Genomic DNA, 72,089 nt, shown 5'->3' with positions numbered 1-72,089 from the left:
TCCTCCCACCTTGCTTTAGTAGGCACCTACTTCACATTCATCAGTTTTAGGATAGCAACATTCGGCTTGGGTTCTTTGGAGACGTGCACCACCACCTCAGGCTATGTAAGGTACCTGCTACTTCATCAACAACCAACATCAAGGTTATGGGTCAACTACACAAAATACTTGTCATCGAAGTCCATTTGTTAGGCCACATATTGTTAGTATTGCAGTTGGTCACAAGCATTACAAGGTATCTCTATCCTCGGATCTTCGTTTGTCATGGTTATGGGTCATCCACAAACCCACACTTCATCAAAGTCCATTTTCTAGGTCGCACACTATTAGTTTCACGGTTGGTCACAAGCATTACAGGGTATCTCTATCCTCATATCTTCATTCATCGTGGTTTTGGGTCATCCAAAAACCCACAGTTCATCGAAGTCCATTTGCTAGGCCACACACTGTTAGTATCAGAGTTGGTCACAAGCATTACAGGGTATCTCTATCGTAGGATATGCGTTCATCATGGTAATGGGTCAACCACATAAAACCCTTCTCTTGAGTGGCTCTTCATATTCAAAAAAGGACTCACAGGAGGGAACTCCATGGAATGGGGATCATTGCTTCTTCAGGAGGGAGGAATGATCTGAATAGAAAATGACATCAACCCATGGTATTCATCCACCCATGGAATTTACCCATCGTATTGTAAGTGGCATCCACCCATCGTATTGTAAGAAACATCCACCCATGGCATTTTCCGACAGTATTATGTCACTGTTGGGCTGTGAATACGACCAATTTTTGAACACTTATTCATCCATTTTTAGTCTTCTTTATCATATCATTTATTATAATTTATTATATAAATCCATTTTATAATGATTTATGCTCTTATGGAAAAATATTATTTATTCTCCTTTATTTATAATAAATTTATGATTATGCATGATTTTATCAATGATAGTTTTAATAAATTGGTTGTAATATTATTCACCATTTTTAGCCTCCAAGATAATTTCTAGATTGAAGATTTGATCATTAAATATTCCAACTCAGAAATTTGTTGGAATAAGAAGTGACAGTTTTGCGATTGACATTATGAGAAAATGAAGAAGAATATGGAAAATCTGGAACATGGGTTTTGTCAAGAATGGACCAAATTAACTTTAGTAAAGAATGGTTTGCCCAAATTCAGCTCGTATTGAGAGAAACGTAGGGTTCTTTGAGCACAATTTTCTCATATTTGTCGTGTGGCTGTTTCCCAAATCTCAGTTGCAAAGCCAAATTCGCCTTGCTCTTGTTGAAAGATGGATGGAAATATATTTTCTTGTTGATCAATTGGTTAGAAACAATCCAATATTGTTATGAGAGATCATATTTACTAGTTGATTTCTCCTCTTTATGATTATAAAAGGAGAGTATGTATTATGTATTGGGAGAGGATGGTTGAGAGGATGGCTGAGAGGATGGATTCAGAATTATGATTTGGGAACTAGAGATTCAGAATTGAGGATGGCAGAGAGAATGGATAATGTTTGAGAGATGGAGAGATTTCTTGTTGTGATTATACAATTTCTCATCGACTCTCGTTGAAGAGTGATCCACTGTAACTTTGTTTTGATGTTTTAATATAAATCTAGTTGTCGTTCCATCTTTTATCCGGGAGTAATCTCAAGCGGTGTGTCCCTGGAGGCTAAGGGCCCGGCCCTAGTGGAACACTCGCTCCTGTACCATTATCTTTAGTTTGTGCGTAGTTTTCATTATCAGCTTTGTTCGGTAATCTGATGTGTTTTGTTATTTTACATCACGGTTCTGTTATATTTGATTTATGTTCAACTGAGTAATATTGTTCTCTATGAAAGGAATGTCGTATTGTTCATTCTGACTTTGTAACGCATTACTGTTCCTTTAATCATTGATATAACGTTATTGGTCCTTACAGAATGCTATTGCTGTTCAATTGCAGAGTAATCGTGTTGTGACATTCATAAGTTGGTATTACTATATTCATCTATGGTTTACACTTAATCGTGATTGTTGTTCAACTGACATTGTTGTTTCATTATGAATTACAATTGTTATTTTTTATAACTGAGATTGATATTTGTGGTATCGAAGTTAGATTACTATTTCTCTTAATATTAAGGTGTGTCATGTGTATTTTGGTTCACTGTACATTTATATTTGATCTTAAGTTCTATTCTATATTTCATTTCTAATTAGTTGCCATTCTATTTCCGTTTGTTGTCTAATTTATCCTTAGAGTAAAGGTTGTTATCTGATTCCTGTATGATACAATTGCTACATTTATTTCCTTATACTAAGGTTTTGCTGTTCAATCTTATTTATAAGAACTAGTTGTTGTTCCATTTTCTAGTTGTTGATCCATTTCCTGTTATTTGTATTATCGTTGCTTTGGTGTGCAGAATGATATGAGACTGTAGTGAGAATTGACATTTGTTATCTAGTTCCCAGGTTGTTGATCTTTTCCTTGTTTATCTTTAATTTATATCAGTTAAACAAGGAGTGAGTTATTGCTACTGCATCCTTGACTGATAAATTGTTGTAGTTTTCTGAGTGAATTTTGTTTCAAGAATTCATTTACTTTTGGATTTTAAACACTATACTGCAAAACATTACCCTTGAGTAAATAGCTGCCTCAGGCTGAGTACACTCTTGAAATAAAATTTCGTCCCTAGGTTGACAATTAATGTGAAGATAATTAGGAGTTAAAAAGACACCTTTTATCACTCAACATTTTGGCGGCATTTCCAGGGAGAGTGTAGCCATTTCTAAAGAGTAGTGTGCATCTAATGAGTGCCGGTTAGGAAAGAATTGGGTATTAAAACGGAAGGTAAGAACCTGCGTACAGGAACATGTAAAAGGCCTGATCCCCAACCCGTTCTCCAACAGATCTATTAAAGAACTTGGGGTAGAAATAAATGTTTGAATTTTTGTGTGAATGACTAAGAAAAAAAATAGAAATTTTGAAAAACAAGTCTCATGATTTCTTTCAAGTGGTGATGTAAGCACCACCCATTTCACTGATCAATTGACAGGAACATTTGAGGAAGGAGCCTCAAAGAAACACATGAAGAACATCTTCTATTATGGTAAGAAATGGCTCACATTTATACTTTTGAATTTCCTATCAAAGATCTAGGAGGAGTGACACAAATGCACATAATTCCCCCATCTTCTCTACCAAATTTTCATGGCTTGACAAATGAAGATCCAGATACATTCTTATTTGAGTTCGAAATACTTTGTAGAGGATATGATTATTACACTAATGATCAAAGGTTGAAAGTGTTTCCTCTTACTCTAAAAGGAACAGCTCTCCAATGGTTCATGAGCCTGGGTGGGAACTGCATCCAAACATGGGAGGACATGAAGAACATATTCTTGAAGAAGTACCAAGGTTATTGCAAGGCTAATGAGATATTTTCAATATGATACAAGAGGAAGATGAAATCTTGGAGGACTATGTAGATCGATTTCAATACAACCTTCAAAAATCAAAGCATAAGTATTTGGAAAAAGAGACCTTAAAAGCTCTCGTTCTTAAAGGAATCAAAGATGAAATTTTAGAACTCTTAAATCTAATAGGAAAAGGTGATGTGTTTCAATTGTCATATGATGATGTTTGTGAATTGTGCATAAGGTATTCAAGAGGAATCTCCAAGGCTGGTAAGAATTCTAGAGATGTTTGTTCTTTCTTTTCCAAATCTGCTACAAGAATAGGATACATAAGAGCTGAAATCAATGTTTTATTTGAAAAATTTAAAGTTGATTTTATTATCTCTCTAAATTCAAAATTGAATGTTTTTCAGGTTCATAAAAATGAAGAATTTTATGAAGTGTTTTGCCCTCATGACCGAAAGGAGCATCCCATAGATACTCACTCTTCCTTATCTAGGATGGAAGTAGCATAGCAAAGAGATGAGGAAGCTACAACAAGGTCAAAACCATGGAAATCATGGCCTATAGGTATGGTTCAAAACACTTCCTCTCCATTCTCTTATTTGCATAATCCATTATGGAATACTAATGTGTTAGGGTAGCCATGTCAATCTCAAGATAACCACCACCAATTTTTTCTACACATTTGGCATGGTTCATCTTATGATTGCATGAATACTCTCCCTCATCCTATAGCACAAACACATTCTCCATATTTTTCACTAACTCTACCAAAACATCTTGCTTACCCATCAAAACCATCCACTCAACCCAATCAACTACATCATCAAAATGCTCCATTCCATACTCAATTTCTTGCTCAACTCATTCGACACCCCCACCACAATAAACTAGTACAGCATGCTTACAGTGTTGAACTGCAAAATACACCCACCCTTCCCACCCATTCTATCTCACATGCGCCATTTCAAAAAACTTACAATGAGATTTAGAATGTTTCAAATTCAAAAATTGTAAAAGTTATGGAAGAAAATTGGTTTCTTTTAGTCTGCATCAATAAGTCATTTTAAAAGCTCAAGAACTTCATGATATGATGGCCATGGGAAATCAAGAGAGTAAAGGATATATTGAAGATTGGTTTCAGTCTATTACTTGTTTGCAGCATCACTCCATACTTCAACAATTTTTGACAACATCTTTTCAAGGGAAGTTGGCTTCTCATACCCTAATATTCATTAATATGCCTTTTTCAAATTTGGGTATTTGCATACTTGAAGCCTTATTTCAAAATTGGTTCCACTGGAAGTACTCATATACATAGTCATATTCATTTTTCAATCAAAATAGGTTAGTGTAGAAAATAAAATAAAAAAATGACATAAATAAATACATTTTGTTTTAATGTAAAACTAGTTGTTTTTTGTTGCAACATGTTATAGAAACCAACATCGGTGATAATTTTTTTAATTCATTTGTGTATGTAGATTATTTATAACATAAATAATAGTTCTAGAAACACATTTTTATTTCTATCACCAATTTGAAAAAAATGCTTGAATATCATATTTTTTTGGCCTGTGGGCTTGATGGGATTTTTGAAAACACAGTCGGGATAGTCATGTTTTAAGGGACCAAAAGGAAATATTTTTAACTCTGCTTCTATCCTAAGTAGCCATTGATTTCTAATTTCCAACCCAATTTGAATCACTCAATTTAGATTTGAAACGAAAAATTTAGAACCAAAACATTGACAGGGTGTCTAACGGGCAGCTTAGGAACAGAGTTGGGATAGTTGGTTTTTGGAGGCCAAAATGACCATACTTTTAAAACATGTTTCTATGGTATATTCCCTATGAATATAGTTTACAATTCAATTTGAATCACTCATTTTCGATATCGTATGGGGAAGTTATGATCAAAATACTGACTGTATATCGTAAATCAACACTCTTAAAACTCTATTTTTCCGGCTGTTCCTTAGAGTATTTGACCTATCAATTCTTTTTGTCTTCAAAACATGTTTCTATTGGAGATAAATAAATGAATCTAATTTCATTTCCAATTTGAATCATTCAAATCCGACATCAAACGAAAAATCTATGCTTAAAATATCCACTGTTGTTCTAAGTGGGGTAATCGAAAATGACTCTGTTATGCAGGTTGTTATAAGTAAAATTGACATATCATATCATTGAATTTTTAGAACCTATTTCTATTTGAGATATACCTTTGAATTATCTCTCATCCATCTTTGGAATCAATCAATTTGGATGAAAAACAAAGAAGTTGTGATTAAAACACTATTGGTTAGTATGGTCGACCACTGCTCTCCCGCAAGTGACAAATAAATATTACTTTGTTATTTTCTCAATACAGAGTAACTACTTGTTGTTTTTTTAAATAATTCTTGGATTAGGAGAGCCTGATTACCTCTCTTTCTCCATGATTTAATGTTTTATTGTAGGTAAAAACTCGTTTTTTTGCAGGTCTTGGGAAAATAAAGAAGGTCAATTTATGGGTGAGTGATCCTTGAAAGAAATTTTAATGAAACAATGGAATTTCATTCAACTCATTACCCAATGGATTCATAATAGAAGAAATAAAGAATTGATTTCCATTTGAAGATTCATGTCTTGTCACTACTGCCAAAACATTTTTCAAAGAGATCATTTTTTTACATAACATCATAGCTGTTGTAACTTAATTTATTTATTTACATATTGTTTTTAAATAAAATGTTGTTTCTTTTCTGATTTCTCTTATATTATTTTGTTTCAAGTGTTGCTTCCTTAAAATTGTAGCCCATCCTCAGCATCAATATAGTGAACAACTAATTCACTCTTTGCATGCTTGCATTTTATGATATGCATTTTGTTGTTCCTTTTCAAAAGTACAACACTTCTACACTTTCACGTTGTTGTTGTTACTTTTTAGAAGAACAACACTTCTGCACTTTCACGTTGATGTTCCTTTTTAAAGGAACAAAACTTCTGCACTTTCATGTTTTTTCTATTCCTTTTTAAAGGAACAACACTTCTGCACTTTCATGTTTTTGTTGATCCTTTTTAAAAGAACAACACTTTTGCACTTTCACATTGCTGTTCTTTTTAAAGGAAAAACACTTCTGCACTTTCATGTTTTTGTTGTTCATTTTTAAAGGAACAACACTTCTGCACTTTCACATTGCTATTCCCTTTTAAAGGAACAACACTTCTACACTTTCACATTTTTGTTGTTCATTTTTAAAGGAACAACACTTTTGCACTTTCACGTTGCTGTTCCTTTTTAAAGGAACAACACTTCTGCACTTTGACGTTTTTGCTGTTCCTTTATAATGGAACAACACTTCTGCACTTTCACGTTTTTGTTGTTCCTTTTTAAAGGAACAACACTTCTGCACTTTCACGTTTTTGCTGTTCCTTTTTAAAGGAATAGCACTTCTACACTTTCACGTTGCTGTTCCTTTTTAAAGGAACAACACTTCTGCACTTTCACATTTTTTGTTGTTCCTTTCTAAAGGAACAACACTACTGCACTTTCACATTTTTGCTGTTCCTTTTCAAAGGAACATCATTTTCGCATTCTTTTGTTTTTCTTCTTAAGGAACAACACTTTTTCACATGCATTTTTTTCGTTGTTCCCTACAGGGAACAACACCCTTTCGTGTGTATTGTTGCTTTTGGCATGCATTTTCTTTGTTGTTCCCTACAAGGAACAACATTTTTTTTGAGTGTTTTTGCTGTTCCTTCAAAGGAGCAACACTTTAGGAGTATTTTCGCGAGCGACCCTTCCTTCCTCTTGCGGGATTATTCCTAGTTCAACTCAACCACATTTTATTGATTCCCTTTCATGGCATGAGGTACACTACTTTTATGAGGACAAGAATTATGGATTCTATTGAAGCGAGTTAATATCTTTCACGTTATGATCTTTAACAGGATAGCTCCTTGATGATAGCTTATTTTCAAAAGGGAGATAATTATTTATATACTACTTTACTGCATCATTTTCTGCTGTACATGATATTGATTGATCATCTTAATACCATGCTGGTTCCACCCTTCTTGGTTATAATCTTCTCTGTCTGTAATAAATGAGATTATGGGTATATTTTTTCTGTTGACATGTTCAACTTCTTCCACCATCCCTGCTTTTAAGGAGTACTCAGCCTCCCTCTTTTTATCATAAAAATATGTAATAACAACAAAATTTTGTTCATAGATGGAGGATAGCGGGTCTCATTACGAGCCAACCTACCATGTTCATAAGGCTGTAACAAAGTGACATTCCCATTATGGCCACCACACCAGGGTTATGATCCATTGGATAGCTAAATTATCCTTGGAACAGGAGGTCTCATCACGAGCCGACCTAATCACTTTTGCTATATCCCAGTGAATGGCAGTGTGGTTATCTGGTTACCACACCGGCACACTGATCTCTTATGTAGAATAGCACTGTAACTCTCCATTTATAAATTGAGGATCCTCGCTCATATGGGTTAAAAAGCAACCCTGCTTAGGCTATGGACGTCTGCTGGCAGCAGAGGCTTTGCTTATGGTATTGAAGTTATATCTTATCGTCAATTATTACTATAATACCCTTTTTCTTATTCTTTCTCTTTATCAGAGAAATTATTTCCTTAATTTTTTTCCCTATTTTGAACCTTTACGCATGAGAAATTCTTTTCAGATCAATCACATCATGTTTAGCTAGAATACCATCAACAAAGCATCTTTTTAGCATATTGTTGTCCTTTTTCTTTTTCATAACTTATCATCAATCCAAAGTGTCTTGTATTTTATTCATAACTATCTTTACACACTCTTCTCTCATTATAACCATAACTCTTGCCATCCTATCATTGATATGTGTACTCTGCTTCATTCACTGTCGTATTGTTCATTCCCTTGCCTTGCCATCAGCACAACACCTCTCATATGCTTTATGGTTATCGAATTTCTTTTTCAATTAGGGAGGGGCATGTATGCATTATGGGATAGCATGCGATATGATTACTGCACTCTGCCATAACTTGTTGATTTGACAAAATATTAGTATTGCATGTATACAAAAAATTTTCTGATTGAAATTTTTGCATGCATCTTATCTGTTGCTATTCAAAACAAACACTGTGGATTCAAGAACATTGTATGCAAAATAGTGATCTGTTTACAGGAAAACAACAAGTATGGGGGGGGGGGGGGGGGGGGGGGCAACTCTATTCGCAGCATGACCACACTTTTGCAACTAACAGAAGAGGCTCGACCAAGTCGTGAATGTGAACAATTGTTCAGACATGATGTGCTTGCCTGGATTCCACCTTTTGCATCACTTTCAACACCAACTCTGCCTACATCAGCTTCAACAACTCCCAGTCCATATCTGTCATTCCACATTTTTCTTTTTGGAGGTAAAACTTGAGGTAAAATAACATAATTTTCTGGTTTATTACGAATTTAGGAGAATTTAATGGAAATCCATTTTGAACATTATTTATCATCCTTCATTTCACATCTTTACCACTTCCCATTTTCAGCGGCATATTATCTTTCAGTTTTGGGGGAATATTACTTTTATTCATTTCGTTCTTATGACTATGTCATTCACATTCTTTATCATCCATTGCTATTCTTATTCATTCTCAACACCTACCTTATTCCATGTTGTTTTACACCAAGCATAGAATTCCACAACTGGTAGCAACCACCTCTATCTGTTTTCTAGCATTGCATGAGGGCATGCTAATTCTTCAGAAAGGGGGAGGAATTGCTATACATGATAGATGTTTTCTACTTTCTTTCTTATTTAAGGCATACAATTTCATTTTTATACAATGAAGAAATTGATTTCCACATATTTTTAAAACTATCAACTCAATTCTTGTGATCTCTGGAAAACACAGACATATTATTAAAATACACATATCCAGATAATTTCAAGTTAGATTGGTTCATAAAATTTAAGAAATCATGCACTATCACCTATAGCCATTTTGTTTATATCTCATGATCTGTGCATCAAAATGATCTGATTTTTGGATCATAGAGGCATTCATATATTATAAATTTACTTGCAACATTTCAACAAAATCTGGTTTATAGCTTTTGAGAAAATGGTTAATGAAGTTGTTGTTACTTATATCATGTTTTGTTGCAACTTCATATACACATAAGTTGGACATCAATGTAAAAATTGTTATGCCTTCATCAAGATTGCTAAAATTAAATATTCATTAATTAAGGAAGAACTCATTTGTTCTATCCATTTCATGAGCTGGGATGAACAAATTTTTTATTGCTTGGTTAACACATGGGTTTTGTCTTTGGGTTGCATGAGGACATGCAAGATATTCAGTGTGGGGGTATGTTGGGCCGTGAATATGACCACTTTTTAAACACTTATTTCATCCATTTTTACTCTTCTTTATCATGTCATTTACTATAATTTATTATATAAATCCATTTTATAATGACTTATTCTCTTATTGGAAAATATTATTTATTCTCTTTTATTTCTAATAAATTGATGATTATGCATGATTTTATCAATGATAGTTTTAGTAAATTGGTTGTAACATTATTAAGCATTTTTAGCTTCCAAGATAATTTCCAGATTGAAGATTTGATTGTTAAATATTCCAAATAAGAAATTTGTTGGAATAAGAAGTGACAGTTTTACGGTTGAGATTCTGAGCAAATGAAGAAGAATCTAGAAAATCCAGAACATGGGTTTTGTCTAGATTGGACCAAATTAACTTTAACGAAGAAAGGTTTGCCCAAATTCGCCGTGTATTGAGAGAAATGTAGGGTTCTTTGAGCACGATTTTCTCAAATTTGCCATGTGGATGTTTCCCAAATCTCAGCTGCAAAGCCAAATTCACATTGCTTTTGTTGAAAGATGGATGGAAATATATTTTCTTGTTGATCAATTGGTTAGAAATAATCCAATATTGTTATGAGAGATCATCTTTACTATTTCATTTCTCCTCTTTATGATTATAAAAGGAGAGTATGTATTATGTATTGGGAGAGGATGGCTGAGAGGATGGATTCAAAATTATGATTTGAGAATTAGAGATTCAGAATTGAGGGTGGCGGAGAGAATGGGTAATGGTTGAGAGATGGAGATATTTCTTGTTGTAATTATACAATTTCTCATCAACTCTCGTTGAGGAGTGATCCACTGTAACTCTACTTTGATGTTTTAATATAAATCTGGTTGTCATTCCATCTTTGATCCTGGAGTAATCTCAAGCGGTGTGTCCCTGGAGGCTAACGGCTTGGCCTTGGTGGAACACTCTCTCCTGTACCATTATCTTTAGTTTATGCGTAGTTTTCATTATCAACTTTGTTCGGTAATCTGATGTGTTTTTTTATTTTACATCACGGTTTTGTTATATTCGATTTATGTTCAACTCAGTAATATTGTTCTCTATGACAGGAATGTCGTCTTGTTCATTTTGGCTTTGTAACACATTACTGTTCCTTTAATCATTGACATAACATTACTAGTCCTTACAGAATGTTATTGTTGTTCAATTGTAGAGTAACCATTTTGTGACATTCATAAGTTGGTATTACTATACCATCTATGGTTTACACTTAATCACGATTGTTGTTCAACTAACATTGTTGTTTCATTACAAATTACAATCGTTATTATTTATAACTGAGATTGATATTTGTGATATCGAAGTTAGATTACTGTTTCTCTTAATATCAAGGCGTGTCGTGTGTATTTTGGTTCACTGTACATTTATATTTGATCTTAAGTGTTGTTCTATATTTCATTTCTAATTAGTTTCCATTCTATTTCTGTTTGATGTCTGATTTATCCTTAGAGTAAAGGTTGTTATCTGATTCCTGTATGATACAATTGCTACATTTATTTCCTTAGACTAAGGTTTTGCTGTTCAATATTATTTATAAGAACTAGTTGTTGTTCCATCTTCGAGTTGTTGTCCCATTTCATGTTATTTGTATTATCGTTGCTTTGGTGTGCAGAATGATCCGAGACTATAGTGAGCATTGACATTTGTTCTCTAGTTCCCAGGTTGATGATCTTTTCCTTGTTTATCTTTAATTTATATCAATTAAACAAGGAATGAGTTATTGCTACTACATCCTTGACTGATAAATTATTGTAGTTTTATGAGTGAATTATTTAAGTTTCAGAGTGTTAAGTTTCTTTTAATTGTAAGTAGATTTTGTTTCAAGCATTCCTTTACTTTTGGATTTTAAACACTATACTGCAAAACATTATTCTTGAGTAAATAGCCGCCTCAGACTGGGTACACTCTTGAAATAAAAACTCGTCCCTGGGTTAACAATTAATCTGAAGATAATTAGGAGTTAAAAAGACACCTTTTATCGCTCAACAATCACCCACCCATGGAATTGACCCGTGGTATTGTAGCTGAAAAACACTATAAGTAACAAGTCACATTTTGTAAAAGGACAGATGGTCCACCACAATGTAGCTTTCACAGTTATTATTCGTTTTAATAAAAAAATCTTGGTGGTTTTTTTTATTAGGAATTCTCTTATTTTTCTTCTGGCATTTCAATTTTTCAAATCTTGGGGGCCTCCCCCAAAGATCCATTTCAAATTTTCAGACCTTGGGGGCATCCCCCAAGATCCAAACCATCAATACAATATGTGTGCACTAGTTACTGGATTTGGTGCATGACAGAGCCTTATGGCTTGGGGAGAGGATCCCAATTGATGATATGTTGATCAGGAAGATCACTGTGCTACCTTGTGCAGTAGCAGAACCTGCCAGTGCTTTTGTTGGAAAGTCTCAAGAAAAGAAGCTCATCGACCAAGTAAATCAATATTTGAAGCTCATCAAGAAGTCGCAAGGCTACAATATAAGCTCAATTTCTGATAAGGCTATCATCTTTTCCACATCCATTTTGGCCAGTAAAATTGTGAGGAAGTGCATGGAAGACAAGGTGCCAGCCCCAGTAATTCAGTTGGCTACGTAGTGCAGCTAAGAGGTGTAGTTTAATTGGGTAGGCTACCTCTGTTAGAAGTTTTTGGATGATTGTCGTGAGCTCGAGGAACATGGGAAACCCTTCCATTACGCATGGTTGTTACTTTTGATTTATTTGACAAGATAGAGAACCCCCGATGAGTCACACTTCCCTACTGTTGACCTAGACTTGTGCGAAGTTGTGAGTACGATTCGTTGTGGGCGTCGAAGGATCCAAGTCAGGTGGTAGAAAATAAATTATTTTGGGTGTTGTTTGAGATGGATCTACACACCGTGATCAGTGAGAAGCCATGACTATCCCCATTCTTACTTAACCAGTATTGTGGAGTTGTGAACTTTAAACAAGACTTCTAGAACATATATATACATGTGAAGAAAGATGCAAAAGGCATATGGTATGAGTTGCGCTATTTGGTCACAGAGCAGGATGTTTTTTGAGTAATATCTAACTAGTCAAGCATGTGGTTGGATCCCAACAGGGAAGCTGAAGGAGACGAGGTAGGTACCAGTAAAAGAACGCAGGCTAGAGAAGGTGTGCCAAAGGAAGACACACAGAAGGTGCCTCAGTAGCTCACTGTGGACCATGAGAAGAATATTGTGTAAGAGCCAAAGCGAGTAGAAGAAGACGAGCCAGAAACTGAGGAACTAGAGAAGGGTGGAGCAGACCCTTTTAATGAGATAGAAGTTATTGAGTCTTCTTCTATCCTAAAGAAGAGGAAGAAGCCCACCACTGGAGGTGCACGAAAGAAGCAGAAGTCTGATAAGAACTCCAACATTGAATTAGTGGTCCACACTTAGGGGGACATCAATGAGATCGATGACACTATACACTCAATTGTCAAGGACATGTGGGGACATATAGAGGATCTATGCAAGTCAATACTGACGTAGGTCCAACAGGGCCTGAAAGAGCTATAGGTACAAGCGAGTGTGATTCAAGCGAGTTTGATTCAGGTGAGGTACCATCAAGTGAGCATGGGAACGTCAAGTGTGAAACTAACATTACCTTCAATGTTGGTAGTAACCACAGAGGTTCACACAGTGCCCATTCAAAAATGGTTGTTATGCTTTACTACTAAGGTGGATTAGGTAGTAGCACCATATGGGAGGAATTCAACGCTAAACTTATCATCACTTCCCATTCAAGCATTGCATGAACTCCACCAGGGAGTTTCTGACGAATTGAAAATCGGGGAAAACTAAGCACTCTTTGTGATCAAAGACATCAAGAGCCATAATGAGTAGCTAACTAAGGAAGTTGTCAAGGCCATCCAGGATAGGGATACACCCGATGCACACAGGTAGCAGTTGGAGGATGCCATTACCCAGAATTACATTGAGCTACCTGAGCTCCACATACAGACTGAAGCAACTTCCTAATAGAAGCTCCACAAGCTAGAAACCATGGTGAAGGAGTCCAAAGCAGAGGTTGAAGGAGTAAAGTTTGAGATGAAGATGCAGTTCGCAGAGCTGGAGATGAATTTGAAGAAAAAAACACCTCCAGAAGTTTGAGAGCAATGAGAGGCTTCTATTAAGGCAAACATGGACATACTAGAAGCTGCAGTTAAGTATAGAAACCATGTTTTCTAGAACACCATGGAGATATGGTCCTCATTTTAAGAGGACCCACATGTATAGAAGATTGAAGCTGGCATACAAGAAAAAAAACTATAGTTCGATGAAATCAAGGAAAAAATGAAAACCGTAGCACATGTGCAATGGTTTGCTAGACTCCATGAAGGAATGGCTATTCAGACTCTGGTGGACAAGCTGCTCTGCAAAGCATCAATCATTTCAGTGACAACACAACCTTGGGCCGATGAAGCTAGTCAACTCTCTCAAGTTGTAGAGAGTAAATTGAAAGGTATGCAATAGATGCAGAGGACCATTGGTTTAGCAGTAGAGGAACCAACTACTATGAAATTGGTCGAGGAAGTTTGGCAGGCCACCATGCAATTCATAACAAAGCTTCAAGCATTAAGGAAAGAGTTCAACGACCTTAAACACGTGTCAAGGACATACCTACAGAGTGGCTTCGGACGAGTCATGTCTTTGTGTTGGGGGCCTCTTGCGATAGGGTCCCCTAGGTCTAGGTTTTGTCTCAATTTTGATGTAATATTGTAAAGTCTTTGCATTTTGAGGAGCGAAGCATGAATAAATCAGAACATTAAGAGTCAAAGGGGCTTTAAGCAGGACAAATCCCCTTATTTCTTAAACGGAAGGGTTTTTTTGATTGAGTAATGAGCTTTGCCCATTGTTCATGGACCATGGTAATGTAATGTAAAAAATATAAAAGGAAGTCATCTAGGAGTCATTAGGTGGCTTTTTGAGAATTCAATGAATGGGATTTTGAGTCTCTTGTGTATGTAATTCTATATCCTGGCGAAGGGGAAGGATCTTGGAGCTGAGTGCACGGAGACTTTGGCAAGTCCGACGCCGAGTGTGCGGGCCCTTGCAGCAATGTGCGTAGGGTCAGAAGAAGTGTATTCATTGAAGATCTAAAGTAATAAAGCCTATTTGAGGCAATTATGTGTGTTCTTTGTATATTTATATGTTGTTAGATCTAAGACTTTTGTGATCCATAATATAGATATGAGTCTTTCAAATTAATCACATCATTAGGATTAGATCGACGTTTCGAACCAACTAATTTGGTTCTTCCTCAGGACAAGGTGAGAAATCACTAGATCTGAAGGAATAAATTGCATGGATGCATCATTGACCAGAGTTAGCCATTGAAAATTAGTCATTGGTTAATTTGTTACTGAGTTAAAAACTAGTTGTTATGTGATAATTAAATATTTTATTTCGATAGTATAAATATATTGTTTAATAATATCAAGTTTTATAATAATAATTTTATCTAAAAATAATTAATTATTATAATGTAATTTGTTAGATAAATTTGATAATATTTCAAGTTAAAATATTATTAAGCTCTATAATAAGAATATTATTTGTTAAATTGTGCAATATTTAGTTAGGCACTACTTGTTATATAATAATGAATAATTATTTTATTTCAATATTATAAATTAATTAATTTAATAATATTAATTTTTATAATCATGTTATCTAAATAATTAATTTATATAATGTGATCTGTTAGGGTTTGACTCATCCAAGATAAATTAGGTCTAGGAATAATTCATATTAAAGTATTTAGATTCATTATAAGTTAATATTATTGATTTCGATTAATAAGACTATTATTAATATAACCATAATTTGTTAGAGGATAACTTATCTAGTCTATATAGGAGGATGGCTAACATAATTATAAAGTTTTACAAGACGAAAATTAAAAATTTTCACGATAGGTTAGGTCAACCAATTAGATTAGAAATTTATTTCTCAAGTTAAGCAAATGAACTTAAAGAAAATAATAGAAACAAGGGGGGTGGGGGATAAAGCCTAAAGACAAAAAGGGAGAAACAAAGAAATGAACAAGAGAAAGGAGAGGAAGGGAAGAGTTAAGAGGAGAGAGTTGGAATCCATCTTTTACTTAATTTCTAGCCATCATCCCTATTAAGGTTTCCGACATGCCTCTCAATTTCAATCGCTTCCTTGAGCTTCGTGTGGTGGAAATGATCAACACTAGAAATGACTTTGGATTCTTCAATGCAGACATGATGTTTTGATTTCTCTGCATGTTTGAAAAGGGATGATGTGTGGGATCGATTGTGTCTAATGTCAGCAGCATCTTCAATGATCTTTTTCTTAATAGACCTTCCCGTTTCCCCAATGTAGGGGATACCATGGGAGCAGGGAACAAGGTAGACTCCTTTCATGTATTTAGGTTCAATAGAGTCCTTTACAAATCTAAGGGATTTTTTAATGGTTTTGAGAGGTTTGAAAGAGGAAGAGGCATTCATCTTCTTAAGAATATGGGAATTCCTATTTGTAGTTCCTTGGATATATGGGAGATGAACCTTAAAGATAGGATCAAATTGAGTGGGTTTAACTCTAGGTGATTTGCTATACCCTTTATTTTTAAAAACTTCAAGAAGATGATATTTCTTCTTATCAAGGTAGCTATCATCAGAGATTCTTAGAGCACGAGTAGAAAGAGTGTTGAGAACCCCAAATTTTTGAGCTCGGAAGTGATGAGAACTAGCATGGAGATACTATTCTGTGTGAGTCTTCTTCCGAAAGATATGGGGATGGATGGAACCATCCTCCTTCCTAGAGAAGAGAATGTCGAGAAAGGGAAGGTGACCATTCTCCTCAATTTCCATCATGAACTTAATGGATTCTGATTGAGAATTAAGGTGGTTAAGAAACATATCTAGTTTCTCATGACCATGAGGCCTGATGACGCAGGTGTCATCAACAAACGTATTCTGTTTTTTGGGGCGAAATTGAATAGAGGCTAAGGCCTTGGTCTCAAAATCTTCCATACATAGGTTAGCTACGATACAGGAAAGAGGGGAACCCATCGCAACACCACAAGTTTTCTCATAGAACTCACCCTGAAAATTGAAGAAAGTTGAGGTGAGGTAGAGATCAACTACCTTGGCATTATCTTTATCAGTGATGTGATTTATAACATCAATGGCCTCTTGGATGGGGATTTTTGTGTATAAGGATACAATGTCAAAAGTAACCAATAAATATCCAGGTTCCAATTTGATATATTTCCATTCTTGAACAAAGGAGGCAGAGTCTTTAACAAAAGAATATGTGCGACCAACAAGAGGTTTGTGCTTTAGGAGAATTTGGGGTTCTCAACAGTCTTGCTACTCGTTCTCTAAGAATCTCTGATGATAGCCACCTTGATTAGGAGAAATAGTATCTTCTTGAAGCTTTTAAAAATAATGGGTATAGCAGACCCTAGAGCCTCAAGGCCTTTCACAAAGACAACAAAGCACCTAGAGTTAAACCTGCTTGAGTTGATCCTATCTCTAAGCTTCAACTCCCATATATCCAAGGAAATAAGGATAGGATTTCCCATATTCTTAAGAAGATGAATGTCTCTTCCTCTTTCAAACCTCTCAAAACCATTAAAAATTTCCTTAGATTCGTAAAGGATCCTATTGACCCTAAAGACACGAAAGGAGTCTACCTTGTTCCCTGCTCCTATGATATCCCCTACATTGGGGAAATGGGAAATTATTTTAAGAAAATAAGGAAATTATTTTGTATGTGGGTGTCATATAAATTTAGACTATAATAAGATAGGATAAGGAATTCTATAGTCACAGAAACATTTCAAAGATGTCAGACATGATGTATTTGATTTTATAGTGCACATATACATGCATCTAACAACAAAAAAGTTAAAGAAGATTACAATGCTTTATAAAATACATTCCAATCACTTTTAAACAATGAATTAAATAATATAATCCAAAAATTATGGATGAAGTCATGAAGAAGACGAGAATATGCTAACAATAGGCCAAGCAGAAAAAATGAAAAAATGAAATCTTGGTCTAGTAGGAAGAAGGAGAAAATGTCTGAAGGTGGAAAAGTTGGAAGATATGGGACATTTAAACAACTTGGTAAAGGTGGAAAAATAAAAAAATTAGCATAAACAACAATAAAACTTAAATAATATAAACATAGGCGCAAATTCGGTGTAGACAGACAAAAATTAGTAATAAGGGAGTTAGTTGAAGGGACAAGGAACCATTAAAATGTTGGGGTTGTGGAGAACCTCATGTTTTGTAGTATTTACCCTATAATACCAAATCCATGTGACACCTATAAAACATTTAAGAGGACTCAAGTGCCAAAAATGTGGCTAGATATATACCATGCATCAACACAAACTTGGAAGGATGTTAGTGAGAGCATCAATTCACCATGGTAGAGATAGGAGGTACATTTTGAAGCAATATTCTTTTGTATTAATAGACCATAGTCCTAACATGAGTTATGTTAGCCATTATGCTATAGAAAATTGTAAGCTACATTTTAAAAAATATAAAGTTTTATGGTTGGTCCAGTTAGCCACTAGAACAAAAAGAAAACTTACTACTTGGGAAAAAGGCCTTCCCAATTATATGAAATGGAACATATACCACTGTGAACTTGAATATATTAACACTACCCTCATATGACATTCTAGTGGTGATCTATTGGCTGGAGGGGCATCAGATAATTGTTAATATCCTTGACAAAACTATTGCTTGTACATGAGAAAATGGAGATATGTAGATTATAAGGGGCATATTAAGGTCCATTTTCATGCACCAAATATCTTCACTATAGTTAAAGAGAGATACAAGGAAGGGATGTTAAATATTTTCTATTTAGGATGTGAACCATTCATTGGATAAATTAACTAATCATGTGAGTAAATTAGAAGTTGTTTGAGGCTGTGATGATGTTTTTCTTGACAAAATGTTTTGTTTACCACCTAACATGGAAACATAGTTTTCCATATAGCTAATACTAGGGGAAAAAACAATATCAAAGGAACCTTACCAAATCAGTCTACCATAAATCATGTAGTTGAAGAAACCATCCCCCAACTTAAAAGTAGGCATTCCAACAAACATCTTGACCTAGTTAAGTGAACCCTCCACTCAAATCAGACAAATTACAATGGAGAATCCCAAAATTGTTAGAGAATTCATAACATGTAATCCATGAGCTCTAATACCATAGGGCACCAAAATCATGTGCTCTAAAACAACCATGGTTGGCCTAAAATATTTGACTAATACATGCATTTGACAAAAAAAACAAGTTAAATAGGTTGGAAAGACAAGCAAGTGACATTGAGAAAACTGAGTATATTCACCATATAACCAATCCAGCTCTATGCTAGTTAAGGGGATAACTATGAATTTGAACACTCACATTGATGAAAGGATTATGATATGTTGAAGATTATAGAATACTATAAACAAATTCATGTGGAAAACTTGAGTGGACCTAATAGTTAAAATTATTCATGTGAGAGGTCAATTTTTTTTTAATTTGAAGGAGCAAAAGCATGTAAAACCATGTAAACTAATTAATTCAATTGTTGTACACAAAGGTAGGTCACTTGTATCTCAAACAGGGAAATATTAGATATATTATTTTGATGTGTAATTAGGTAATCTAGATTGGATCATTATATATATATATATATATATATATATTATCTATTTTGATGCTTACAAAGTGGAAATATTGGAGGAATCCACTTGTAGGGGCATTTTTACTGATGGCTCTGGATTTGGAGAGCTGAGACCCAAAACATTTTGGAGATATTTTGAGGCCTAAAACAAATTAACTTGAATTCCATGGATTAAATGTGATGAATCCTTTAAAAGTCCCGGGGATTCCCCATTGTAATGTGTTTGATTTGAGTGGAGGGCTCACTTAACTAAGTCAACATGCTAGTTGGATTGGCTACTTTTAAGTTGAGGCATGGTTTCTTTTAAGCCATAGGGACTAATAGATATATTAGCTATTTTTTCCAAATTTGAGGTTTTCTAGGGAAAATAATGATGAACATGGTTTATGTGTATTGTGGCTATGTATGATTACTATCTTTATTTATGTTAGATTGTTTTTTTCTCTAACAAGGTTATGGATAGACAAAATGGAGTGTAAAGGATGATAGAAATATGATGAAGATATGAAAATTTTGAGGTCCTTTAATTTTTTTCTTATTCACAATTTCTAAACTCAAAGTGCACTTTGTGATTCTACCTACAAAACAAAGCGACGTACTAACATCCAAAAATGACATGTCCACATAATCTAACTCTCCAAAAACATAGATATAATTCATGTTAAAACATAAAATAACATGTAATAAAAAAAAGAAAACAACATGTACTAAAAAAACTAAGGTTCAAATCCTTCAGAAAATAGATTTCTTAATATATTATTAGTTTTGTAGTATACTTGCAAAGGTAAAAATAAGGGAAATGTGTTATATGTGGGTATCATAACAATTTGGACTATAATAAGATAGGATGAGGAATTTTATAGTCATAGAAACATTTCAAAGATGCCAGCCATTATGTATTTGATTTTATAGTGCACATATACATGCATCTAACAACAAACAAGTTAAACAGGTTGGAAAGACAAGCAAGAGACATTGAGAAACTGAGTATATTCACCCTATAACCGATCCACCTTTATGCTAGTTAAGGGGATAGCTACTAGTTTGAATACTCACATTGGCGAAAGGATTACGATATGTTAAAGCTTATATGCTACTATATACAAATTCATGTGGAGAACATGAGAGGACCTAATAGATAAAAATCGTGTTTTCTTGTTAGAGGTCAAATTTTTTAATTTGAAGGAGAAAGAGCATGTACAACCATGTAAACTAAGTAATGTAATTGTTGTACAAAAAGGTAGGTCACTTTTACCTCAAACAAAGAAATATTATATAGTGGAAAGATTGGATCATTATATTATTTTTTATTTATTTTAATTCTTGCATAGTGGAAATATTGAAAGAATCAACTTGTAGGGAAATTTTTACTGATGGCTCTTGATTTGGATAATTGAGGTCTGAAACCTTTTGGAGGCATTTTGAGGCCTAAAACAAATTAACTTGAATTCCATGGATTATGTGTGATGAATCCTTTAGAATTTTTGGGGATCCTTCATTGTAATGTATCTGATTTGAGTGGAGGGCTCACTTAACAAGGTCAAGATGTTGGTCGGATTGGCTTCTTTTAAGTCAATGCGTGATTTATTTTAAGCCATAGGGACTAATAGGTCTATTAGCTATTTTTTCCACAGTTGAGGGTTTCTATCGTAAACCATGATGAGCATGTTTTATGTGTATTGTTGTTATGCATGATTATTATCATTATTTATGTCATATTGTTTTTATCTCTAACATGGTTATGGGTAGACAAAATGGTGTGCAAAGGATGATAGAAATATGATGAAAATGTGACAATTTGGAGGTCCTTTCAATTTTTTTCTTATTCACATTTCCTATAGTCCAAGTGCACTTTGTGAATCTACCTGCAGTACTAAGGGAAGCACTTACATCCAAAAGTAGCATGTACACATAATCTAACTCTGCAAACACATAGATATAATTCGTGTTAAAGCATCAAATAACATGTACTAAAAAAATAAAAACAACATGTACTAAAAAAAACTAAGGTTGAAATCCTTGAGAAAATAGATTTGTAAATCTATTATCATTTTTGTAGTATACTTGCAAAGATAAAAATAAGGGAAATGTGTTGTATGTGGGTGTCATAACAATTTTGACTATAATAAGATAGGATGAGGAATTTTATAGTCCCTAGCATATTGCAGGGAGCGCATTTGAATGGGATGCGACGCCCAGACAAACGTGCCCTAGACCGAGGCCTCGGGCGCAAATTGCGTTCAAAAACTCAATGATTCATGGGATTTAAACATTTGAAAGATGTGAGTCATGATGTATTTGATTTTATGGTGCACATATACATGCTTCTAACAACAAACAAGTTGGAAATTAAAAAACTGAGTATATTCACCCTATAACCAATCCAACTTTATCCTAATTACATATTATGATATGTTGAATTTTCTATGCTACTATATACAAATTCATGTGGACAACTTGAGTGGACCTAATAGTTCAAAATTGTGTTTGCTTGTGAGAGGTCATTTTTTTTTATTCGAAGGAGGAAGAGCATGTACAACCATGTAAATTAGGTAATGCAATTTTTGTACACAAAGCGAGGTCACTTGTATAGGGAAATTATATATATATATATATATATATATATATATATATATATATATATATATATATATATATATATATATATATATATATATATATATATATATATCAATTTGATGCAGAATTAGGTAATCTAGATTGGATCATCATATTATTTTTTTATCTATTTTGATGCTTCTAGAGTGGAAAGATTAACTTGTAGGGCCATTTTTTTGATGGATCTCGATTTTGATAATTGAGGTTTGAAACCTTATGGAGGATTTTGATGCCTAAAACAATTTTCTTTTACTAAAAAAACTCTCACTTGTGCAACACTCCATGACATTATGAGTGGATGCCTTTTCAATCTATGTTACTCATGAGTAATGGGTTTGCCACATGCAGACATTTAACAAGACTCTATAAAGTTAGAAATTGTAACTCTAATTGAGACTTGAGGGAGTCAAACCTTATCCCTCATTGTCTATCAAACTATATTATACATCAGGAAAGTAGAAGGAGTAGGGATCTCATTTTATATCATGTTATTTTGTTTCGTAGAGTGCAAATAAATTGGGAGTGGGAAACTGGAAAAAGTATAATAGAGGATATTAACGTTCTATAATAGTGTTACAAGCCACATGTCCCAGTAGTTCCATATAGAGAACCTCTTAGTGTATACTTGTACATTTTCCATAGGAAAGTAAAGAGAGCAAAGCATCCTCTCCTTCTAGCTTGGTTTCTCCCCTGAGGGTTTCCTAAACAAATATTTGTTGCTATTATACATGGTGTATTCATTTTTTTTCTATTTTTTGTTTCTCGCATTTCTTTTAATTTAAATAAAATAGGAAATCAACAAATTAAAAGTTATATAATTTTAAGAAAAAATATTTGTACATATTTTACTAATATTATCACAACTATTATTGGAACATCAACAACCATTTACAAATCATTAAGTCTTGAACTTAAATTTTAGTTATTATTATATTATTTTATAAAATGAAAATGAAAAATGACATAATGAATTTTATGATCATCCAAGCATCTTAAAAACACTATTAATTGTTAAAAAAAACCATTTTTTTTAATAAACAGAAGAAAAGAGAGTTGGAGAAAAAGTAGGAAAGTAACGGTTTTCTTGGTACATGTTTTGAACCTAGACATGAATTTGACCCGTGAGGCCTTGGTAGGTTAGAAGTTAAAATTATCATCAAGGAATTTGATCTCGTTGAGATATGTGCCACCTTAACCATCATTGATATTGTCAAGAAAAATGGAAACATTAACTTGCAACAAGATTAGGATGATCAAAATACAACATTCTAGTGCCAAAGTTATTGTCTTCTAAGACATATAAAGGATTATTCTTCCCATTCATGAAATCATTCTTCATGGAAAAAGTCAATAAAAAAATAAAAATAAAAATTTGGACATTTCCATTAGCTAAAGAAGAGAAAAAAAAGTATAGAAAATCAACAAACATTGATTCCAAGAAGGCTAATCTTACTTTTCTAGAAGTGTTGCTTGGAGAACCATTTTTCTATCTTGAAGACTAGAGTAGAAGTGAAAAATATTCTCTATGATTTTCTCCCATAGTATGGATGATGTAACATTTATTCCCTTTGGGGGAATGAATTAGTCTCATGAAACTTACACCTTTTATTTTGACAAGTAATTAGCCTCATCTCTACTTCTTGATCTCATGATTTTTGAGCTACATTTACATATTTTGAATCCTTCTTCAGAGAAGTGGTATGAGATTAAAGGGGAAAGCAAGAAAGAAGAAAATATTGAAAATTATGTTTTAGATGGTAAGAAATGACATGCATATTAACTTTTAGGCCACTTACAATTTTAACAAACATGTATCAATTTTTTCTAAATATTGACCCTCTCCAACTCAATATGGAAGTTATGATGTAATGTAAATATAAACATAAACAGTTTGATTTGTTTAAAAAAATGCAAATCTCTTGATAATTAAAACTATAAAATTACCATGATTTGTAAACCCATGATATTAAAATGAATCCAAGATTAATCTTAATTAATTTCATGAAAAGAACTATTAGTTTAAATAATATATATAATTTACATTTACAACATTGCAAACTCATCTAAATTCCAATTAATTTTCTTTATGAAAATATTCGGTGTGAAAATAAAATTACTTATTATAAGACATTTATATCATCGCATATAATTAAAAACTATAATTATTATAAAAAATTCATAAAATATATATATATTAAATTTCAGTTTTTTCATCATCTAAATAAAAGAAAATAAAGTGTAAAAAGACCATTAATTCTCTTCTTAATTAATATTTTAAATAATTTTAAATATTAAAACCATCCATCAATGAATGAGGAGGGGTACTTATTTTGGAATAACAATTTTGCCATTTTTAAAAATAAGTTTCAAAATTTTCCTTGTTCAAATAAAAAATAGTGAAAAAGATAATTAATTATCTTTTTAACTAAACCGTCTATCAATGAATAAACGAGGGAAAGGATTAAGGAGCCTGCTATCGGGCATTAAATGCCGGATTAGCTGCAAGTTCGATAGCCATATAAAACAGATACTAGCGGTGCTTTCAGAACACTCCGTCCCCACCCAAAGCTATATGGCTATCGAGCTTGCAGCTAACCTGGCATTTAATACCAGATATTATCCCTTGCCAATGAATGAGATGCATTTATTCTGAAATAACAATTTTCCCTCTTAAAAAGAAATAAGAGAATAAAAATAATTATTTTAAAATCCTAGTTTAAACTTATCTTAATTTTATATCTACTCGATATATTTAGAGATTGAGATTTGATCCCCAAAGCATAATATAATTATAAATAATTATTTTTTTATTTTTATTTTTATATAATTAAAAAAAAATAAAATATTATAAATAATAAATACAATAATATAATATCTCTTTCATATCTAGAGGGCCTTTACATTAAAATAAATTATAAAAATTAATTAACTCCATAATATTAGGAAAGAAAAATTCAAGAACCTCTTTCATACTAGATTGGAGAATGCCTTTACAATCGGATAAACTATAAAAATTAATTAATTTCATTTATAATATTAAGAACCTCTTTCATACTGAATCGGAAGGCGCCTTTGCAATCAGATAAACTGTAAAAATTAATTAACTAGATTCAAGAACCTCTTCAAAGTAATTTAAATTATTAATTTTTTTTTTTGAAAAAATCTTCCCTCCTAATGGATTTTAGCCGGATGATATTGAATCCGTCAGAAAACCCTTCAGGGAAATACCTGCTCTATATAAATAAAGTTGAGGGTGCTCACGGTCCCAATTACAATTAGGAAGAAATACATTGGGCTTGTTTTTTAGAGTTGGAGGGGTTTGTGGTGTTGCTGTCACTTCTCCCTTCACTCTCTATGTGGGATCAATTTTGAAGGGAGTAAAGGTTTGTGGTGTTGCTGTCACTTCTCCCTGCACTCTCTGTGGGATCAAGTTTGAAGGACTCGTTACTTCCGCAGGCCAAAATGCCTCGCAGATCCAATTCCAAATCTGATATCGGGAAACGACCTTACAAGGAAGCAGTCAATGTAGCAGAGACCCGTCGCAAGCGAGGGGATTCCATTAGAAAGTTTAAACGGGAGGAAAATTTGCTGAAGAAACGGGGAGGTCGTGGTGTTTACAACAAAACGGTGAATTCTCTTATAGAACTTAGTTGGTCTACTATAACGATCTGTTTCTGCGCTGGATTCAAGTGGCTCTGTGCTTTAATCAGATTGGTAGAAGTTTATCGCGATTAGGTTTTGATATTTAGTATCTGTTATTATGGTAAATGCTAGGGTTTTTATCTTGACATGCAACACAGAATGCGACCTGCTTCACACTTATCTTGATAACTGCCATGTTAGTGTTTAGATATTGGATCGATAGTGTCAAACGTTTGTTGGTGCAGATGCAGAAATTGCCAATGACTGTTCATGCGCTTGCTTCTGATGATATTCAGGCAAAGAAGACTGCTGCTATGCGGCTGCGAAAGATGTTATATATGGGTTAGATTCTCTATTTTTAATCAGAACCCAACATTTGTGATCAGAAACAACAATCAAACATTCTTCCCTGCTCTTATTAATGTTTCTTCTGTGCAGAAAATAATGCTCCAATTGATGCAGTCGTCCAGTCCGGTGCAGTTCCTCTGCTGGTTGATATTCTCAGGAGGGGCGATACGTCTAAGCTTCAGGTAAGATGTAGTTGTTATAGCTTTGAGCTTATCTAGATTATGTATTCTTTGAATATTTGGCCGGAGGGACATGTCAAATTGCCGAATATTAATTTGACCGCGTTAATGTCTTTCGGATTGCCGAATATTTTCGATTGCTAAATATTTCGGGAATCCGCAATTTAGATAAAGATGATGGTTGGTTGTATACTATATTTAATAGTAAGATGATAGTTGTTATAATATATTTAAGGGTAAGATGATGGTTATTATAATATATTTAATAGTAACATATAGTTGTTGTAGTAAATTTAATGGTTAAAAATGAAATGTGTTTTTGTTCTGAAGCTGTAGTTGGTACAGTAAATTTAATGGTTAAGAATGTATTTTTGTTTATAACATGTTATAAATTCAGATCCATGAAGAAAATTTTCGCTGGTTACTTCTTCCAGGCTCATAGACTCCTGGCCCACCTTCACTTAGAGGAGCTTTTGTGAGGGTGATGCTTCCCACGTTCTCTTCCCTTTTCATTTAAAAAATAATATATATATATATATTAAACAATATTTATCTAAAATCAAATTTCTCAATAAAAAGTCTTTTATCTTAAAAACAAAACTTATCATATATCAATTGATTGATCTGGTGAGGGTGACTCGCTCTGGGCCACACTAGCCCTTAACATGACTGGATCTAATGGGTGACTTTCACATCACGGAATGACTTAATAGTACACCCCATCAGTGTCTATTCTACTCCTTTGGGTTAACAAAACCTATCGTTTATTTTTAAGTCAAATACTATCGATTTCTTTTTCTAATTTAAATCCAAACTTGGTAAGAAACAAATTAATTTTATATTTATTCAATAAATAAAAGATTGGCAACACCCCTTTTATTTAACAACATATCTTTTTCTTGGAAACACCCTTTTATCTAACAATTTTAATTATTATTATTATTATTATTATTATTTTATCTAAGGATATCTTTAGGTGGCCCACTCAAAAGAGCCACATATCTTGTCAACCATGGAAGAGGGCCTAACTGTAACTCTAATGGACCCAAGGAGAATTGAACCCACACCAATTCAATGAACTATCCAAGGAAAATTTTAAGGGATAATATTAGTAGGTGGGCTAATTTTCCATAGTTTTTAGAAAAAGAGATTAGCCAATTTACATTTTTTTTCTAAAAGTGATTCGCTTAAATTTTATACTATAATATTATGTTATCCTAAGAATGAGAAATTTTTTATAGAAACTATATAAAGTCATTAGAAATTTGGATAATTTTAAGAATATATCACCAAATTTTTTACAGCCTACATATTAGGAACTAGTAAAATTTACCAAAATTTCTATACTCACACAACTAGATTTTTTCCACAAAATTTAAACCAAAAACCTATATATGAAACAATGATTTAACAATATACCATCACCATTTATTATTATAGTAGATAAAAATAATCTAAAATAATTAATGATTTGTACCAAAATATAATTGATGATTTGTACTAACTCATACCACTATTTTAGAATGATATTTATTATTATTTATTATTATAGTAGATAAAAATAATCTAAAATAATTAATGATTTGTACCAAAATATAATTGATGATTTGTACTAACTCATACCACTATTTTAGAATGATTGTTTTGATGGTTGATATCGTGTTATCATACATGATAATACAGTTCGAAGCAGGTTGGGCCTTGATAAATATATTATCGGGAGCGTCTGAGCATACGAAGGTCGTTATTGACAACGGTGCGCTCCCTATATTTGTGGAGCTTCTCGACTCTTCGAATGATGACGTCCGAGAACAGGTACATTACTGCATGTTCATTGGCCATCTCATAACCTGTATCTACTTGAATTTTTCTAAACTTTCTTTACATCTTTACATTTTTGATATTTTTAAACTATCTCCTTGACATTGGATTCAACTGGTGTTTGTATAAGGCTGTTTGGGCCTTGGGAAATATTGTTGGAGACTGTCCAGCATATAGGGATCTTGCACTTGAACTTGGAGCATTAAGGGAATTGCTTGCCCAGTTTAATGAGACTTCCAAAATTTCAATGCTAAGAAACGCTGCATGGACTCTGTCAATTTTTTTCCGTCTTACACCCCAACCTCAATTCGATCAGGTAAATAGAATCTGTTACTTGGTTTTTGTTTTTTCGTTTCTGTTTATTTTTCTAGTTTTCTCTATTTTCTTTTTTTGGTTGAAATCAATTTAGAGTAGTTTTGGGAGCAGCTTTTAGGTGTATGTATTTTTGTTTCTATATAGTTTTGTTTGTTTGACAATTAGATCATATTTTTAAAATTTTAGTTTGTGTATACTTAGTAACAATCCAACTCTTGGTATAATTTTTTTTCGAAATCAGATAATCAGATATTTTTTTGTCTAACAAAATCTTGATTTAAAAATATTTTAATATATAATAAAGATATAGACTTAAAAACCTTAAAAACAGAAAAAACATATAATTTAACCGCCATAACTTGAATTTTAAAAAATTTCAACAATTTTTTTTCACAATAGTGGAGAAAAATCTATATTCTCGGGGAATTATGGCCTAAAAATAATCTTTTTCTGGTGCTTACTGCTTGGTACTATCAATTCATTCTCAGAGACTTTTGATTATGACATTCAGGTCAGATCTGCGCTGCCTGCCCTGCGTTGGCTTATCCATATGCGAGATCATGACGTGTTAAAATATGCTTGCTGGGCCCTATCATGTCTCTCTGATGGTCCCAATTCCAATATTCAGGCAATATTTGACGCTGGAATTTGTCCAAAGTTGGTGGAACTTTTATCGTGAGTATCAGAAGCACACAAGCATAAGAGTTCAATGTTTATATATATTTCTATCAATGAAGTATTGGAATATTATATTTATATCTTTGATTTTCAGTTGCTAGGAGATCCTGTGTAAATGTAAATCGGTTGGTTGTGTTTCAGGCATCCTTCTCCATCCGTTGTTTTTCCTGCTTTAGGAACAGTGGGTAATATTGTCGCTGGCGAGGAATTGCATGCTCAGGTCCACATATTCTTCATAATTTTCTTAAAGAATTTATATAGCACATTTATTAGAGTGATTAGGGTAAATTTGACTGAGCCAAGTTATTCATATTTATTAAGAGCTGTTTAGGTAAATTTGAACCAGTTAAGTTATGGATGTGAAATGATGGTCATTAGGATAAAGTTGAATTAGCTAAATTATCTCTATTTTTTAACTTTAGATGTGGTTATAAATTTATGAGAACCCATAATTTTACCCATATATTTAGGAGAAAATATGTAAGGAAATTGGACAATCTGTGGTATAATTAGATAAAAATTCCATAAAATCTGATCAAAATATAATTAGATAAAGATTCAATAAAATATGGTTAATAGTTTTTTTTTCCAAGAGTTCACTTTTTAAGGTCTTTTTTGCATCTCTTTTAATAATTTTTGTTTTTCACAACTTTACATTTTAAGGTCTGTGTTTTTGCATCTCTTTTAAAATCTGTGTTTGCATTTACTTTCAAACTTGCATATCTTTCAAGGTTCGTTTTTGTTTGTAATGATATTATTTAGTGTTAATTTTGCTTTTGATGATTGAATAAATAAATATATTATTATTACTATTATTATTATTATTAAGGTTATCAAGGCATACATATTCTAACTATATCTGATTTTGAACCTTTGCTTTTGAACCAGTGACTTCTTAAGATGAAACACATTCTCTTAACCATTAACCCCTACCCTAAATTTTGTAAAAGGGAAAAACAAACTAATTATAAGTGGGGAAATTTTATATTTTTCAATTTCAATGTTGCATTGAAAAGTATAAAAAAGTGAGAACTAAAAAAGGAATTGAGCATAAACCACTAAGGTTAGCAACTTTTATAAAAATAATTTAAATGTATTTATATCAGCTAGAGATTTACTTAAATAAGTTTTTAATATTTAATTTTTAAATAAATATTAATTAAAAAAAAAATTAAGAATTAAAAAAAAAATTAAGAAGATATTTTATATTGATGTTTTTGAATTTTAAAAACTTTGAAATATTTAAAGGAAAAAATTTAATTTTTAAATAAATATTAATTAAAAAAAAAATTAAGAATTAAAAAAAAATTAAGAAGATATTTTATATTGATGTTTTTGAATTTTAAAAACTTTGAAATATTTAAAGGAAAAAAATGGTTTCCTTTGATAAATTGTAGTTTTAAAACTATTTATATTGATTCAAATTATTTAAATTTCCAAATGAATAGGAAAAAACTGAAGAGAAAACATTGTTGTAAAAATATATATATTTAACAATTATATTATCGAAATTTTTCTTTATAGAATTGAATTTTTTTATCCAATATAGTATCGAAACTCAATTTGAATTCGTGCTTTATAACTCTGCTTACATCTAATTTGATATTGGAGACCAGAAACTACCCTATAAAGAATTCCATTTAATTCAAGTTCAAACCCTGGTAGAATTAGTTTAATGTTTATCCTTTTATCTAATATTTTGTCACCTACAGGCCGTTATTGACAATCAAGCCATTCCTCGCATCCTGCACCTTCTCACAGCCAAACAGAAGAACAAACCCATATTGAAAGATGTTTGCTGGACAATCGCCAACATTACTGGAGGGACCAAAGAGCAAGTTCAGGTTGAAACAACTTTGGATTTATGCTGTTACTTGCTACGAGTGTCACATTTTGTGAAGCATTACTCACTCTATTTCATTGCAGGCTGTGATAGATGCAGGCATATTCCCCCCACTTTTGTCCCTGCTAGAAAATGCAGAGTTGGCTATAAAGGGAGAGGTAGCATTTGCAATTTCAAATGCAACGTCCAATGGAACTGAGGAGCAAATAAGGTATGAAGCTTTCATTTCGTTGCATGTGTAATTTTACGCATCCATTTCTGATAATGTTGGGTACATGACGTGAGTTTTTTTTCCTTTAACAGATACCTTGCGGATCAAGGTTGCACTGGGGCACTTTGTGATATTCTAGCCTGCAGCGAGCCAAGGATTAAATATGAGTGCCTCAAAGGTCTGGAAAACATTTTGAAAGTTGGCCAGGCTGAAAAAAACGCAGGCCTAACCGATGTTAATGTCTATGCGCGCGAGATTGAGGATGGTAATGGCCTGAATAACATCGAAGATTGCCATTGGGAAGAAGAGCCACGAGTGTATGAAAAAGCAATTAACATCCTTGACAATCATTTCGCCAAGAAGTATAAGGAAATGCTAACATGATCTGATATACTTCAGCCAAGAGTACCTGGTAGTTTTAATTTCAAGTAGAAAGAGGGATGATCCTTGACATTATTGTGGCAGCAGATCAATGGTCTAAAGGTCCTTGACATTAGAATACTCGCACATCTGTGGAGGCGTTCTATAGTACTTTGTGAATGCATGCAAAAGCGGCTGCTCTACGTCGATATTTGTGAATGCATGCAAAAGCAGCTAGTCTAAGTCGATATTTGTGGTCTTGCAATATTAAATAAAATATAATATGGTCTTTCATAAATTTATTTCATGGGATAAATACGTTTTAATTATGAAATATTATTTCAAAATTCCAGAGATAAGTTATTTTAGATAATGATATGGGAAAAATAATGAAAGTATAAATATTATTTAATAGTGTTTAGATTCTAATAGGTGTGAGAAACTGTAATATAATGGGTTGTTTAATATTTTCACCAAATTAATTTTATAAAAATAAAGATAAATATAAAATAAAATTATAGTTTTCTATGGCGTTTTCTAATATGGTAAAGGTTTTATAATCTAATATTTCGTTTAACATTTTGACTAAGTTAAATTACATGGAAGTAAAAATAAAATAAATTAAATTAAATAAAAATATTAATGTAATTTGAGGTAAATATTTAACTTGGTAAAAATAAAATAAAAAATCACATAAAAATAAAATAATAATAAAAATAGAAATGAGCTACGGTATTCATGTGGAATATAGCTTATTTACGGAGAGAAATTAAATAATCTAGATCCATCTTAATTCCATATCTACTAAGAAATTAAATCTCAAGTTATCTTAACTAATAATAAAAAGAAAAAATAATGAAAATTAAAAATATTGTTTAATATTAAAATTGAATTGAAAAACAAATTGATAAAAAAATTGAAAAATAAAATCTGTATATTCAAATTTGAACATCAAAATGCTAAAAGTTATAAGCTAGGTATAATTTTATAAATAATCTTTATAAATAAATGTGTTGTATCTGTCCATTGTGTATTTATTACTATGTTTATTGTCAAGTTTTTTGCTTTTCATTTGCATTTAAATGTACATAATTTCAGCTAGCTTGTGTTGCTTGACAAATTTATTTTCTTTTAGGTTTTTAGTATATTTGTAGATTGTTTTAGAGTGTTTAAGGATTTTGATTATTTATTTGCATTAAAAAATATACCATCTTAACTTGTATTGCTCGATTAATTTGTATCTTTTTAGGTTTTTGGTTATATGGTAGAAAATTAATATTTTCAAGTATTGCTTGATAAATTTGTTTCTTTTTAGACTTTTGGTTATATATTAGAAAAATGATATTTAATCCAAAATAGTGAGTCTTTAAATATTTATAAATCATTTTGGAATACTTAAGGACATTACTTATTGATTTCCATTCAAAACTATATTATTCTTACTTGTATTATGTGACAAACTTGTTTCTTTTTATGTTTTTCCTTTTATGATAGAGAATTTCTCTTAATATTAAAATCTATTTCAGTTTAATGAGCAAGATAAGAGAGTTTGGTGTAAGTTTATTTCTAATGGAAATTGAGGACTTTCCTCTGCTCTCAATTGTATTAATAAGATCTCTTAGTAATCCATCTTGAACATGATTAGTTAGATGTATTTAATATTTTTCCCTCTTCTTTGCATGTTAGTTATTTCAATATTCATGTCAATATTATGACCCTTGGGCCATAATCTATTGTTTTTTCAATTAGAGAAAGGAATTTCTAAATGTTCCCTCTAGTAAAGTGAACCTAGGAAATTGGAAAGGGACATTAGCCCATGTCAACATATTGAAGTAGTGCTCTATTTGTTTCAACCACCTATTGAATTTATTACAATTAACTTACCATCATATATTGGTGTTTCAACTTTACTTTGAAAGAAATATTTGAAGATAATGTGGAGTTTCATATTTCCTATATTGTAGGAACAATAATTCACCAAACCCATTTTGGTATAATATTTTATGAGAAATGATCTATATCTTCCAACCTTGTCTTCTAGCATATTCTGGACATGCTAAGGTGTTCCATTTATAGTTGAAGAGATAAGATTCATCTAATCAACCTATGGGAAAAATAATCCATATTGCAATAGAGAAATCAATGATTCAACTTATCCAAAAATGAAGGAATAAAATACAATGTAATGTAATTTAATATGATTGATACAAGTATGCTAGGCTTAAATATGTGTAAAGAATAAGAGAAATTTCCCTAATAATATTATGGTCACCTCAAGTGCATACTTATTTCTAGAAAGCGGTAAGCTAGCTCCTAGAAAACATGATTTGCTAGTAAGTAGGATGCTAACTCCTAGAAAATATGATGTACCTCTACAATAGAAGAAAGAATCAATCATATCCCTTGAAAAGATGAATTAGACTAAGAATAAGTAATTAAGTGAAAAAGGTCAAATGCACTAACAAAATTATGCATGTGAGGGGAAATGATGTATGGACACAAACATGCCCACTTAAGGCTAGCTTAGGTGAATATGATGTAAGTAAAAATTGGGTTTAAAAAATACATATCCATGTTAAGTATTAAACTACAAATATATATCCCAAAAAAATGAGGAAATAGGGATAACCTAGTGGGAAGAAGACCTTTCAAAATAGGAGAGTGTGGAGAAGACTAGCCATCTTTCTTTGAAGCAGATATCTCCGTCACTCCCAAGTGAGCTTGTAACTTTGTAAATTTTTTCTTGCTGAGTAACTTGGTAAATATAACCACCAATCTTTCTACAAATGGATGTTATTGGAAATCAATGATCTAATTAAGAATCATCCCCTAAATGTGATGCATGTCAACCTCGACGTGCTTGGTCCTCTACCACTAAATGGGATTTCTAGAGATCTAAATGGTACTCCAATAATAATGACATATGATAGTATTATGGTTATACTAAATAAAAACTCAGTGAGAATATGCAACAAAAAATTGACTTGTGTTGTTACATTGGCTACACCTCTTTACCTTTCCTCTATAGTTGACAAAGAAAAGACTAATTTCTTCTTACTGAATAAATACATAGGACTTGAACTGAACTTAAATACATAACCAAGAGTGGAATTGTGATTTAACTATAGCAATAGATGATGTTGAACTCCTTGTGATTGGTAACTCATCTACAGAAAAAGTGTAAACAAGAGAGTGAACTAAGTCAATCATGTAAACATTAGGATATGAAGCACAATAAGAAATATTGGGACATTAATATGAAAACCACCTTTGTATACTAGGATCATGGTTCTCGCTTGAGGCCATACAAAAATTTCTACAAGTTATAGATAAGAGATGAATTCTAGATATAACCCCAAGGTTGTTCCATGTTGATTTCCTCATCACGATCCATGTGAAGAAATGCACTCTTCACAAGAATATTCTAAACCGCCTAGTGTTGGGCTTGTTATCACTCAGGTTTTTTACTTAGAAGTTATTAAAGAAGGAATGGCCCGAGGTAACCACAAACCAATATTTTAGATTGAGGTTCTAGACAAAGCTAAGTCGAGAGACGGCTCTCTCTTTGAGATTAAACTTTTCTTAGATAAGATTTCAGGCTAGTTCTTAATGCTCAAGGTGTTTTGTTTTGATTAGGTGGTGGAATTAAGGAAATAGATGGGTAGAGCAGGTATTCAGGCTATTGGGCTATGGATTCAATCAAGAAAGGCTTAACTAGATTTGATCTATTACTGAGGTAAGAGTTCACAGGGTAGGCTAACACGAAAAGAACAAATCTGAATGTTTCAATGAATGGAAAGTCCTAATCAGGGCCAAGGGCAATGAAGAATCCTTAACTGATTTCGGGATGAAGAAAGGAAGGATGGTCAGTAGTAAAAGGCAATGAAGAATCTTGTACTATGGGCGAAAGGGAAGATGAACTATAGAAGTAAGGGGGCAATTAAGAATCCCCAGACCAAGGCAATTTAGCATAAAACATAAATAAAAAAAATAGTTAAAATGGAGAGCACTTAAGCAAATTTTGATGATATCATTCCTTGTCTGCTTTTAAGATTTATAAGAAAACATATGAAAATATCATAACGTAAAGAGAAAATGAGATTTAAACAAGAGAAATGGATACTTATTTGTTTCCGGTCATGCACAAGAATCGAGTAAAATGTCCTCATCTTTATTTCATAATCTAGTAAACCATTCTAGTCTTGAGTACAATAGCTCCTTAGCTTATACCCAAATGTCTCCAGAAATGCTTTTGAATCCACCCTAATTACTTCATCTTGTGAAGTATTTCTACAAAATTTGACACAAAATATCTCATAACTACATGAGAATTAATATAGGAAAAAAATTATTTTCAACACGAAGATAGAGACAGATGGAAATATGTTTGCTTACTATCCCTCTATTTGTGAACGTGTTGGCTGCTGGAATTTGGATTTGGCTCTTGCAGTTGCCTTGGTAGTTATGTGCTAGATTCACTCTTATCTTTAACCTACTGATACTCTTTATCTGTGTTGATTAATGTATCACATGTTTTTACATGGTTGTTATATTTACCTTCTAGATTTACTACAGTAACTTATAGTAAATCTTTAAAATTGGTCCACCATTCACTACCTGGTAATTTTATTCTGATCATTTTCTTGTATATTTCATCAGTTTATGTAAATTTAGCAAAATAGGGTTTGCTGGTGAATAAGTGTTTAATTTCATGTTCTATATAGAACAAATTCTCCAACCCATCATAAAGTACCTTTCCTGTAGGTAATGCTTTTACTCCTGAAGAACTAGCTTGGCTCTTGCACTGTTTGTGCAATCTGTCAATGCAATCTTCTTATGCCGTTAATTTGTCATGTATGACCAGAGGACTAGGAAGTCTTTTTTCTCTCAAAATGCCATATTTTAACATGAAACTGTCGATGTCTGCTTGAATTCTTTGACATTTTTTCTCCGAATTAGACATCAAGCTCCTTTTAGTAAGAACCTTCTTTATCTCAATGATAGTTGCGGCTCTGTCCTAAATTTCTAATTCATCCAACTGGTACCTGTTTCTACTATTCAAAAAATCTATGAACTGATTTGCTTCTTTAGGCCTGTCTCCCAATTCTTCCTTTATATTTTGTATTGCTTCCATGGTTGTTTTGACTAATTTAGTTTTCTAAAAACTAACCTGAATGGAAGGCCAAATATCATTGATGGAATCAATGATATTGGTCGATAGTATATCCTTGATATCTCCCATCTAGTGTCAAATCCTTTTCAAGGACTCTGATTCTTTCCTCCGTCCTTTGGTTTTTCTGTTCTTCTTCTTTACTTTGACTTTATACAAGCTCGTAGTTTGTTTCCAAACTTGTCATTTGTTCTCTGAGCTTTTCAGTTTTGTGGCTTGGATACTTATTTTGTTCCATGGCTTTAATCAATTCATCTATTTTTCTATTGATGTCCCTACACTGGTTGATCTACCTGTGGCTGAAGTAGTACCTGCTACTGGTAATGCGGTTGCTGTTTGAAGTATTGGCGCCAAGGAAGTCTCCAAAGTGGAGGGTATTGTTGTAGAAACTGTAGGTATGACAGTTTGTGGAGCGGTGGCCAGATCACTCTGCTTAGACTATATAGCCTTCTCCAATTTCTTCTCAGTTTCTTTTAACTGATCATTTAACTTAAGGACTAGGTCCATAAGTTCTTCCTCCTTTTGCCTCTCTATAACTTCTGCAGTTTGAGGATAGTGGAGAGGAGGGATCTTGAGTTGCTTCTTCAGTGTAGCTATATCAACATTTTTCTTTTTAATCAACTTCTTTGCTACTTTGACATCCTTAGGATCATGTCCCAAATCTATCACCAAGTTTTCTAAAGTTTTTATCCTAGTGTCTTTAGCCCAAGAGGAGGCCTTTTTCAGTTGAAGTTGTGCAGAGGTATTGTTCAACGAGTTCTGCAATTGATGTGTTGTGATGGCCTTATTAGTCAATGTAGAATATGCCATCTCACCAGTTAGTTTGTGAAGTTCTATTTGGTCAGTAGGATGAATATCCTTTTCCAAAACTTCAAAATCTGTCTTTAAATAATCAGCCATGGATCTTGGCTATTGCATATCTGGCTTGAGGAAGCTCATCTACATCTTTCCTTCCTTTATGTCAAAGGCTGACATCAGTGTTGTATGGTTGGTTGGAGCCATTCTCAAATAGTGAGCATAGGTCTGAGCTTTTAGTTTCTCATTCCTTGCTTTAATCTCTTTATATTTTCCTTTTATTTCCTGGCTTTTTTAGGAAGGAGCTATGAATGAAGACACCTATGTGATTTGTTTCCTTTCCAAGGCCTAGAATTGTGAGGTGGAAGGTGAACCTCCTGAAGGGATAGCATGCCCACTTTCTATCCTTTTTTCCGTTGTGTTCCCTGTTGTTTCCTCACTGAACTCTTATTCTGCATATGGGTTTAACCTTTGCCTTTTAGCAAAAGTTTGATCAATAGGCCTACTAGTAGGAGTGGCCTCCTCTCTATCTCTTTTAAGGTTTCTTTCCTCATTTAGAGGAGTCTACAAAACAAGAGGATTGTTCATTATTTGTTCTAGTTGAGCAAGTTCCTTTGAGATTTCTGGATTTTCAGATTCTTGTTGTTGTTCTGAAATCTCTCGTTATTTTGATGATTCTAGTTGGCTTGATGGCCCTGCTTGCTCCGAAGTCTGTCCACTGTGTCCCTGTGACTACCTTTGAGATGGAGTTTCTCGAAGCACCTGTACAAATAAACCTTCATCAAGCCTCCTATCTAAATGTACCAATACATTGTCATTTGCAACTTGTGTGCTATCTTGATCTACCAGAGTGCATTCCACCCATTCAGATTGATTGGCATATTGTTCAATTTCTGTGATCCTATGGTGGATATAAGGAGATAGCTTATTTTTCTACCTTCTATTACAAATGAAGTTGCTGGGGTCATAGGTCTAGATGAAAATCTTTTTTAATCTCAATCTTTGGAGGGTTTCATCTGCCTCCTTTGCTGCTTCTCTGTTATTACAAATAAATGGGCCTAAACGATATCTTATTCTTAGTTGGGCCTTCTTCTTGGTTTTGACAAAGTGAATCTCATTAGAATTGATCATTTTCCTGTAGTACTCTAGAGCAAATAATCACATGGAGAGATATCTAGGTAATTTGTAAGGAGGTAGCACATACCCATAAATTTTGATTTCAGTATGGTTTTGGTACAAGTACCAATCCCCTACTTTGTATTGTTTGGGCAGCTTGATAACCCTCTTAGTGTCTGCACTCATTCTGGGTGAAGGATTTCCTAATAACATTGTACCCACTAGATGCACAAATAGGTCAATAAAATTTGTGTATGGATAGTGAGAAGAACTAGACCTGTGGAATAGAGAGATCCAGAAGATGACAAATCTAGGATTCCCTTTAGTATCAAGTTTTTGGAAAAATAAGGGAAACTTATCAGTTTGGTAGTATAGAAACAAATGATATAGGACTGATGAATATTTGAACACTCTTTCATTTTCTAATCTCATAAACTGATAATGCATTTTATCTGTGATGAATTTTGCATAATCAAACTTAACTGAAGGAGGTTGACCAGGGGTAGAAATAGACATGTAGGAAAAGATGATCTCATCTACATATTCATTAGTGGTAAAACCTAAAATGCATGATATCATTGTTGTGATATCTTTGCATAGATCAGAAAAGTAGGATGACATGTAAGGAGGGGGGTCCTTTTGGCATGTATTTTTCTTCAATAATGAAAGCCTGAAGAATTTGAGTACTTCTGGAACTAGATAGCTTGGAAAATCTATCAAGCAATTCAGCAATGGTAATGGGGGTAAGATTTTCACAAGGTTGTAACTATAACATCTCATTTATGGATTCTGTGATGATAGTAAACAGGACTTTTTGATCTGGGGACATTACAGCTCTCATGGTAGGGTCATGGTTTGCATGACAGTAGTGAACAATTTCCATGAAGACATGAACACTAGGGAATTGATATTTGGGTAGGTTTGATTCCCATAGGCCTATCTGATCTGCATGGTTCAATTAGTTATCTCGGTGTCTGCAATGCAATTCCAGAGGAGATTATTCAAAGGTGAGGTCCTTAATCTGAAAATCTTTGTCAGCCAAGGGAAGATTGTCCAAATCCCTCTAGGGACTACTAATTGGCATGACATTCAAATCAATTGCGGTTTCCATCTTTGGTTCTTGTGGATTCAAAGACGGGGGCAAAGTATTTTCAAGGAAATTGGACAAAATTGGCCTATTTTAGAGGGTTTCAAAACTATCAGACAGCTTAGCTTACTAAATTACTTAATTTTTAAAGTAATTTAGCTCAAGTTAGGCACGAAAATAGGATAAATACCTAGTTTTTGGTTGTTTGAATGGTAAAATGGTGGTTGTGCATTGTTTTAAGGAAGCGCACAGGTCTGCACAGTGGTCTGGAGTTCAGCGGTTGTAGAAGGTTAATGGTTGGTATCAGGTTGAAAACTTGAACATACTCTGTGTTTGCATGGAGAAAAGAAGGTTCTTTTCTTGATAAAAAACAGAAACAATGAGTATTTTTTGTTTATCTACAAAGTCAATAATTTTGGTGGGTATAATGGAAAACTATAGTTGTTGCCAACTGAGGAAGGTGACATTTTGTCGTGTAGTGGAGGTGGTAAGCAGAGGAGGTAAGCAAAATCTATTGTAACACTTTTGGGGACTTGGCAGTATTGGGAGAGGTCCGCCCGATGCCATTTATCAATTGACACGTAGTAGAGGGATGACTAGTAAAACCACTCATGTCGGGCTGGTAAAGGTCGACATCAAAGGCTGCCCGATATGAGTACCAGTCGTTAGATCTAAAGGGGTTAGATCGTATGGTGATCGGGAACAGGACTTAGTCGGGGAGTTAAGGGAGGGGCCCGATGGGATTTTAATTATGGGTTAGGGTGGCTTAATGACATCGGGGGCAATGTGATTGGAGGGAGGGTTATTAATTAATCTTGGTTTGATCAATTAATCCCTTTTTTGTAAGGCAAAGGGATATGGCTCTTAATTAGTCGCAACTTGACTAATTAATCCATTTAATTATTTATCATTTTGGTTTATTTTTCAAACCATCAAGGCAGAATATTTAACATATGGGATTTTAATTAGCTACACGGGAAAAGGGTTTTGTTTCTCGGGAGTTAAATATAATAAAAGTTAAAGTTAATATGAAATGGAAATGAGAACAAATCGTGCTAAGTATAATGTCTTGACATATTTGCTCATGTATTTGAATTTACACACCATATCTTAGGCTTAATGCTCTTTTATGGGTTTTTATGTAAATAAGGGGTTTCAGATAAGGTTAATTACTTTTCCTAGGTAAATGGTAATTTTTCTTTAGGAAAAGGGATTTTTACGTGAGATGAATGTTTATGAAGGGAGTGAATGTTTGTAAAGGGGTTGAAGTACTTAATCCTTATATGTTATTAGGCCGAGGGTCTGGTCCCTCCAGAAGTCATAGAAATGATCTGAGCCCTTTTAAATTAAAGTTTTAGACACTTTTGTCTTTACTTATGGGAAATTAGCAGATTGAGGGTGAAATGAATGGGGAAATTAACTATTTGACTTTTTGTAACTACTCAATTATCATCCATGCTTTAGTAACTTAATAATGAAGCGTATGATATGATTTTTGACTAACCATTCATCATAATTCTACAACCATTCAACTACTTACCTGTCTACTCATCATACCATTTTTTTACTCTTTATTAGGGTGCACTTAAGCTGGCAAAACCTTATCAAAAATTTTTATTTTCTGTTACAATAGAAATCTATCTAAATCTATCGTTATTACCTCCAAGGCCTCAAATTAAAAAGTTAAGCTCCTTTTATTCACTCTACCTATCTACTTATCTGGCAAGATTAAACAGTTTGGTTAGATTTTATTCCCTATCTCTGAGCATGAAATTGAAAACATGGAATAACCAAGATTAAATTATTTGGTTACCATGGATTGTGGCATAAATAACAAGTTGCACACAATCATTATTTTACAAGAAACACAATAGTATAGGAACATTTCTGCGGTTTTTTTACTCTGCAATTTTCCCTTTTAATTTACTGCTTTATTGATATTTATGACAATAAAACGTTTGAAGCTTAGGGCCTTCTCTTCGGGCTTCAACCCCAAAGTTTACCATCCAATCCACACTCAACTTTATGAAGGATATAGTATGTACAAGTGATTAGTGGAATCAATAATTGGGATCTATATAATGTTTAAGAATTCGACCATTCACTAGTCCTCCTTCTACTTCTACACCATCCAGTTCTTTAATAAAATAAGCATTATTACCTCTGAAAGCATAAATAATGTAAGGACCTTTCCACAGGAAGTCAAAGTTCACATGTTTTCCTTTATCTTCCCTTCTTGAGTCCCATTTCATTACTTTGTCTCCTAGATAGAAATCTCCTGCCTTGGTTCTTTTGTCAATTGCTTTCATAATTTTCTCTTCCACCACTTGAGATCTGATGTAGACTTGTTTTATGGTTTTCTGCAAATGAATAGTCTGGTTGATCCTTCTCTAAATATCATTGGGCTCAATTTGTGGTTCTTGGAGTAATTTCATCACTGGAGTTCCCAAAGAAGATGGGAAGATAGCCTCCATTCCATAGACTAGATGATAGGGAATGGTTCTAATATATTTCTTTATGGTCAGTCTATCTGCCCATAAAGCATTCACCAATTTCTTATTCCAGGTCTTCTTAATGTCTTCCAATAGCTTTTTGATGATATTAATTAGGCTTTTATTGGATGATTCTGCAAGTCCATTTCCCTCGGGATAGTAGGCTATGGAATGGCCAAGGGTTATGTGATATCTGTTGAAAAATTCAATCATCATTTTTTATTTAAAGGTTGCAGCATTGACTGTGATGATTTTGGTGGGACAAGCGAATCTGGATAGAATATTGGCCTCAAGGAAACCTATTATGATAGTATCAGTGGCTTGTCTTAAGGGTATGGCTTCTATTCACTTTGTAAAATAATATGTGGCAGTTAATATCCATCTATGCTGGGCAGAGGAGGGAGGATGAATTTCACCAATGAAGTCAAGACCCCACTGTTGAAATGGTGCTTCAGTTGATATAGGTTTTAAAGATAATGGAAATAGTTTTCTTTTCCCTTCAAAAATTTGGCATTTGTGGCATGAGGTTACAATTTTTTTCACATCAGCAAATAGAGTGGGCCAGTAAAAATCGACTCTCAAGATCTTATTAACTGTTGTCTTCCAATAGAGATGTCCCCCACAATCACCTGCATGAAACTCTTGCAAAATTTTATCAGATTCCTCTTTTAATACACAATTCAACAATATGCCTTCATGATTTTTCCAAAATAAGGCATTATCAGTTATGCAAAACTTTAAAGATTTCATCTTTAGGAACCTACTTTAGTCCTGGATAGCTCAAGAGGAGCTTGAAGGTTTTGTAGAACATATATTATGTCAACATACCATGGTGAGTCTGTAAAGGCTTGGTTGCTCTGCGGAGTTGCCATCTCCTATTCGTCATCCAGTTCTGCATTGAAGTTTATGTCTAGGACCTAACAGTTTGTTTCAACCATGAGCTTAGCCAAACCTTGGCCTTTGATAAATTTGGTAGGTTTAATTTCTAAATCACACTCTAAAATGGTAGATATCCATTTTCCTCTTTTCCCATCAATTCCATCCTGTGTGAGAATGTTCTTGACTATAACATTGGGGACATATGCTACTATATCAAAGTAGAAAATATAAACTCTGAAATATTTTATTGCTTTAACTAAAGCAAAAGTCTATTTCTCGATGATGTTTTACTCTAAAGGTGCATCTCTCAAGGCTTTACTGATGAAGGCTATTGGTTGTTCAAAACCCTGATTATTTGTCTGCAAAAGGACTTCCGCAATAGTGTGTTTGGAAGCAAAAGAAAATATGATGAATTCCCTATCAAACATTGGACTGATGAGGATTGGAGTTTGAGTTAATGACAATTTTATATCTTCAAATGAATTTTTTGCCTCTATATTCCATTTAATAGTGAAATCTCTCGTTAACATGTTATTCAGTAATCTAATTAATTCAGCTAGTTTAGAGATAAATCTCCTCAAAAAGTTTTGCTTCCCTAGAAATGCTTGATGCTTTTTGATGTTCCTGGGATGGGGTATCTGAAAAATAGCTTCAATTCTTATTCGGTCAATCCTAATACCATCTTTGAAGATAATGTGGCCGAACAATTTCCCTTCTTCCAACCCAAATAAAGATTTTTTAGGATTCAGAGAAATACCATATTTGAAGCATTTGATAAAGACCTGCCTAAGATGATCTAGGTGTTTTTGATCTGATTTCAAGAATACTTTGAGGTCATCAAGGTAAATTACTAGGAATTCATGGATTTCTTTAGCAAAGGCTATGTCCATTTCTCTTTGAAAGGTGGCCCCTGCATTTCTTAACCCAAATGGCATTTTCACATACATGAAAGTGCCCCATGGAGGTGTGAATGCAGTCTTAGCTTAGTCATTTGGGTGGACTAGGATTTGGTTATAACCGAAGAAAGCATCTACCAGTGAAATTCTAGAGGAACCTACTACCCTCTGTAATATGTGATCCATCATTAGAAGAGGATAGTTATCCTTAAGTGAAACTTTATTCAAATTTCTAAGATCAATGCACAACCTAATTTTACCTGTTTTCTTTCTAGTGGGTACCAGATTGGAAACCGAGTCAAAGAACCTAATAGGTGATATGATACCTGCTTCATACATTCTCTTAATCTCATTTTCAATAGAAGGTAGTAGAACAGGGTTAATTCTTCTAAGATTATATCTAAAGGGATTTTGATCTTCTTTTAATGGAATAGTGTGTTGTATTATGCTAGTATCATAAGATTTCAGGTCCTCATAACTCCAGGCAAAAAACATCTTGAAATTATTTCAGTAATTCCATATATTTGAGTTTTTCATTGGGAGGTAATGATTTTGACAGCTTTATTAGTTTGGGATTCTCTTCAGATCCTATGTTACATTCCTCAATGTCTGACTTCAAAAGTTCCATTTTAGGATTTTTGGGAATATCGATTGAATCGAATAATTCATCCAAATGAGTTAATCCTTTGGGTAGAAAATTATCTTTAAGGTTTATGACTTCAGTTTCTTCATCAATGACTTCATCAATTTCCATCTATTTTAGGTTTCGAATATTTTCTTTAATAAAATTTGTAGGGTGAAATCTATCTATCTGATCATCTTCTAGTTTATTAATTTCCACTTCATCAAAGCAATCAAAATCTATTGCTATGTCTGTGTCTATGTTACTATTCACAAATTCCTCATTTAAAGTTAGAAAATGGTTAATTTGCTGATCATTTTTTTTTGCGAGCGAAGATGAAACCATTTATATTAGAACAAGTTAAAACCAGTACATACATATGATGGCCTCAACCCACCCCGAAGGGAAAGCGGGTCTGTTGGCCATCTGAAGTTCTTAATAGCCATCCAAAAACAAAATTTAATGAGTTTGTTTATCCATGCTATATATACTAACCATTCAAAGAAACTAACACTGTTTGCTAACTGCATTATAAAAGATAACAGAGGGTAGCATGTTGTTCAGCTTCCTAACTAAGGAGATAATAGACATATCTTGAAAAATCATTCTTCCATTGCGCTCGGTTGGTGCTCCTCCTCTTTTGCTTCCTGAGTAAGCTTCTTTAGCTGCTGCTGTATCTCGTCAAGCTTGCCATCCTGCATCATAATGGTTATCTGAAGGTTGTTTATCTCTTTCTTTAGATTAGGAATGCCTTGGGCCAATTCAGCCATCTCCACGGCCACCTGTTCCATGGCCTTTGCTAACAACCGCTTCATGACCCAATACACATGTAAGGCCTGTTTGTACAGGGACATACGTCCTATGGTGTTTCCAGGATCTGGAAACAGATATTCCCAGTCCTCCATCTCAGATTCTGACAGCTCCTGGGTCGCTTCCTCTTCCAAATGCTGAATTATCCTCCTAATCTCTACATGCGTGTCTTTACTATATGTCCTCTCTACATACTGCACCTGGTGTTTCATTGTTTTCCTTCCACGTTTTTTTCCTGCTGTTTTGGTGCGTCCCTGTTCCTGATGACCGGCTTGCCAACGTCCTCTTCTCCCTCTGCAGCCCCTTCCTTGTCCTGCTCCTACATTGTATTCCCTTACCCTGCTTCCCTGTCCTATTTCGCTGGCGGGTGATCCCGTGTCTACTTCCTCTTCTCGGCCCCTGACTTTCTTATCTCTTATATCCACGTTGCTTGTCGTGTTTTTTCCATATTTCTCCCTTTTCCTCTTTTGCTTTTTCTTATCTATGGTTAACTGTCCCGTTCCAGGTCGTATATCTCCTCCAGGTTTGCCCGGGTCTGTTCCTCACCCTCCCAGTGATCCGGCTTAATGCCTTTAACATGCGAAGGTCTTCCTCCCCTGCTCTCAGACATTACAGTCCTCTTCATTCCATTCTCTATTCTCTTACAATGGATTTTCCTTAAACCAATAGGTCGACCCTGTGCGATTCCTCCTGCTCTGGTTATCACATTTTCCTTCCTACCTCCGTTCACTTCGAGGACGCTCCTTTCTTGCTTGCCCTTATTCCTCCACCCGTATCCACTCCCGCTCACCTGCTGACCTCTTTTGTGTTGCTGCACCATCTTTCTCTGCTGCCTGCACTCGCCATAATATCCCACTCCTCCTCGGCTTTCCCTTGTCCAACCTAGTCTTTGTCCCATCACCGTTCCGCCGTCACCTCCACCACCTCTGAGCTTAAGATTATCCTTCCTACTGCAATTTACAATGATGCCCAGTCTACCTAACGTACAATCCACCTGCCGCAATCTCTTAATGCAAGGTGGCTCATAATTTTCGCCCCTTGTCCTTTTACTACCTTCCCATCTCATCGCATTAACCACCTCGATCGGGGGGTTAATTTGCTGATCATTATCAAACACTTGCTAGTTCTTTAATTTGTCAGGAATAACAGGCCTGTGCCTAACCTCAATAGCGTATTGATGGTTGGGCTGAAAGGGGAACTTACAAGTACTAGCAAACATGGCTAAGTTGTGAGCTTGCATGTTGTGTTTTCTTGGAATAACAGTAAGTTTAGTTTCTAAAAAGGTATTTAATATTTCTATCATCATTCCTCTATAAAATCCTAGCCTAGGATCCTTGGTGATGTAAACCGCTTTAATTTTTTTGATCACTAACTCAGAATCTCCCATGATAGAGACTCTGATGGCTCCTAACCTTTTAACCAGTTTCAGACCTAACAAAAGTGCTTCATACTCGGCCATGTTGTTTGTACATTTAAAGTTTAGTCTATAGGCATGGACCTCTCCATGATCATTTTCTAAGTTATAAATCCATACACCTGCTCCTACACTTAGTTTGTTGACTGACCCATCAAATTCAAGATGCCATAGGATTTCATGCTCATAATTTTCATCTGGGGTAGTGGAATCCTTCTTGACTAAGGTATCTAGATCATCTTTTTTATCCGATGTTTCATGAATTTGGACATTTTGATTTTCCTTTAATATTTCAATTTCTTTTGGTTCTGCTGATATACTAATTGAAGTTTCTTCTCGATTGTTTTCATCATTGTGAAGTATGAAAGAATCAATATTAGAATGTACCAAATATATGGGAAAATTTTGAGGTCTCTCCTGGGAACTTACTACATACTTCATCAAAGTCTCTCTATACAGCTTCTTGGGGTGTCCAAAGACTGATATGGTAGCATAGGACATGTCTAGTTGTAGAAATCCCTGGAGTTTGGCACCCCAATATCTAGACAGCAACATGCCATACTTGGGTGGTATGTCAGCAACAACTATGTCCATAAGTATGGTCTTGGAAAGGTATTGAACTAGAGAGCCACACAAATATTTTATGAAACCTAAGCATTTAACTTGGCTTGAATCAAATGAAAAGAGATCCTTATAAGGCCTAGTGATATCCAAGTTAAGCTTTTCCATTACTGATTTGGGCATGAGATTATGTGAGGCCCAAGAGTCAAGCATGGCATTATGTAGGATTATATCGTGGATGTTAAAGCTAATGTAGAAGGGTGGTACCCCCCCCCCCCCCCCTTCAATTGGCTTTCCATTAACATATGGTCGAAAAATTAACTCAGGTTGATCATCAAATAGATTCACATAATCTTCATTTTCAACAAAGTTCAAAGATTTACTAATTTGAGATCTGTAAGTTTCATGTTTAATGAATTCTATCAAAGGCACTGAAAATTTGAGTTTGGCCACCTCTGCTCCCAATTGAAAGGTAGAGAGGATTTACCTGTTTGAATATTTGGAAATTTAGAGCCAAAGTTCTGAGTAGTATGTTTTTCTTTTTCACTGTTAGGAGTATTTTCAATTGGATTTTCTAATATAACTTCTCGGGGCTATTCCACTGTTCCTTTGAGGGGGAATGAAGTGGAAGGTTGCTCATTAGAAGGCTGGTTATCTGTTAAATCTTCAATGGTGGGATTAGGAGGATTTTCATGTGGTCTAGAAAGGATTTGTAAGTTTTTTGTAACTTGAGGATTCTGAATTGTAGCTTTTGCTTTCATAGGCTAGTTAGGTATTGCTTTTTTATTCTAATCAGGAAAATCAGTGTTCTTCTTGCTTCTTAAGTTGTGCTGTTTATGAACTTCAAAAATAGCAGAGTCATACCCTTGCTTATAGTCGAAGGATTCTCATATTTGGGTTTGTAACTGTTGAAGCATATATAGTTCTTGATCATCTTGGGTTAGAAAAATGGTTTCTTCATTATTTAAGCCCATAATATTGATCTGAGTGTCTATCTCAAGGTATTCTTGGTGGTAATTCTCAGCTTAATTTTCTTGGAAAGGTGGCTTAATGTTCTGATCAGGACCATTTTTACCAGTGTTTTGGTTCTGGTTTTTCCTAAAGTTTGGATTCCTCACTGGATTAGCCTGTTGGTTATCCTAGTGAGGTTTCCTTTCAATGACTTCTATTCTATCCATTAGCCTTTCCATTCCTTTAGCTAAAGCATCCATTTTCTGATCAAACGGTGAAGTTTCATCTTTCAGTGGTGTTCTTCTCTCATTTCTAACTCTAGCCCTTTTGGACAACAAATTATCTTCTACGCTAACAGCTACACTTTGCATATCTTCAAGTGTCGGGGGATTCCTTTCTCTAAGTTGAAAATCCATATCTCTATCAAATCTGTCTGGAAATTTAATGAGGGCTAAACCAGGTGCAGGTCTAAGGTCAAGTGGGATTTCATTATACACATTGTTAAACCTGGTACAATAGTCCTGAATAGTTTTGTTTGGTCCCCTTTTAAGGTTTTCATATCAGATAGAATTTGAAGGGGATTTTTCTTTTTCTCCCACCTATTTAAGAACTGTTGGTAAAGGACCTCCAAACTATCTATGCTCTGAGGGGGCAAAGATCTAAACCATGTTCTCACTTCTCCAACTAGACTTTGGACAAAGATTCTCATTTGGACATCTCCTATGTCAATCTCATGCAACTCAAAATAATCTGTCATTTTCTTAGTGTGCTGTTGAGCTGTGTAAGTTCCAGTGCCATCAAATGAAGTGATTTTACTTTGATAATCTGCTGGTAAGGCACCTTGAGGAGTAGGCATTACAAGGGGGGAATATTTGAGTGCCATAGCTCTGAGCTGTACAGGGTTGAGAACAGGTGTTGGCGTAACTGATGGATTTGGAACAACAAGGGGAGTTGGTGTAATAGGGGTAATAGGTGTTTGAGGGGTAGTGATAGGCTAGTCAGGAGTGAAGGTATGAATGGAGATGAGGGATGATCTTCAGAGGTGGGGGGAAATGATAGTGAGCTAAAAGATGTTGAAACTGTTTCAGAAAATTTAGGGAGTCTATCAGTGGTGAGGGATGACTAAGGGGAGTTCAGTGGATTTTGATCAATTAACAAGTTGGCTCATTGGATTTCAAGTTCTCTAATGAATTCTCGATCTGGACTAGGTCTAGCAATTCACTATTAGATGCGGTTCTAAACAGAGAGCGGCCAAAATACTTGTCAAAAGGGAGGTCTTCAAGGAACAACCACTCCATAGGGCATGAATGGGATCTAAAAATAGGTCTGGGGCTTACTGAACTTTCGTGTATTCAGATTACTCTCAGAATAAGGTTGGGATTTTCAAATACAGGGGGAGGATTTGGATCAGGGTTGGCCCTCGTATAGAGAGTTATCCCTGAAGCTAGATTTTGAGCTTTTTATAATTGTTTTAGTTTTTTGTGAACTTTTGAAATAACTTCTAATAACCCTTTAAGATGCTTATGAATAAAAATTTGAATTCCTCAAAGCTTTATTAAAATTGAGGGTTTTGAGTCCCCAGTATGTTCGCCACTATGTTATCACTCAAGTTTTTTCCTTAGAAGTTATTAAAGAAGGAATGGCCCGAGGTAACAACAAACCAATATTTTAGACTCAGGTTCTAGCCAACCTAAGTCCAGAGAGGGCTCTCTTAAGACTAAACTTTGTTTAAATAAGATTTCAGGCTAGTTCTTAATGCTCAAGGTGTTTTGTTTTGATTGGGTGGTGGAATTAAGGAGACAGATGGGTAGAGAAAGTATTTAGGCCAATGGTCTATGGAGTAAATCAAGAAAGGCTTAACTGGATTTGATCTATTACTGAAGTAAGAGCTTTCATTGTAGGCTAGCACGACAAGAACAAATCTGAAGGCTTCAATGAATGGAAAGTCCTAATTAGGGCCAAGGGCAATGAAGAATCCTTAATTGGATTGGGATGAAGAAAGGGAGGATCGCCAGTAGTAAAGGGAAATGAAGAATCCTATACTATGGGCCAAAGTGGGGATGAACTACAGAAATAAGGGGGCAATTAAGAATCCCCAGACCAAGTCAGTTTAGCACAAAAGATAAATAAAGCAAATAGTTAGAACATAGAGCACTTAAGCTAATTCTGATGATATCATTCCTTGTTTGCTTTTAAGATTTATAAGAACACATATGAAAATATCATAACATAAAGAGAAAACGAGATTTAAACAAGAGAAAATGATACTTATTTGTTTCCAGTCATGCACAAGAACCGAGTGAAATGTCCTTAGCTTTATTTCATAATTTAGTTAACCAGTCCAGTCTTGAGTACAATAGCTCCTTAGCTAACAACAAAATGTCTCCAGAAATGCTTTCTAATCCACCCTAATTACTTCAGCTTGGGAAGTATTTATACAAAATTTGATACAAAATATCTCATAACTACATGATAATTAATCTAGGAAACAAAAAATGTCTTCAACACGAAGATAGAGACAGATGGAAATCTGTTTTCTTCCTATCCCCTTGTTTGTGGATGTGCTAGCTACTGGAATTTGGATTTGGCTCTTGTAGTTGCCCTGGTAGTTATGTGCTAGATTCACTCTTATCTTTAACCTATTGATACTATTTACCTGTGCTGATTAATCCTGTATCACCTGTTTTTACCTAGTTGTTATCTTCACCTTCTAGATTTACTACAGTAACTTATAGTAAATCTATAAAATTGGTCCACCATTCACTATTTGGTAATTTTATTATGATCATTTTCCTCTAGAATTCATCGGCTTTTGTATATTTGGAAAAATTGGGTTTGCTGGTGAACAAGTGTTTGATTTCATGTTCTATATAGAAGAGATTCTCCAGGCCATCATAAAGTACCTTCACTATGGGTAATGTTGTTACTCCTAAAGAACTAGCTTAGCTCTTGGACTGTTTGTGCAATCTGTCAATGTAATCTTCTTGTGTCATTAATTTGTCATGTATGACTAGAAGATTAGGAAGTCCGTTTTCTCTCAAAATGCCATATTTTTACATGAAACTGTTGATGTCTGCTTGAATGCTTTGACATTTTTTCTCCAAATTAGACATCAGGCTCCTTTTAGTAGGAACCTTCTTTATCTCAAAGATAGTTGTGGTTCTGTCCAGAATTTTTAATTCATCTAGCTGGTACCTATTTCTACTGTTCAAAAAATCTATCAACTGATTCGCTTCTTCAGGCTTGTCTCCCAATTCTTCCTTTGTCTTTTTTATGGCTTCCATGGCTGTTTTGACTAATTCTGTTTGCTCAAAAATAACCTGAATGGAAAGCCAAATATCATTGACGGAATGAATGATATTGGTCCATAGTATATCCTTGATATCTCCCAATGGCTTTTCTAGTGTCAAATCCTTTTCAAGGACTCTGATTCTTTCCTGCATCCTTCAGTTTTCCATTCTTCTTCTTTATTCTAATTTTGTGCAAGCTCATAGTTTGTTTCCAAACTTTTCATTTGTTCTCTGAGCTTTTTCAGTTCTGTGGCCTGGATACTCATTTGTTCCATGGCTTTAATCAATTCACCTATTCTTTTTGTTGATGTCCTTGCACTGGCTGATGTACCTGTGGATGAAGTAGTACCTACTACTGGCAATGCGGTTGTTGTCGGAAGTGTTGGCGCCAAGGAAGTTTCCAGAGTGGAGGGTACTCATGGAGGAACTGTAGGTATGACAGTCTGACGAGCGGTGGCCAACTTACTCTGCTTAGACTGTATAGCCTTCTCCAATTCCTTCTTAGTTTCTTTTAACTGATCATTTAACTTAAGGGCTAGGTCCGTAATTTATTCCTCCTTTTGCCTCTCTATAACTTCTATAGTTTGAGGATGGTGGAGAGGAGGGATCTTGAGCTGCTTCTTCATTGTAACTATATCATCATTTTTATTTTTAAGCAACTGCTCTACTGCTTTGACATCCTTGGGATCATGTCCCAACTCTATCACCAAGTCTTCTAAAGTTTTTATCCTGGGGTCTTTAGCTTGAGAGGAGTCCTTTTCTAGTTGAAGCTATGCAGAAGTATTGTTCAATGAATTTTGTAATTGATGTGTTGTGATGGCCTTATTAGTCAATGTAGAATATACCATCTCACCAGTTTGTTTGTGCAGTTCTATTTGGTCAATAGGATGAATATCCTTTGCCAAAACTTCAAAATTATTCTTTGAATAATAAGCCATGGATATTGGTTGTTGCACAGTTGGCTTGAGGAAGCTCATCTACATCTTTCCTTCATTTATATCAAAGGCTGACATCAACCTTGCCTGGTTGGTTGGAGCCATTTTGGATAGTGAACATAGGTCTAAGCTTTTAGTTTCTCATTGCTTGCTTTAATCTCTTTATATTTTCCTTTTATATCCTGGCTTTGTTCTGAAGGAGCTCTGAATGAAGACACCTCTATGCTTTGTTGCCTTTCTAATACCTGGAACTATCAGGTGGATGGTGAAACTCATAAAGGGATAGCGTGCCCACTTTCTGTCCTTTCTGCCTTTGTGTTGCCTGTTGGTTTGCTCAGTGTATTCATGTTCTAAATATGGGTTTAACCTTTTCCTTTTAGCAAAAGTTTGATAAATAGGCCTGCTAGAGGAGTGGCCTCCTCTCTATCTCTTTTAAGGTTTCTTTCCTTACTGAGAGGAGTCTCCAAAACAGGAGGATTGCTCATGATTTGTTCAGGTTGAGCAAGTTCCTTTAAGATTTCTCGTTGTTCAGATTCTTCTTATCATTTTGAAAGCTCCTGTTGTTTTGATGATTCTGGTTGGCTTGATGGCCTTGCTTGGTCTAAAGTCTGTCCACTGTGTCCTTGTGACTACCTTTGAGATGGGGTTTCTCCAGGCATCTGTACAAATAAACCTTCATCAAGCCTCCTATCTAAATCCACCAATACATTGTCAACTGCAACTTGTGTGCTATCTTGATCTACGAGAGTGCCTTCCACCCATTCAGATTGCTTGGCATATTATTCAATTTCTGGGATCCTATGGTGGATATAAGGAGATAGCTTATTTTTTTTCCTTCTATTAGAAATGAAGCTGTGGGGGTCATAGGTCCAGATGAAACTCTGTTTTAATCTCAATCTTTGGAGTATTTCATTTGTCTCCTTTCCTACTTCTCTATTATTGCAAATAAATGGGCCTAAATGATCTTTTATTCTTAGCTAGGCCTTCTTCTTGGTTTTGACAAAGTGAATATCATTAGAATTGATCATTTGCCTGTAGTACTCGAGAGCAAATAATCGCATGGGGAGATATCTAGGTAATTTGTAAGGAGGCAGCTCACACCCATAAATTCTTATTTCAGTATGGTTTTGGTACAAGTACCAATCCCCTAATTTGTATTTTTTGGACAGCTGGAGAACCCTCTTAATGTCTACACTGATTCTAGGAGGAGGATTTCCTAATAACGTTGTAGCCACTGGATGTACAAATAGGTGAATAAAATTTGTGTATGGATAGTGAGAAGAAGTAGACTTGTGGAATAGAGAGGTCCAGAAGATGATAGATCTAGGATTCCGTTTAGTATCAAGTTTTTGGATAGAGAAGGGAAAGTTATCAGTTTGTTAGTAGAGAAATAAATGATACAAGACTGATGAATATTTTACCACTCTTTCATTTTCTAATCTCATAAACTGATCATACATTTTATCTGCGATGAATTTTGCATTATCAAATTTGACTGCAGGAGGTTGACCAAGGGTAAAAATAGACATGTAGGAAAAAATGATCTCATCTACATATTCATCAATGGTAAAACCTAAAATGCATGATACCATTGTTCTAATATCTTTGCCTAGATCAAAGAAGTATGATGACATGTAAGGAGGGGGGTCCTTTGGCATGTATTTTTCTTCAATAGTGAAATTCTAGAGGATTTGAGTACTTCTGGAACTAGATAGCTTGGAAAACCTATCAAGCAAGTCAACAATGGTAAGGGGGGTAAGGTTTTCACCATGTTGTAACTGTAACATCTCATTTATGGATTCTGCAGTGATAGTAAATAAGACTTTCTATCTGGGGACATTAGAGCTCTCATGATAGGGTCATAGTTTGCATGACAATAGTGAACAATTTCTAGGAAGACATGAACACTAGGGAAATGATATTTGGGCAGGTTTGATTCCCAGAGACCTATCTTATCTACATGGTTCAAGTAGTTATCTCGGTCTCTACAATGCAATTTCAGAGGGGATTCTTCAAAGGTTAGGTCCTTAATCTAAAAATGTTTGTCAGCCAGGGGTAGATGGTCCAAATACCTGTGGGGACTAGTAATTGCCATGAAATTCAAAGCAATTCGGGCTTCCATCTTTGGTTCCTTTGTATTCAAAGATGGTGGAAAAGGATTTCAGGGAAATTGAACACAATTGGTCTATTTCAGAGTGTTTTAGAACTATCAGACAGCTTAGCTTACTAAATTACTTAAGTTTCAAAGCAATTTAGCTGAGGTTAGGCAAGCAAAATAGGGTTTCTTTGTCGAAAATTGGATAAATGTCTAGTTTCGGTTGTTTGAATGGTAAAATGGTGGTTGTGCACTGTTTGTAGGAAGCACACAGGTCTGCAGAGTGGTCTGGAGTTTAGTAGCTATAGAAGGTTGATGGTTGGTAGCAGGTTAACAACTCGAACGTACTATGTATTTGCATGGAGAATAGAAGGTTCTTTTCTTGATAAAAAATGGAAACAATTAGTATCTTTAGTTTATCTGCAAAGTCAATAATTTTGGTGGGTATAATGGAAAATGATAGCTAGCGCCAACTAACGAAGGTGACATTTTGTTGTGTAGTGGAGGTGGTAAGTAGAGGCAGTAAGCAGAATCTATCGCATTGCTTTTAGGGACTTGGCAGTATTGAGAGAGGTCCACTCGATGCTATTTATCAGGCGACATATAGTAGAGGGATGAATAGTAAAACTGATCACGTCGGGCGCATAAAGATCGACATCAAAGGCCGCCCGATATGAGCACTAGTTGTTAGATCTAAAGGGGTCAGATCGTGTAGTGATCGGTAACATGACTTGATCAGGGAGTTAATGGAGGGGCCCAACAGGATTTTAATTACGAGTTAGGGTGGCTTAATGACATTGGGGGCGATGTGATTGGAGGGAGGGTTATTAATTAATCACAGTTTGATCAATTAATCCCCTTTCTTTAAGGAGAAGGGTTACAACTCTTAATTAGTCGCAACTCGACTAATTAATCCATTTAATTATTTGTCATTATGGTTTATTTTTAAAACCATTGGGGCGGGATATTTAACATATGGGATTTTAATTAACTATACGAGAAAAGGGTTTTGTTTCTCGGGAGTTAAATATAATAACAGTTAAAGTTAATATGAAATGAAAATGAGAACAAATCGAGCTAGGTATAATGTCTTGACATATTCGCTCATGTATTTGAATTCACATCATAACTTAGGCTTAATGCTCTCTTATGGGTTTTTATGTAAACAAGGGGTTTCAGGTAAGGTTAATTACTTTTCCTAGGTAAATTGTGATTTTTGCTTAGGAAAAGGGGTTTTTAGGTGAGATGAATGTTTATGAAGGGAGTGAATGTTTGTAAAGGGGTTGAAGTACTTAATACTTATAAGTTATAGGGCCAAGGGTCTCGTCCCTCCAGAAGTTAGATAAATGATTTGAGCCCCTTTAACTTAAAGTTTTAGGCACTTTTGTCTTTACTTGTGGGAAATTAGTAAATTGAGGGTGAAATGAATGGGGAAAATAACCATTTGACTTTTTATAACTACTCAATTATCATCCATGCTTTAGTAACTTGATAATGAAGTAGATGATATGATTTTTAATTAACCATTCATCATAATTCTGCAACCATTCAACTACTTACTCGTCTACTCATCCTACCATTTTTTCTACTCTTTAGTAGGGTGCACTTAATCTGGAAAACCCTTATCAAAACATTTTCTTTTCTGTTACAATAGAAATCTATCTAAATCTATCCTTATTACATCCAAGGGCTCAGATTAAACAGTTGAGCACCTTTTATTCACTCTACCTATCTACTTATCTACCAGATTAAACAGTTTGGTCAAATTTTATTCCCTATCTCTAAGCATGAAATTGAAAACATGGAATAACCAAGATTAAATTGTTTTGTTACCATGGATTGTGACATAAATAACAAATTTCCCACAATCATTATTGTACAAGAAATAAAATAGTAGTGGCATTTGGACTTGCACATTTTCTTCGTCTTTTTCTTTTTCTTTGGGGTTCATTTTTCATCTTTTTGACCTTTTTCATTCTTTTTGTCCTTTGATTTTTCTTTTGGGACATACTCTCTTTACATTTTTAATTTTTTTTTAATTTTTTACATATATGGAAAACATTTGTAGAAAGCAAAGTTATGTACATATTATAGAGCATTCATATATTATGACCCCTATTGGTATAGGAACATAACAGTGGCTCCACTTGGGGATGGCATTTCCTCATGAAATGTCAAGAATTAGTAGATCAATGGCGTTCTAAATTTCTATGGCTTTTTTACTCTACAAATTTCTCTTTTAATTTACTGCTTTATTGATATTTATGACAGTAAATTTTTTTAAGCTTAGGGCCTTATCTTCGGGCTTCAACCCCAAACTTTACCATCCAATCCACAGTGAACTTTATGAAAGATATAGTATGTACAAGTGATTAGTGGAATCAATAACTGGGATCTATATAATGTTTAAACCATTCCCTAGTCCTCCTTCTATTTCTGCACCATCCAGTTCTTGAAGAAAATAAGCATTATTACCTTTGAAAGCATAAATAATGTAAGGACCTTTCCACAGGAAGTCAAACTTCCCATGTTTGCCTTTATCTTGCCTTCTTGAGTCCCATTTTAGTACTTTGTCTCCTAGATAGAAATATTCTACCTTGGTTCTTTTGTCAAATACTTTCTTAATTTTCTCTTGCACCACTTGAGATCTGATGTAGACTTGTTCTTTGGTTTGTTGCAAATGAATAGTCTGGTTGATCCTTCTCCAAATATCATTGGGTTTAATTTGTGCTTCTTGGAGTAATTTCATCACTAGAGTTCCCAAATAATATGGGAAGATAGCCTCCATTCCATAAACTAGCTGATAGGGATTGGTGCCAATAGATTTGTTTGTGGTCAGTCTATCTGCCCACAGAGCATTCACCAATTTCTTATTCCAAGTCTTCTTATTGTCTTCCAATAGTTTTTTGATGATATTAATTAGGATTTTATTGGATGATTCTGCAAGTCCATTTCCTTGGGATAGTAGGCTTTGGAATGGCCCAGGGTTATGTGATATCTGTTCCAAAAATCAATCATCCTTCTTGATTTAAAGGTTGCAGCATTGTCTGTGATGATTTTGGTGGGACGACTGAATCTGGATAGAATATTGGCCTCAAGGATACCTATTATGACAGTATCGGTGGCTTGTCTTGAGGGTATGGCTTCTATCCACTTTGTAAAATAATCTGTGGTAGTTAATATCCATCTATGCTGGGCAGAAGAGGGAGGATGAATTTCACCAATGAAGTCAAGACCCCACTGCTAAAATGATGTTTCAGTTGATATAGGTTTTACAGGTAATGGTAGTAGTTTTCTTTTCCCTTCAAAAAATTGGCTTTTGTGGCATGATGTTACAAATTTTTTCACATCAGAAAATAGAGTGGGCCAGTAAAAACTAGCCCTCAAGATCTTATCAATTGTTCTCTTCCAATAGATATGTCCCCCACAGTCACCTGCATGAAACTCTTGCAAAATTTTATCAAAATCCTCTTTTAATAGACATTTCAACAATATGCCTTCATGATTTCTCCAAAATAAGGCATTATCAGTTATGCAAAACTTTAAAGATTTCATGTTTAAGAAACGAAATTTAGTCCTGGATAGCTCAGGAGCAGCTTGAAGGTTTTGTAGAACATATATTATGTCAGCATACCATGGTGATTCTGTAAAGGCTTGGCTGATCTGTGGAGTCGCCATCTCCTCTTCATTATCCAGTTCTACAATGTAGTTTATGTCTAGGTCTTGAGAGTTTGTTTTAGCCATAAAATTAGCCAAACCTTGGCCTTTAATCAATTTGGTTGTTTAATTTCTAAATCAGACTCTAAAATGGTAGATATCCATTTTCCTCTTTTCCCATCAGGTCCGTTCTGTGTCATAATGTCCTTGACTACAGCATTGGGGATATATGCTACTATATGGGAGTACAAAATATAAGCTCTGAAATCTTTTATTGCTTTAACTAAAGCAAAAGCCTATTTCTCCATGGTCTTATACTTGGTGCATCTCTCAAGGCTTTACTGAAGAAGGCTATTAGCTGTTCAAAACCCTGATTATTTTTCTGCAAAAGGACTGCAGCAATAGTGTGTTTAGAAGAAAAAGAAAATATGATAAATTCCCTATCAAACATTGGACTGATGAGGAGTGGAGTTTGAGTTAAGGCCAATTTTATATCTTCAAATGACTTTTTTGCCTGTACAGTCCATTTAATAGTCGAATCTTTCTTTAACATGTTATTTAGTAATCTAATTAATTTAGCTAGATTAGAGATAAATATCCTCAAAAAGTCTATCTTCCCTAGAAATTCTTGAAGTTCTTTGATGTTTCTATGATGGGGTATCTATAAAATAGCTTCAATTCTTATTGGGTCAATCCTAATACCATCTTTGGAGATAATGTCGCCTAACAATTTCCCTTCTTCCAACCCAAATAAAGGTTTTTTAGGATTCAGAGAAATACCATATTTCCTACATTTGATAAAGACCTGCCTAAGATGATCCAAGTGTTATTGATCTAATTTTGAGAATACTGTGAGGCCATCAAGGTAAATTACCAGGAAGTCATGGATTTCTTTAGCAAATGCTATGTCCATTGCTCTTTGAAAGGTGGCCCCTACATTTTCTAAACCAAATGGCATTTTCACATACATGAAAGTGCCCCATGGAGTTGTGAATGCAGTCTTATCTTGATCATCTAGGTGAAATAGGATTTGGTTATAACCAGAGAAAACATCTAGCAGTGAAACTCTGGAGGAACCTACTACCCTATATAATATGTGATCCACCTTTGGAAGATGATAGCTATCCTTAAGTTAAACTTTACTCAGATTTCTAAGATCAACGCAGAACCTAATTTCGCCCATTTTCTTTCTAGTGGGTACCAGATTGGAAACCCAGTCAGAGAACCTAATAGGTGTTATGATCCCTGCTTCACATTCTCTTAATCTCCTTTTCAATAGAAGGTAGTAGAACAAGGTTAATTCTTCTAAGATTCTACTAAAGGGCGTTTGATCTTATTTTAATGGAATAATGTGTTGTATTATGCTAGTAGCATAAGATTTCAGGTCCTCATAACTCCAGGCGAAAACATCCTGAAATTATTTTAGTAATTCCATATATTTGACTTTTTCATTGGGAGGTAATGATTTTGACAGCTTTATTAGCTTGAGATTCTCTTCAGATCCTATGTTGCATTCCTTAATGTCTGACTTCAAAGGTTCCATTTTAGGCTTTTTGGGAATATCGTTTGAATCGAATAAGTCCTCCAAAGGAGTTAATCCTTTGGGTAGAAAATTATCTTTAAGGTTTATGAATTCAGCTTCTTCATCAATGACTTCATCAATTTCTATCTGTTTTAGGTTTCGAATATTTGCTTTAGTAAACTTTGTAGGGTGAAATCTATCTATCTGATCATCTTCTAGTTTGTTAATTTCCACTTCATCAAAGCAACCAAAATCTATTGCTATGTATGTGTCTATGTTACTATTCATAAATTCCTCATTTAAAGTTAGAAATTTTTTAATTTGATGATCATTATCAAACAATTTCCAGTTCTTTAAATTGTCAGGAATCATGAGCCTATGCCTAACCTCAGCAGTGTACTGATGGTCGGACTGAAAGGGCAACTTACAAGTACTAGCAAACATGGCTAAGTTGTGAGCTTACATGTTGTGTTTTCTTGGAATAACAGCATGTTTAGTTTCTAAAAAGGTATTTAGTATTTCTATCACTATTCCTCTATAAAATCCTAGCCTAGGATCCTTGGTCATGTAAACAACTTTAATTTGTTTGATCACTGACTCAGAATCTACCATGATATAGACTGTGATGGCTCCTAACCTTTTAACTAGTTTTAGACCTAACAGAAGTGTTTCATAGTCAGCCATGTTATTTTTACATTTAAAGTTTAGTCTGTAGGCATGGCCCTCTGCATGATCATTTTCTAAGTTATAAATCCTTACACCTGCTCCTACACCTAGTTTTTTTACTGACCCATCGAATTCAAGATGCCACAGGATTTCATGCTCATAATTTTCATTTGGGGTAGTGGAATCCTTCTCAACAAAGGTATCTAGATCATTTTTTTTTATCCGATGTTTCATGAATTTTTACATTTTGATTTTCCTTTAATATTTCAATTTCTTTTGGTTCTGTTGTTATACTACTCGAAGTGTCTTCTTGATTATTTTCATCATTGTAAAGTATGAAGGAATCAATATTAGAATGTATTGAATATATGGGAAAATTCTGAGGTCTCTCTTGGGAACATACTAGATAATTCATCAGAGTATCTCTATACAGCTTCTTGGGGTGTCCAAAGACTGATATGGTAGCATAGGACATGTCGAGTTGTGGAGATCCCTAGAGTTTGGCACCCCAAAATCTAGACAGCAACATGCCATACTTGGGTGGTATGTCAGCGACAACTATGTCCATAAGTATGGTCTTGGCCGGGTATTGAACTAGGGAGGCACACAAATATTTTATGAGACCTAAGCATTTAAATTGGCTTGAATCAAAGGAAAAGAGATCTTATAAGGCCTAGTGATATCCAACTTAAGCCTTTCCATTACTGATTTGGGCATGAGATTGTGTGAGGCCCCAGAGTTAAGCATGGCATTATGTAGGATTTTATCATGGATGTTAAGGCTGATGTAGAAGGGTGGTAACCCCCCTTCAACTGGCTTTCTGTTAACATCTGTTCCGAAAATTAACTCAGGCTAGTCATCAAATAGATTCACAGAATCTTCATTTTTAGCAAAGTTCAGATATTTACTAATTTGAGATCTGTACGTTTCATGTTTAACCAGTTCTATCAAAGGCATTGAAATTTTTAGTTTGGCCACCTCTACTCCCAAATTGAAAGGCAGAGAGGATTTATCTGTTTGAACACTTGGAAATTTAGAGCCAAAGTTCTGAGTAGTATGTTTTTCTTTTTCATTATTAGGAGTATTTTCAATTGGGTTTTCTAATACAATTTCTCAGGGTTTTTCCACTATTCCTTTGAGGGGGACTGAAGTGGAAGTCTACTCATGAGAAGGCTAGTTATATGTTACATCTTTAATGGTGGGATTACGAGGATTTTGATGTGGTCTAGAAAGGATTTGTAAGGTTTTTCTAACATGAGGACTCTGATTTGTAGCTTTTACTTTCTTAGGCTGGTTAGGTATTTCTTTTTTATTCTAATCAGGAACATCAGTGTTCTTCTTACTTTTCAAGTTGTACTGTTTATGAACTTCAAAAATAGCAGAGTCATACCCTTGCTTATAGTCGAAGGATTCTTCTGTTTGGGTTTGTAACTGTTGAAGCATATATAGTTCTTGATCATCTTGAGTTAGAAAAATGGTTTCTTCATTATCTAAGCCCATAAGTTTGATCTGAGTGTCTATCTCAGGGTCTTCTTGGTGGGAAGTATCAATGTAACTTTCCTAGAAAGGTGGCCTAATGTTCTGATCAGGACCATTTTTACTAGTGTTTTGGTTCTGGTTTTTCCTAAAGTTTGGATTCCTCATTGGATTAGCCTGTTGGTTATCCTAGTGAGGTTTCCTTTCAATGACTTCTATTCTATCCATCAGCCTTTCCATTGCTTTAGCTAAAGCATCCATTTTCTGATCAAAGGGTGAAGTTTCATCTTTCAGTGGTGTTCTTCTCTCATTTCTAATTCTAGCCCTTTTGGACAGCAAATTAGCTTCTACGCTAACAACTACACTTTGCATATCTTCAAGTGTAGGTGAATTCCTTTCTCTAAGCTGAAAAGCCATACCTGTGTCAAATCCATCTGGAAATTTAATGAGTGATAAAGTAGGTGGAGGTATAAGGTCAAGTGGGATTGTATATACACGTTATTAAACTTGGTACAATAGTCCTGAACAATTTAGTTTGGTCCCCTTTTAAGGTTTTCATATTCAGATAGAATTTGAAGGGGATTTTTCTTTTTCTCCCACCTATTTAAGAACTATTGGTAAAGGACTTATAAACTATCTATGCTCTGAGGGGGCAAAGATCTAAACCATGTTCTCACTTCTCCAACTAGACTTTGGACAAACATTCTCATTTGGACATCTCCAATGTCAATCTCATGCAACTCAAAATCATCTGTGATTTTCTTAGTGTGTTCCTGAGCTGTGTACATTCCAGTGCCATCAAATGAAGTGATTTTACTTTGATAATCTACTGGTAAGGACCTTGAGGATTAGGCATTACAAGGGGGGCATATCTAAGTGCCATATCTCTGAGCTGTATAGGGTTGAGAATAGGTGTTGGGGTAACTAAGGGATTTGGAACAACAAGGGGAGTCATTGTAATAGGGGTAATAGGTGTTTGATAGGTAGTGATAGGTTGATGAGGGAGTGAAGGTATGAATGAAGATGAGGGATGATCTTCAAAGGTGTGGGGAAATGATAATGAGCTAAAAGATGTTGAAGTTTATAAGAAATATTTCGGCGTAAATCACATGCAGAGAAAATCTGTCGACGCGTTTCGAACCAACTAGTGTGGTTCATCGTCTCAAAAAATTTAGGGAGTCTATCAGTGGTGAGGGATGACTGAGGGGAGTTCAATAGATTTTGATCAATTAACAAGTTGGCTCATTAGATTTCAAGTTCTCTTATGAATTCTAGATCTGGACTAGGTCTAGCAATTCACTATCAGATGTGGCTCTAAACAAAGAGAGGCCAAAATAAGCATCAAAAGGAAGGTCTTCAAGGAACAACCACTCAACAGAGCATGAATGGGATCTAAAAATAGGTCTGGGGCTTACTGAACTTTCTTGTATTCTGATTATTCTTGGAATAAGGTTTGGATTTTCAAATACAAGGGGAGGATTTGGATCAGGGTTGGCCCTAGTATAGTGAGTTCTCCCTGAAGCCAGATTTCGAGCCTTTTATATTTGTTTTAGGTTTTTGTGAACTTTTGGAAATAATTTCTAATAACCCTTTAAGATGATTATGAATAAAAATTTGAATTCCTCAAAGGTTTATTAAAAATGAGGGTTTTGAGTCCCCAGTATGGTTGCCACTATGTTCTCACTCAGGTTTTTTCCTTAGAAGTTATTAAAGAAGGAATGGCCCGAGGTAACCACAAACCAATATTTTAGACTCACGTTATAGCCAACCTAAGTCCAGAGAGGGCTCTCTATTTAAGATTAAACTTTATTTAAATAAGATTTCAGGCTACTTCTTAATGTTCAAGGTGTTTTGTTTTGATTAGGTGGAGCAATTAAGGAAACAAATGGGTAGAGCAAGTATTCATGCCATTGGGCTATGGAGTCAATCAAGAAAGGCTTAATTGGATTTGATCTATTACTGAGGTAAGAGTTCACAGGGTAGGCTAACACGACAAGAAAAAATCGGAAGGTTTCAATGAATGGAAAGTCCTAATTAGGGCTAAGGGCAATGAAGAATCCTTAACCGGGATTGGGATGAAGAAAGGAAGGATGGCCGGTAGTAAAGGGAAATGGGGAATCCTGTACTATGGGCCAAAGTGGGGATGAACTACGGAAGTAAGGGGGAAATTAAGAGTCCCCACACTAAGGGAGTTTAGTGGAAAACATAAATAAAGCAAACAGTTAAAAGAGAGAGCACTTAAGTTAATTCTGATGAAATCATTCCTTGTTTTCTTTTAAGATTTATAAGAACACATATGAAAATATCATAACATAAAGAGAAAACTAGATTTAAACAAGACAAAATGATACTTATTTGTTTCCATTCATGCATAAGAATCGAGTGAAATATCCTTAGCTTTATTTCATAATCCAGTAGACCAGTCCAGTCTTCAGTACAATAGCTCGCTAGCTTACAACAAAATGTCTCCAGAAATGATTTTTAATCCACCCTAATTACTTCAGCTTCTAAGTTATTTATACAAAATTTGATACGAAATATCTCATAACTACATTAGAATTAACCTAGGATACAAAAAATATCGTCAACACGAAGATAAAGACATATGGAAATCTATTTTCTTTCTGTCCCTTTATTTTTGAATGTGTTGGCTGCTGGAATTCGGATTTGGCTCCCGCAGTTGCCTTGGTAGTTATGTGTTGGATTCACTCTTATCTTTAACCTACTGATACTTTTACCTATGCTGATTAATCCTGTATCACCTATTTTTACCGGGCTGTTATCTTTACCTTCTAGATTTACTATAGTAACTTATAGTAAATCAGTAAAATTGGTCCACCATTCACTATTTGGTAATCTTATTCTGATCATTTTCGTGTAGATTTCATCGACTTTTGTATATTTGGCAAAATTGGGTTTACCAGTGAACAACTGTTTGACTTCATGTTCTATATAGAACAGATTCTCCAGGCCATCATAAAGTACCTTTCATGTGGGTAACACTTTTACTCCTGAAGAACTAGCTTGACTCTTGGACTGTTTGGCAATCTGTCAATGTAATCTTCTTTTGTCATTAATTTTTCATGTATGACCAGAGGACTAGGAAGTCCCTTTTCTCTCAAAATGCCATATTTTAACATGAAACTATCGATGTATGATTTAAGCTTTGACATTTTTTCTCCAAATTAGACATCAGGTTCCTTTTAGTAAGAACCTTCTTTATCTTAATGATAGTTACAGTTTTGTCTTGAATTTCTAATTCATCCAGCTAGCACATGTTTCTACTGTTTAACAAATCTATCAACTGATTTGCTTCTTCAGGCTTCTCTCACAATTCTTCCTTTGTCTTTTGTATGGCTTCCATGGCTGTTTTGAAAAATTCAATTTGCTTAAAAGTAGCCTAAATGGAAGGCCAAATATTATTGATTGAATCAATGATATTGGTCCAGAGTATATCCTTGATATATCCCAATGGCTTTTCTAGTGTCAAATCCTTTTCAAGGACTCTGATTCCTTCCTCCATCATGTGGTTTTTCCATTCTTCTTCCTTATTTTGAATTTGTGCAAGCTCGTAGTTTGTTTCCAAACATGTCATTTGTTCTGTGAGCTTTTTCAGTTCTGTGGCTTGGATACTCATTTGTTCCATGGCTTTAATCAATTCATCTATTTTTTCTGTTGATGTCCTTGCACTGGTTGATGTACCTGTGTCTGAAGTAGTACCTACTACTAGCAATGTGGTTGTTGTTGGAAGTGTTGGAACCAAGGAAGTTGCCAAAGTGGAGGGTATTGATGTATAAATTGTAGGTATGATAGTCTGAGGAGTGGTGGCCAACTCACTCTACTTAGACTATATAGCCTTCTCCAATTCCTTCTCAATTTCTTTTAACTGATCATTTAACTTAAGGACTAGGTCCATAAGTTCTTCCTCCTTTTGCCTCTCTATAACTTCTATAGTTCGTGGATGGTGGAGAGGAGGGATCCTGAGCTGCTTCTTCAGTGCAGCTATATCATCATTTTTCTTTTTAATCAACTGCTATGCTGCTTTGACATCCTTGGGATCGTGTCCCAACTCTATCACCGAGTCTTCTAAAGTTTTTATCTTGGTGTCATTAGCGTGAGAGGAGGCCTTTTCCAGTTGAAGCTGTGCAGAGGTATTGATCAATGAGTTCTACAATTGATGTGCTATGACGGCCTTATTAGTCAATGTAGAATATATCATCTCACCATTTTTTTTGTGCAGTTCTATTTGGTCAAGAGGATGAATATCCTTTGCCAAAAGTTCAAAATCAGTATTTAAATAATCAGCCATGGATCTTGGCTGTTGCACAGTTGGCTTGAGGAAGCTCATCTACATCTTTCCTTCCTTTATATCAAAGGCTGACATCAGCATTATCTGGTTGGTTGGAGCCATTCTGAGATAGTGAACATAGGTTTGAGCTTTTAGTTTCTCATTCCTTGCTTTAATCTCTTTATATTTCCCTTTTATGTCCTCCCTTTGTTCTGAAGGAGGTCTGAATGAAGACACCTTTTTTCTTTGTTGCCTTTCTAAAACCTAGGACTATGAGGTGGATGGTGAACCTCCTAAAGGGATAGTGTGCCCACTTTCTGTCCTTTCTACCGCTGTGTTGCCTGTTGTTTCCTTAGTTTACTCTTGTTCTGCATATGGGTTTAACATTTTCCTTTTAGCAAACGTTTTAACAATAGGCCTAATAGAAGGAGTGGCCTCCTCTCTGTCTCTTTTTACGTTTCTTTCCTCATTGAGAAGATTCTACAAAATAGGAGGATTGCTCATGATTTCTTCAAGTTGAGCAAGTTCCTATGATATTTCTAGCTGTTCATATTCTTCTTCTTGTTCTGAAAGCTCTTGTTGCTTTGATGATTTTGGTTGGCCTGATAGCCCTGCTTGCTTTGAATTTTGTCCACTATGTCCCTATGACTACCTTTGAGATAGAGTTTCTTCAGGCACCTGTACAAATAAACCTTTATCAAGCCTCCTATCTAATCCACCAATACATTGTCAACTGTAACTTGTGTGCTATCTTGATCTACCAGAGTGCCTTCCACCCATTCAGATTAATTGGCATATTGTTAAATTTCTAGGATCATATGGTGGATATAAGGAGATATCTTATTTTTCTGCCTTCTTTACAAATGAAGTTGTGGGAGTCATAGGTCCAGATGAAATTCTGTTTTAATCTCAATATTTGGAGGATTTCATCTGCCTCCTTTCATGCTTCTCTATTATTGCAAATAAATGGGCCTAAATGATCTTTTATTCTTAGTTGGGCCTTCTTCTTGGTTTTGACAAAGTGAATCTCATCAGAATTGAACATTTGCCTGTAGTACTCTAGAGAAAATAATCACATGGGGAGGTATCTAGGTAATTTGTAAGGAGGCAGCTCACACCCATAAATTCTGATCTCAGTATGGTTTTGGTACAAGTACCAGTCCCCTACTTTGTATTGTTTGGATAGCTGGAGAACCCTCTTAATGTCTGCGATGACTCTAGGAGGAGGATCTCCTAATAACGTTATAGGCATAGGATGTACAAATAGGTCAATAAAATTTTTGTATGGATAGTGAGAAGAACTAAACCTCTAAAATAGATAGGTCCAGAAGATGACAGATCTAGGATTTCCTTTAGTATCAAGTTTTTGGATAGAGAAGGGAAACTTATCAGTTTGGTAGTAAAGAAACATATGATACAACACTCATGAATATTTGAACACTCTTTCATTTTCTAATCTCATAAACTAATGATGCATTTTATATGCAATGAATTTTGCATAATTAAACTTGACTGCAGGAGGTTGACCAGGGGTAAAAATAAACATGTAGGCAAAAATGATCTCATCTACATATTCATTAGTGGTAAAACCTAAAATGCATGATATTATTATTGTGATACCTTTGCCTAGATCAAAAAATTAGGATGACATGTAAGGAGGGGGGTCCTTCGGCATGTAATTTTCTTCAATAATGAAAGTCTAGAGGATTTGAGTACTTCTGGAACTAGATAGCTTGGAAAATCTATCAGGCAAGTCAACAATGGTGAGTGGGTAAGTTTTTCACGAGGCTGTAACTGTAACATATCATTTATGGATTCTGCAGTGATAGTAAATAGGACTTTCTGATCTAGCGACATTACAATTCTCATGATAGGGTCATAGTTTGCATGACAGTAGTGAACAATTTTTGGGAAGACATGAATACTGGGGAATTGATATTTGGGTAGGTTTGATTCCTAGAGGCCAATCTTATTTGCATGGTTCAAGTAGTTACCTCAATGTCTGCAATACAATTTCAGAGGGAATTCTTCAAAGATGATGTCTTTAATTTGAAAATCTTTTTCAGCGAGGGGAAGATGGTCCAAATCCATGCGGGGAGTAGTAATTGGCATGACATGCAAAGTAATTGGGGCTTCCATCTTTGGTTCTTATGGATTCAAAGACGGGGCAAAGGATTTTCAGGGAAATTGGACACAATTGGTTTATTTCGGAGTGTTTTAGAACTATCAGACAGATTAACTTACTAGATTACTTAAGTTTTAAAGCGATTTAGCTCAAGTTAGGCATGAAAATAGGGTTTCTTAGTCGAAAATAGGATAAATACCTGGTTTCAATTGTTTGAATGGTAAAATGGTGGTTGTGCACTATTTGCAGGAGGCGCACAGATCTGCACAATGGTCTGGAGTTCAACGGCTGTAGAAGGTTGACGGTTGGTAGCAGGTTGACAGCTCGAATGTACTCTCTGTTTGCATGGAGAACAAAAGGATTTTTTCTTGATAAAAAGCAGAAACAATGAGTATTTTGGTTTATCTGCAAAGTCAATAATTTTGGCGGGTATAATGGAAAATGACAGCTAGTGCCAACTGAAGGTGGTGATGTTTTGTCGTGTAGTGGAGGTGGTAAGTAGAGGCGGTAAGCAGAATCTATTGCACCACCTTTGGGGACTTGGCAGTATTGGGAGAGGTCCGTACGATGCCATTTATCGGGTGACATGTAGCAGATGGATGAATAGTAAAATTGCTCACGTCAGTTAGGTAAATGTCGACATCGAAGGCCGCCTGATATGGGCGCCAGCCGTTAGATATGAAGGGGTCAGATCGTATGGTGATCGAGAACATGACTTGATCGGTGAGTTAATGGAGGGTCCGGACGGGATTTTAATTATGAGTTAGGGTGGCTTAATGATGTCAGGGGCGATGTGAATGGAGGGAGGGTTATTAATTAATCAAGGTTTGATCAATTAATCCCCTTTTTCAAGGCGAAGGGTTATGGCTCTTAATTAGTCGCAATTCGACTAATTAATCCATTTAATTATTTATCATTATGGTTTGTTTTTCAAACCATCAGGGTGGGATATTTAACATATGGGATTTTAATTAACTATATGAGAAAATGGTTTTGTTTCTCGGGAGTTAAATATAATAAAAGTTAAAGTTAATATGAAATGGAAATGAGAACAAATCACGCTAAGGATAATGTCTTGACATATTTGCTCATGTATTTTAATTTCCACATCATAACTTAGGCTTAATGCTCTTTTATGGGTTTTTATGTAAACAAGGGGTTGAAGTACTTAATTCCTTATAAGTTATTGGGCTGAGGGTTCGGTCCCTCTAGAAGTCAGAGAAATGCTCTGAGCCCCTTTAACTTAAAGTTTTAGGCACTTTTGTCTTTACTTGTGGGAAATTAGTAAATTGAGGGTGAAATGAATGGGGAAATTAACCATTTGACTTTTTGTAACTACTTAATTATCATCCATGCTTTAGTAACTTGATAATGAAGCATATGATATGATTTTTAACTAACCATTCATCATAATTCTGGAACCATTCAACTACTTTCCCATCTACTCATCCTACCATTTTTTCTACTCTTTATTAGGGTTTCATAACAATTTTGACTATAATATGATAGGATGAGTAATTTTATAGTCACGGAAACATTTGAAAGATGCGAGTCATGATGTATTTTATTTTATAGTGCATATATACATGCATCTAACAACAAACAAGTTAAATAAGTTGGAAAGACACACAAGCGACATTAAAAAACTAAGTATATTCACCCTATAACCAATCCATCTTTATGCTAATTAAATATTATGATATGTTGAATTTTCTATGCTACTATATACAAATTCATGTGGACAACTTGAGTGGACATAATAGTTAAAAATTGTGTTTTCTTGTGAGAGGTCAATTTTTTTTTTAATTCGAAGGAGAAAGAGCATGTACAACCATGCAAACTAAGTAATGCAATTGTCGAACACAAAGGGAGGTCACTTGTACCGCAAACAGGGAAATATATATATATATATATATATATATATATATATATATATATATATATATATCTTTGATACATAATTAGGTAATATAGATTGGATCATTATATTATTTTTTATTTATTTTGATGCTTCAAGAGTGGAAAGATTGGACGAATCAAATTTTAGGGCCATTTTTACTCATGGCTCTCGATTTCCACAATTGAGGTTTGAAATATTATGGAGGAATTTTGAGGCCTAAAACAATTTTTTTTACTAAAAAAACTCTCACTTATGCAACACTGCATGACATTATTCCGCGCCTAGATGCCTTCCAATGGTGCAAGTTGTGCTTCAAATGGATTTCGTATGAAAAAATTATGTTTACCACAAGTTTACTTACTATGTTGATTGCCATGGCGTGAGTGGATTCCATGTCAATCTATGTTATTCATGAATAATGAGCTTTCCACATGCAGACATTTAAGAAGACTCTATAAAATTCTAAATTGTAACTCCAATTGAGACTTGAGGGAGTCAAACCTTATCCCTCGTTGTCTATCAATATATGTTATACATCAGGAAAGTAGGAGGACTTGTGTCTCATTTTATATCATTTTATTTTGTTTTGTAGAGTGCAAATAAATTGGGAGTGGGAAATTGGAAAAAGTATAATAGAGGATATTAATTTCCTATAATAGTGTTACAAACCACATGTCCCAGGTGATTCCATATAGAGAACTTCTTTGTTGGCATTATGATACATATGTTGTACTTGATGGCAACCCACTCATCTCAGATAATAAATTATAGTGTAGAGAAAAGTTCACGCACTTATATGCAGAGAAAAGTTTATTTCATGTAGAGAAAAGTTCACGCACTTTTATGCAGAGAAAATTTTATTTCATGTAGAGAAAAGTTTACGCACTTTTATGCAGAGAAAAGTTTATTTCATGTAGAGAAAAAGTTCACGCACTTTCATGCAAGGAAAAGCGCATATATGTTGGAGAACTTACCTTTGGTCCATGGTAGTTAGTCCTTCGTATTTGAACCTATGAGGAAAAGTGCGTATATGTTGGAGAACTTACCTTTGGTCCATGGTAGTTAGTTCTTGGTATTTGAACCTATGAGGAAAAGCGTGTATATGTTGGGAAACTTACCTTTGGTCCATGGTAGTTAGTCCTTGGTATTTGAACCTATGGTTTTGGACCATGGTACTTCGTCAAAAGTGTTGATCTCACGTACTTTCATGGTTGGTTCATGGTATTAGTCCAACAGTTTTTTTGATCCTATGGTTTTGGCGGAGATTCAGTCATAGGGCTCCTGACTGGTGCCTTCAGCTCCTGTTTAGACTCAAGACGAGCAATCCGCTCCTGCAGCTCCTGAGTAAGCTTAATCAGACGAGCATTCTGCTCCTGCAGCTCCTCATTCATCTTAATCAAGATATCATTCTGCTCCTGCTTCTCCTGATTCATCTCAATCAACCTATGGTGGGTGGACGAATGGGTTTGATGGGTGCCATTCTCGTGAGGTCTATCCACATGTCTATCCAGAGCAAGCAAATGTTGTAAAGTTCTTCATCTCCATAGCAAGGTCGAGAAAGCAAGAGACTTACTTCCCTTTGGCAAGCAGCAAGTATTGTGAAATGCCTAAGCCTATATAAAGCAAAGGAGATCACTTGGCTAATTCATTCTTGCAAATGGAATATCTTAAGATCTGAAATATTGGGTTATTGTGAAGGGTGATCTCTCGAGCGCTGCAGCTGCGGAAGTGCGGAGGCGCCACAGAAGGCGCAGTGCAGAGATGCCACAGAGGCGCCACAGAAGGCGCAGTGCGGAGACGCCACAGAAGGCGCAGTGCGGAGGCGCCACAGAAGGCGCAGTGC

The 72,089-nt window shown here is 34.7% G+C and overlaps 1 protein-coding gene across 1 annotated transcript; it reads left to right on the top strand.

The window, feature by feature from the left end:
• Positions 1-25,564: 25,564 nt before the first annotated feature.
• On the top strand, positions 25,565-31,523 carry LOC149170023 (importin subunit alpha-1a-like). Its single transcript, XM_089425428.1, has 10 exons — positions 25,565-25,729; positions 25,990-26,086; positions 26,183-26,274; positions 27,955-28,086; positions 28,223-28,408; positions 28,919-29,082; positions 29,227-29,305; positions 30,798-30,929; positions 31,012-31,139; positions 31,232-31,523. Exons 1-10 carry the CDS (start codon positions 25,565-25,567, stop codon positions 31,521-31,523), a joined length of 1,467 nt encoding a protein of 488 aa, XP_089281554.1.
• The last annotated feature ends 40,566 nt before the right edge of the window (positions 31,524-72,089 follow it).

The sequence above is a fragment of the Pinus tabuliformis genome, chromosome 4_2, assembly GCF_031772625.1.
Source record: "Pinus tabuliformis cultivar Carrire ecotype Pingquan chromosome 4_2, CPIR1, whole genome shotgun sequence".
Classification (NCBI taxonomy): Eukaryota; Viridiplantae; Streptophyta; class Pinopsida; order Pinales; family Pinaceae; genus Pinus; species Pinus tabuliformis.
The sequence above is the reverse complement of the archived record's forward strand: the minus strand, read 5'-3'. Positions and strand labels throughout refer to the sequence as shown.

Excerpts from the sequence above, each read along its gene's own strand:
- LOC149170023 (XM_089425428.1), top strand. The coding sequence starts at position 25,565 with ATGCCTCGCAGATCCAATTCCAAATCTGATATCGGGAAACGACCTTAC. Across the intron at positions 28,087-28,222 it reads ATGATGACGTCCGAGAACAG|GCTGTTTGGGCCTTGGGAAA; the intron begins GTACATTACTGC and ends TGTTTGTATAAG. Across the intron at positions 31,140-31,231 it reads GGAACTGAGGAGCAAATAAG|ATACCTTGCGGATCAAGGTT; the intron begins GTATGAAGCTTT and ends TTCCTTTAACAG.